General features: G+C 34.8%; 1 long non-coding RNA gene across 1 annotated transcript; it reads left to right on the forward strand.

Moving 5' to 3' along the window:
• Positions 1-25,757: 25,757 nt before the first annotated feature.
• On the forward strand, positions 25,758-49,555 carry LOC113224841. The gene is made up of 3 exons (XR_003309447.1): positions 25,758-25,895; positions 48,943-48,978; positions 49,291-49,555. It is a non-coding gene; the product is annotated as an uncharacterized LOC113224841 (long non-coding RNA).
• The last annotated feature ends 22,534 nt before the right edge of the window (positions 49,556-72,089 follow it).

Here is a 72,089-nt window from a genome sequence, read left to right on the forward strand (position 1 = left end):
TTTGGGAGGTTGAGGTAGGAAGATTGCTTGAGGCCAGGAGGAGTTTGAGACCAGCCTCGACAACACAACGAGACCCTGTCTCTACTAAAATTTTAAAAATTACCGGGAATGGTGGCGTGTGCCTGTGACTACTCAGGAGACTGAGGCAGGAGTTTAAGGCTGCAGTGAGCTATGATCACACCACTGCACTCTAGCTGGGCAAAAGAGCTAGACTCTGTCTCTAAAAAAATAAAAATGTAAAACAATCTTTAAATTGTAAATAAAAGTATCAGTACAAGCACAATTGCAGTTGCTTATTATTAATGAACTTTAGACCAACAAGGAAAGGACTCAAAATGTCCATTTCCTTACATCTTTGCTTAAATTTTCCTGATTCTAATGAGGGTTATAAATTGTGAGTATTAATTGTGAAATCATTGTTAATAAAATCCAAGCACTTACATAAGATTTTGACCCACTTGTAATTGTTTGGTCTGGAACCTTCTGTAAAGTCATGCTGTGGAAGGAACCACAAGCACAATAGCTATAGCAATGAATTATAAATAAATAACTGTTGATATATGGAAAAAAGGAATTCATCAAGTTTAGCATTTTATTTCAGCTTAGTAGTGATACAATTTCAAACTGGTATCATTGACTAACGTTGACTTTACTGGTTGTCATGACCACAGTTCCAAGCACTTACAGTTGTTTTCAGTCCACTCAGCACTTTACAAAAGGGGTAATTTTCTTATCATTGATTTTCATTTCTTTCTATTTCTTTTTCTTTGGCATGCTTTACCTGAGGCATGCATTCTGAAGGAAACTTCAGAATGTGTCACCGTTTCGATCTTACCTAGGTCACAAGCTGGAGTAGGAAGGAAATATCATATTATGTCTAGTCTGTAGAAAAGAAAGATTTCCAAATATTTGAAAGGAATGGGAAGTCTAGTGGATCCAGTTTAGCGTCACAATAAAAACATGTCATTGTACCCTCAAGATTAACCACCTAAGTAAAATATATTATATGTGAATAAGTATTTTTCCCCTCCACATGTGAATAACAGTCTTGTGGAAATGTTTTTTTTTCCCATGCAACAAAGTACTTTTGAATTTATCAGAAAAACTAAATACAGCAATTTTATGTCTAGTTTACATTTGTCACTTAACTACAGAAGAACCTTGTGAGTTGGAGAAGCGGTTACTCTGTCCTACATGGTTCCTATGAGAAACAATATGTTGAAAAGAATAGGGCTGTGTCTCAATAAAACTTTACTTAGGGATATTGAATTTTTAATATCATATCATTTTCATGTGTCATAAATATTCTTTTAAAATGATTTTTCAACCATTTGAAAAAAAATTCTTAGCTCATCTACCATACAAACAGAGGCAGGAGGCTGGATTTGGCCCATGGTCTGGCCCCTGCACCAGGTGACTGAATGGAAAAAATTGACATACTGTGATGTTGATGTATCTTACTCATACAGAGGTATCCTGGTTATTCCCTAAAAAGAATATTCCCAAACTCTGTCACTAAAACTAACAGCATAATATGCTAATGACTATTTGAAAACATAATCATTTGATAAAATATAATTAAATCATTTTTATATGTTATGTAATCATAATGTGATAGAAAGTTAAGTATTTTTACTGTCTATATTTTCTAAGAATACTTATATATATATTTTTTATTTACAAAGACTTAAATCCCAATTCTTTTGTCATTCAAAATGTTGAATAATTTATGTCTATGTATTAAATAACTATAAGAATAGGTTTGTCTTACTGCATAAAACTAATATGTTGCTGGATGTTTGACTGTTCATGGATGCTTTTAAATGCCTACTCTAGTTTTTAAGGTGTCAAGGAAGCTCATTTTTGAAAATTATCAGGTGGTGATGTTTTAAAAAGTCAGTAATGACGGCAATAAAGTAAGATGAGGACCCAAACCTGATTCTTTAATCCCTTTGGGCTTTAGTGTCTTCAACAATTGAAAAACAAAAATGTCTGACTCATGATTTCATGGAGATTCTTTCTAAATGATGACATGCTAGAAACATATAAAGGATTAAAAAGGCTAGGATCATTATTTAAATAAAATACCGATCTTAAAGATCAAAAATTGTGGGTATATGTGTATGCTTTTTAAGTGGTTATTACATGAATTCAAAATTTGCAATTAAGTATGGAAGTAGAAATTTCTTTGAATGCATGTGTGTTTGCCAGTATATGACATAAGATAGATGTGTATATATTTACAAGGAGCTTTAATTTATATTTTTTAATATACAGTTTTAACAAATTTGCCTAAAAGGCTCTCATATCTGTATTTTTGTCACAGAAAAAGATATAAAATTATGTGAAGGAATATGACCTAGTTTTTCAAATTAGCATTCATGAAGTTTGGTGGCTAAGACTTAGCAGAACATATTGAAAATGTAACTCTAATTGTTTACAACCTTTTCTACTCCTATGTTTTTTAATACTAGCATTTAGAAAGTCCCCAAGGATGCATTTATCTGCATTAAGAGGACCTAAAATCACACGATTAGGTGACTGTCTTTTTTTCTTCTAAAGATTTATTGTCACAAAAGCAAGTTTATATTTTATTGCTGATCTAAATGATAAAATTAATGCATGCTCATTTTTTAAAAGTTGAAAACACTGAAGGATAAAAGAAGACAAAAATTCACACATTGTCCTACTAATCCAAACAAAATCACGATTAATATTTTGGTGAATTTTAAATCCATTTATGTTTAACCTATTGAAATTAAAATTCACATCAATTTTGCATACAGGCTTTTAAAATTTAATATTATGCCATAATCCTTTTTTAATATTATCATACAGGATGTATAAACATCATCGTAGCATTCAGACTTGAATCAGAGAAGATGAACCATATACACATATACACACATATATATCTGGTTCTTTATATGATACATAAATATATATTATATATTTATATATTATACTATATTACATATAAACCATATATTTACATCATATATAGACCATATATAATAAAGTTCAACCATATTATGTGTATCTTATATATTGAGAAGCCAGTTACAACGATGTGATCTTATGCAATTGAGAAAGCAGGATAAACAGTCTATATGAAGCTACTGCTCTGTGTCTGATGCAAGAGGCTGAAGTCATCTGGGCAAGCAGTTGAGAAGGAAGGATAGTAGTAAAGTACAGATGGGTTAAGGGTAAGCTGGAATCTAATCTACAAGGATGAGCTGGGACCTATGAGGCAGGACTGGAGCATGCACACTGGTTTCTTATGGCCTCCAAGCCTCCAACTTTGATAACAGGGATGACCAGGAAAGAGAAGTTGACAGCCACCTCAAGCAAAACACATTCCAGGCCCAAGAGGTGAAGCAGCTGATGAAAGGGAACTACCGGGCACTGTAGGAGCGATGGCCTGGCTGCTGATCCAGGCCAACACAGGAAGCCAGCAGATCAAGGAGGAGGATCAGGAGCTATGACACATGCAGAACTCTGCTATGTCCTGCCGTGACTTCACTTTACCTTCCAAATCTCAATCTCATACAAAATGCCTTTTTCTGGCACTCTAACTTAAAACTGTGCAGGGTAGAGAATTCTGGGAAATACAAATCCTGCCTAAGTGGACACAATTCACAATGATCATCTTTATTTTAAGACCTGTGAACTATTTCATGAAGTATACATGCTATACTCAGTATCACTGTACCCAATTATTGAATATATGGAAACACTGACATGTCTAATAATATTTATATATACTCTATTTTAATTTTGCACATTGTCTCTGAGGATCGTGGTGCTTGGCATTTGTTAATTGAGAAAATTGACTGATTCTTCTGCTTTTTAACTTTAACTCTCCTTTCTTCAGGTCTCAGCTTAAGTGTGAGGGTTGAGGAGAAGTCTCTTCTGATTGTGTGATCCTCCACGGTGTTCCTGAAGCATTACGTATGCAGCATCCTTATTTTCCAGTGTAGTTTCCTAAGTACCCGTCGGTGCCTTTTACTACACTCTAAATCACTTGACGGCAAAGTATCTTGCTTATTGTTAAATCTCCAGTTCTTAGGAATGTTCTTGGCACATAGTAGTTTAGCAATTAATGCTTTCAAATTAATGAAATTAAACCGTTAGTCAACCAAGAAGGTGCACTGTTTTCATTTTTGTTACTTTCCCTACTTGAAAAATATGCTCTGATTTTAGTTACCTGAATTTTCCTCAGAAAAATGGAAGGAAAACTGCTTTCGCTTGGGCTCATAGGGTATTTTTTCATTACCGGTGCATAAAAATTACTTGAAATATTTTCCACTAGAGACACATGATTGGTTAACACCCTCTGAAATCAAAGACATTTCATTATGATATAACAATGTTTTGAAATTTTCTGTTTTGGATTGGCTATTAAAGTTAACAAGCAATTGTTGTATTCTCTGCTTCTGCTAAGACTCCGTATAACTTTAGATAATTCATTGCTATTTTTTGGCAAATATTAATACGAAAATATTAATATTGATATTCATGTCATTGTTCCTGATTCATCTCTTACTCAAGATGCTTTTACAAAGAATAGTTCCAACCTAAAGGAGGAAAGGAAAGGTATGAATGAAGAATAGACAGAGGAAAATTTGATGTTGCCTGATTATTTTCCTTTATGTTTCTATTATTATTTTTGTAGTTTTATTTATATTTAAAATATTCATTATTGTGCTATTCTACACATACCAATTGTTGAATCCCTAGGTATGTGAGTGGGTTGGTGGTGATGGGAAGATAGCAGGCTCTTTTCCACAATTTGTGATATGGCTATGAGTATTGAATTGCTTTCTGATGATAGCTTCTTTCTATATATTTTTAATTTTATTTTCCACCAAAACCAGTAAGTTATAAAATAGTTAAATATTAAATAAATTTCACATGTATTTTTATACTTTTGTGTTACCAATAACTCATTCTTTTCATTATCCCAAGTATTTGTTCTATTTTAAGTTTCTTTTCCGTGATGATATGTTTGGTCTTGTTGAAGTCATCTTTTTAAAAAGTGAGATACTCTGGTTTGAGTTGGTATTTGAAATAAAAAGCAAAAAGTGAGATCATTGGACTTTAATTTTAAGTTTTCTTTCTTTCATTTGCAAACAATCAGAATTGAATTTCTCAAAACAAAGTAGAATACTCAAATATCACTGAAGAACTTTTGATGCATCAATTACAAACAAAAGCATTTTCAATAATCAGTTAGTAAAAGAGAATCACTTCCCTTTGTCACTGGAAAATTTTAGATTTGGTGGTCTGTAAAATTTTGAGATCAATAGCTACTATAACTCCATGTATTTTCTTCTTTTAGATTTGTTGCTGCCATTGAGATGCACTGTGTTCTCTATCTCTGACAGATTCCAATATAACTTATCTCTGTCAAGCCAGCTACCCTGAGATGGCAGCCAGGAAATTGCTATGCACCAGTGATGATGAGGTGAGATGCAGCAGAAAGTATGGGTTGCAGCTGAAAATATCTATGGCATTGCAGCACATTCTTCCTCAAACTTTGGATTTTTGTCACTTAAGAAACAATTTGCAGTGAATGCCTGAATAGACAACCCAGCTTACTCAATTACTTACTCAATAGTACATGGAAATTTCTAATTGTATTCATTCATACTGCATTATTCTGTTGATTGGAATTAAGATAAATGTAATATGAAAGAATATTCTTCTTGGATTTCAGAGCCTGAAAACCTTGCCTTTGTCCCCTTGGTGTTTCTTTGAGGTATCTATGCTGGAAGTTATTTCTTTAATTTGTTTCCCTTGATTTAAGACAGATTTTAATTCAATGAACTATTTTTTTCTTCTTGCATGGCTTTGCATTTCTTTCTTTATAGAGTTAAGGGAAACTTATCTATCAGATTCATTTCATTTCATTGTACGGACCACCTTTTACCTGTCTGGTACCTGAGATGACTGGTAGTTATCAAAAGCAAAATGACTGATCTGCAGTGGTAAAGAGTAGGGAGGAAGGGATTAAGATGGCTGATGATTGCTGCTATTCAGTGTCAGGCACTTTCATCTCTGGATCCACATCTTATTTATGTTTTCACCCCCAACCCATAGAGCAATGCCAAGAACACAGAAGATAATCAATAACTTTTCAAATGAAAGAAAGAGCAGTAGTGCCTGAAAGAGAAATAGGCATTACATTAGAAACAATACTGTAGCTGATACTTCTGAGAATATGAGTCAGATGTCTTATTTCTGAATGTTGGTACCCTATGGGAGTTGGGAGACAGGAGACAGATGATGTTTACTACACTCTGTGTCACCCCTCCTGCCAGGCAAAGTTGGAAACAGCAGGGACACTATGAACTCCCTGGTACTTCCTGATGTGTCTCAATGGTACTACTGCTCATCTTGCTGTTTCTTCCTTCTCTTACAAAAAGCATAATGTAAATTTCCTTGAGGTCTCATTAAACATCTTTTAACTTTGGTGATTCTTCTCAGAATTAATGGTATAAGATCAGGGTCACATATCATTTTTTTTTCTTTAAATGCTGCTCATCTGCACACTGGAGGCAAGAGAGGACCATAGCCGGGTGCTGATAACAAGGAAAAAAGGGTGAATTGGACATGAACCCACACATGAACCTATCAAGCTCTTGCTCCAGCTCTTAATCAATTCATGAGGTGGCAGAAGAAAAGACAGATACTACTATTTAGATATGTGATAAATTTAAACCAAATGCAAGTGCTATGGTTCTCAATAGTAAAACTTATTTCCATATTCACATTGAATGTAAAGTTTTATTTAAATTCTAAATCATTCCAAACAGGAGCTGAATTTGCAGTGCCTATGAATATATATAATACAACAATATAAATATATCATGTGTGGTAAACTAAAAGAAAATTGACAATGAAGTTTAAAAAATAAGGTGTAATCTAGAGTAAGAACAGTCCCCATGTAAAGAATAGGAACGTCCAATAAGGTTTTCTATGCAATTATTATAGTTGACCAATAAAGTAGTCAGGGTTGTCCAGAGAAACAGAACCAACTATAGATATATGAAGAAGTTCATTGGCTCATGTGATTACGAAGGCTAGAAATTCCATAATTGGCAGTCTGCAATATGGAGGTCCAGGAAACCTCATGGTGTTATTCAAAGACTTGAGAGCCAGGGAGCTGATGGTAAAGATTTCAGTCCAAGTTTGGAGGCCTGAGAACTAAGAGCACCAAGAACAAGAGAAGACTGACATCCCAGCTCAAGCAGTCAGTCAGTCATCGAATCCTCATTTTCTCCACCTTTTTGTTCTATTCAGGCCTTCGATAGACTGAAAAAGACCCTACTACATTGGGAAAGACAATCCACTTACCCTGTCTACCAATGCAAATGTTCATCTCTTCTGGCAAAACTCTCACAGACATACCCAGAAAGAATGTTAAACCAGATACATGGGCATCACATGGTCTAGTCAAGTGGATGCATAAAATTAACTATTATTATCTCCCATCTTCTTAGTGGTCAAGACTCCATAAGATGAATGTAATGGATTACTGAGGAGACATAATACTCTTATGGCATTGACATTTGTAAAACATTTGTCCTGTGACTTCTTATAAAGGAGAAATAGTACAATGCCCTCAGCATTTCCAGAATAAATATAATAGTAAGTTTCAAATAACTGCACTTTCATGAAGGCCAATGTCATGAGGCCAGAGTACAGTTCAGTTGAGGCGATTCCATGGGACACTGAAGAAAAGTTATCTCCATATACACTTTTCAGTATTTAGATTGATGTAATAATAAATTTAGTCTGTAGATCAGTGCTTTTCAATATTTAGTGTGGTATTCCATAAGGGTAGATAATTTATCAATAATATTTAAAAATCCAAAAAAGTCCTACACTTACATAGTTGACTGATATTTAATAAAAATACTACTGTGGAATGAAAACTATTTCAATCACTGGATACTCATGGAGAAAAAATGAACCTCAACCACTATCTCACATCATATACAAAAATTAAATTGTGATGGGTCATAGACTTAAACATAAAAGCTATAACAACAATGTTTCTATCAGAAATACAAGAATATATATTCACCACTTAGGGATAGACCTAGCTTTTTATGCTCTTCTTTTTTCTTTTGATATTCAGCATACATACTGGAGATGTTTTATGTTTTATCTAAGCAATCAGCATAAAAGAAAATAAATTCAGCAACTCAAAACTTTTGTTCATTATAAACAACACCATTATAAAATGCATAAACAGACTACAGGCTGGAAGACTATGTTTGCCAAACACTTAAGACTGCAGCTTTCTATTTGACTTTCAGCTTTTAAGTTGCGCAGACTGAGGAAAGCCCTCACTCAAGTGAAAAGCTAATAAATGTGTGTCAGCCAGTGTAATTTTCCTCTTTCAAGGGTGACTCCCTTCAAGTTTCTGCCTGCTTTGGGCCCTGGTGCAGTGTATTCAAATACTTCTTTTAAATTTAGGGGACAGAAGCTTATAATTGTTATTTGTTAGAGGGCTAATCCAACCAAGCTACTCCACAATTTCTTAAGCTGATTCTTATAAACTCTAAAGTTTAAGAAACACTGGGGCTGATATGTGAAGTCAGTAATTCCTTTCAGCCAGTAATATTTCAAGATCTTATTTAATAAATGAATGCATAAGGTGGTCAAAAGCAGTATGGAAAAACACACTAATTCTTCATCTTTGAAGGAGATGAATGTTCAAAGATCAAACAGTATTTCTTTAAAAATATAATTAACTTGGTATACAGTAAAAAAAAAAAGATTTAATAAATGTCCTTGATTGTAATATCCATGCCAGAATCTAAAACTGACCTCTGAATCCTTTATATAATCCCAGGGCTGCCTATATGGAGAATAAAATTTTAGAATTTGGCATAAGAAGAGTAAAATATGAACTCTCCTCCACTTCTTAATAGCTTGTTGTCTCAGGTAAGTTTAGTGGTCTCTCTGACCTAAAGCAGAGGTCGTAATTTTATTGGCCTGAGAAGATACTGTGAATAGCAAATGAAGTAATAGTTGTAGGAGCACTTTGTAATTAAATAGTGACATAAAATACTATTTATTACTATTCTTTTCATAGTTGTAACTGGAAATCATTCATTTTGCAGTCTGTTAATTTTTTTTAAAGAACTTACTTTATTTTAGGAAATGAAAGCATACGCAAAGATAATGATACAAGTCAAAGGAACCCTGGTTGCTCATCACCCAATTTCAACGACCATTAACTTTCAACCTTTTTGCTTCATCTATTACAACCCAACTTTTTTTTTTCTTGACATAATTTAAAGCAAATATAAGACTTTATATTATTTTACTTGCAGATACTTCCATATGTTGCTTTACTAGTTAAGAATTATTTTTATCTCTGTTTGTGAGTAATAATTCAAACACAGCCCTGGTACCACTACTCAACGCGACAAAATTAATAGTAATGTTTACATATTACTATTTAATATTTAAACATTCCATCTTTATTTTTTCTCAATTGTCTCACAAAAGTATTTTCAAAGTTTGATTACTTGAATTAGGATTAATATAAGTTCTACCCACTAGATTTGGTTTATATGATTCATAGTTTCATTTAAAGTATAAAAATTAGCCCTCCTTTCCTTTTCATGCTATTTAGTTTTTATAGCAACCAGGTAATTTGTCCTGTAATATTTCCTTTATTCTGGATTTCAACACTAATAATTAATGGGTCTAAACAACTATTGTCAATGGCTGATAACACTGTTAGGTGAACAACTGGTAGAAAACTTCATAATAGATATAACATGTAGAAATCATCTGGACCCAATAGTTATTGTAAACATCACTGAAGTGGCACAACAAGACATTATATTCCTTCTGCTAAATACATACCTGTAAAAAATGTATTATTATAATGCTTGGGAGGCTCCTTGACATGTTACTTTCTTTAAAATCAAATAAAATTATGAGACGATAATTTACATGCACTTTATAGATTCAATAAAAATACATCTATAAACAAGAATGTTGTAGTCACTAAGGAATCTAGCCAAGGCCAAAGGAATACAGCAAAAGAAGTATCAAGAGGGAAGTTTATAGCAATAAATGCTTATGCCAAAAATGTAGAAGAACTTCAGATAAACAATGATGCACCTCAAGGAACTAGGAAACCAAGAACAAACCAAACCCAAAATTAGTAGAAGGAAAGAAATAATAAAAATCAGAGCAGAAATAAATAAAATTGAGACAAAAAAATACAGAAGATTGACAAAATGAAAAATTGTTTTTCTGAAAAGATAAAAAGAATAAACAAACCTTGGGCTAGACTGAGAAAAGAGAGAAGATCCAAATATATGACATCACAAATAAAAAGACATAACAACTGAGACCACAGAAATACAAATACTCATTAGAGACTATTATAAACAACTATATGCCAACAGTCGGAAAACCTATAAGAAATGGATAAAATTTTGGACACATATAACCTACCAAGATTGAACCATGAAGAAATATAAAACCTCAATAAACCAATAACAAGTAATGAGTTCAAAGTAGTAATAAAACATCTCCCGTCAATGGAAAGCCTGGGAGTGGATGGCCTCACTGCTGAATTCTATCAAACATTTAACGAAGAACTAATACCAATTCTACACAAAATGTTCAAGGATATGAAAAGGAAGTTGGTCTTCTACAAGACCAGCCATACCTTGGTACCAAAATTAGACAAGTATAGAAAGAAAAAAGGAAACTACAGGTCAATATCACCGATGAACATAGATTTTAAAATTCTCAACAAAAATACTAGCAAAATGAATTCAACAACATATTAAAAATATTATTCAACATCACCAGGAGGGATTCATCATGGGGATGCAAGGATGGCTCAGCATTCACAAGTCAATAAATTTGAATACATCACATGCTCAGAACCAAAACAAAAAAAAATATGATTATTGCAATTGATGTAGAAAAAGCATTCAATAAAATTCCACATCCCTGAACAATGAGAATACATGGACGTAGGGAGGGGAACAACACACACCGGGGTTTGTTGGGGGGCGGGGAGCGACGGGAAGGAACTTAGAGGATGGGTTGATAGGTGCAGCAAACCATATGGCACACGTATACTCATGTAACAAACCTGCACGTTCTGCACATGTATCCTAGAAATTAAAGTAAAATAAAATAAATAAAGTTCAACATCCTTTTGTGATAAAAACCTTTATCAAAATAGGTATAGAAGGAACATACCTCAATATAATAAAGGTCATATATGAGAAAACCACAGCTAACATTGTACTGACTGGGAAAAATATTGAAGGCGTTTTTCTCTTAGATCAGAAACAAGACAAGCATGCCCATTTTCCACCACTTCTGCTCAATATAGTACTGGAAGTCCTAGCCAGAGCAATTAGGCAAGAGAAATAAATGAAAGGCACCCAAATTGGAAAGGAAGAAATCAAATTAGCCTAATGGCAGATGACATGATCTTATAAAAACCTGATGACTCCACAAAAAAACTGTTAGACCAGATAAACAAATTCAGCAACGTCTCAGGATACAAAAATCAACATACAAAACGTTGTAGCATTTCTATCTGCCAACATAAATCATCTGCAAAAGAAACCAAGTAAGCAATCCCATTTAAAGAATATGAAATACCTAGGAATCTATTTCACCAAGGAAGTGAAATAGATTTTATATACACTTTTCAGTATTTCCATATACACTTTCCAGTATTTAGATTGATGTAATAATAAATTTAGTCTGTAGATCAGTGCTTTTCAATATTTAGTGTGGTATTCCATAAGGGTAGATAATTTATCAATAATATTTGATATTATCTATATTGGAATTTTATTGAATGCTTTTTCTACATCAATTGCAATAATCATATTTTTTTTTTGTTTTGGTTCTGATTTGTATGAGGAAAACTATAGAACACAGATAAAAGAAGTTGAAGATGACACAAACAAATAGAAAGTATTCCATGCTCATGGCTTGAAAGAACTAATATTGTGAAAATGACAATACTACCCAAAGCAATATACAGATTCTATGTAACCCTTATCAAAATACCAATTACATTCTTCACAGAAATAGGAAAAACAAACTTCAAATTTATATGAAACCAAAAAGACACCGAATAGCCAAGAAATCTGGAGGAAAAAGAACAAAGCTGGAGATATCATATCAACATGGTACTAGCATAAAAACAACATATAGACCAATGAAAAAGGATAACTCATACACACACACACACACATACACACACACACACACACACACACACATACACACCCCCACATGTACAGCCAACTCATCTTTGATAAAAGTGCCAAGAACATATAATGGAAAAAAAGAGTCTCTTCAAGAAATGGTGCTGGGAAAGCTAGATTATGCAGAAGAATGTCACAAGATCCCTATCTCTTACTATACACAAAAATCAAATCAAAATGGATTAAAGCCTTAAATCTAAGAGCTTAAAATATGAACCTATGAGAAAAAAACACTGGAGAAATGCTCCAGGATACTGGTCCAGGCAAAGATTTTGCATAAGACCTCAAAAGCACAGGCAATCAAATTAAAAATGAACAAGTGGGATAACACCAAGCCTAAAAGCTTCTGGTGTCCTGCTGTTTTCACAGCAAATAAAACAATCAACAAAGTTGATTGTCTCAAAGAAGAGACAACCCACATAATGGGAAAAAAATATTTTCAAACTACCCATCTGACAAGGAGTTAATAACCAGACTATATAAGGACCTCAAACAACTTGACAGCAAAAGAGAAAAAGATTAAAAATGGGCAAAATAATACATTTCTCAAAAGAATACATACAAATGGCAAACAGGTATATGAAAAAATATTGAGCATCATTAATCATCAGAGAATTGCAAACAAAACTACAGTGAGATATCATCTCTCCCCAGTTAAATTGGCTTTTATAAAAAGATAGGCAATAACAGATGCTGGCCAGGATATGTAAAAGGAGGAACCCTTGTACACTCTTGGTGGGAATGTAAGTTAGTACAGCCAATATGGAAAACCATAGGAAGATTCCTCAAAAAATCTAAAAATAGAATTACCATATGATTCCACAACTCCACCACCGGATGTATATCAAAAAAATAGGAAACCAATATATTGAAAAGACATTTGTGTCTCATGTTTATTGCAGCACTATTCGCAATAACCATAACATAGAATCAACCTAAGTGCCCATCAACATATGAATAGATTTTAAAATGTAATATCTATATCTATATGATCTCTATCTATCTATCTGTCATCTGTCTATCTACTATAATTTATGGCTGTGCTATTCCACAATGGAATATCATTCAGCTATTAAAAAAATAAAATCCTGTCATTTACAGCAACATGGATGGAACTGGAAGTCATTATATTGAGTGAAATAAGCCAAGCACAGGAAGACAAATATCACATATTCTTACAAAGAGGCTCTCAGGAAGATAAAGAGTAGATTGGTGATTGCTAGAGATTTGGAAGAATAGGGAGGGAGAGGTACCAAAAAGAAATTGATTAATGTGTACAAATATATGGTTTGATAGAAGAAATAAAACCTAAAGTTAGATAGATCACTAGAATAACTACAGTTTACAATAATCTGTTGTATATTTCAAAATAGCTAGAAGAGGAGAATTGGAGTGGTTCTAGCATAATAAGGAAGAGACAAACATTTAACGTGATGGATATCCCACGTACACTGATTTGATCTTTGCAAATCATATGACTATATTACCCCATGTGCCCTGAAATTATGTACATAAATTATGCATCTATTTTTAAAAATTTTAAGAGAATAGGATTTAAAGAGAATGTATGTTGACTAAATTAATGGACAAATGCACAATTGGATACCGCTTTAGCCAGATTGTTACTGTAACCTTAGCTTTTTTCCTTCTAAGCTATTTTATATTCAGTAAGATTAATTCTTCTAGAGAACAGCTCTGTTCATGTTGATTCCTTAAGAAAAATAATTATAAAAACCAAATTTGATCAAAACCTCTGGCCTAACATTTAAAGTTATTCACAATTTTATCCAACTATCTTAAATTTTACTTATTCTCATTGGGAACACTATTATGACTGAACTACATTCCCACAACTATGACTCATTTTCTTTACCCTGCCCTGCCCATTTTATTTTCCTTCAGCCTCTACTCTTCACCTTTACCTAGGGAAATTTTGCCTATATTCAAGACCTAATTTCTAGATGCTTATTTTAATGACATTTGTCCAATTATGTTAGAGACAAGTGATTATTTTTACCTCTGAAATTATGCTTAAGTTTTAAAATAACATTTAAAATGCATTTATTATATTCTTCCCTTTACTTTGTTGACTTCTCGTCTCTGGATTATAGTCTGTGTGAGGTTAGGAATTTACCTGATTCATTTTAATATAAATTAATTAAATAATAGTTGAATTAACAAAAGATAATGAGGATTAAACATTTGTAGCTGGTTGGTCAGCAATATTATACTATAGTATTATTGGGAAGGTTTTCTACCAAGTGCCTTAAAATACACTATGTCACATCCTCTTGGAAAATCTCTTAAGAGTCTCTCCCCTTCCCTCCCTTATTTCTCACATTTCTCTACCTAACTTCCTCTTTTCCCTAGCTTTTATTTTTCTCCCCAACACACACTTCCATCTTGAACTTGTCTTATGCAAGCTCCTCTTGGGGTTAGGGAAGCCAATGACCCCTATACTCTGCCTGAATTTTAAAAAGTTTAAAAATGAGTAAATCAGAAAACATCCTTTTCTTTCAAGCAGTAACGGTCTAGTCAGAAGTGTTTTTTTTATTGTGGTAAAACACACATAACATGGGATCTACTCGCGTACACGTACTGCAGATCTCTCCCCATTTCTGCCTCGCCCCAGCCCTGGCAATCACCATTATACTTTCTGCTTCTACATACTTGACTACTTTAGATACCTCACATAAGCAGAATTGTGCAATGTTTGTCCTTCTGGCTTATTTCGCTTAGCATAATGTTCTCAAGTTTCATCCAGATTGTAGCATATGACAAGATTGTTTTTAAGATTGAATAACATGTCATTGTATGAGTATACCGTATTTTATTTACTTATTCATCTGTTGATGGACATTTATGTTGTTGCCACCTCTTGGCTGCCATAAATAATGCAATGAACATGGGTGTGCAAATATCTTGTTGAGATCCTGTTTTCAATTCTATGTTTAAAATCACCTTAATGGATCATTTAAGGGTGTTTCTTGTGGGAAAACAGTGGCTCTGCATAGGAGAATTTAAAAGAACACTATGTACTTTCAACCCTGACCATTAAAAAATAGAAGACTTATTGATAATTGACTGCTTTTTTCTTTTCAGTCCTTAGACCTATTAACAAGTCAGTACATAATTTTGCAGCATTGAGAAATCAGGAAAGTAACATTTCTAGGGAAACCTTGAAGGATACTGGAGATTGGCAAATAAAATGTGTATGTCAGATGTACATTTGCTTGTGACCAGAAAATTTTATATTTAACACATCTGCATTAATAAATTAAAGTTTTAGTGACATTCACAGCCCATCAGGGGAAAAATTTAGAAAGCCAGAAATAATTTGAATTTCTTTAGTTATTTAAGAAGAACATATGCATATACTTGAGAGTCAAACTAATAAAAGGCTTTGCCACATTGCTAAAAAATAAATAGAGGAAGAATATAATTTATTTATAATTTATCTGATAAATTAATCATTTAACAAACATGTCTTGGATAGCTCACTGCTTAAAAATATTGTAAAAACCATTTGATGAATAATTCTCTGACTCATATACAAATAACTATAATAAAATTCTTTATGGAGTAAGCATCATGGGTAAGAAATAATACGTTATAGAAATTCAAAGGAAAAAGTGAATTCCAATGGAATGAATAGGCTACAAACTTTCAAAGCTCTAGGCATAGTTGAATTAAATAATTAAAATGTAATTCTTTGACAAGGTAGTTTAATTTAAGCTGTATCCCGACTTGCAGAGGAAGAAAGAGGAGGTACTACAGGTAGAGTAAGTAGTGCACTTTAAATTACATTAGAGAAAACTGTAAGATATAGTATAGAAACAATTAATTCAGATTAAGTACAAATTATATATGACTAGGATGGCAAGATAGATTGAAGTCACTTTATAGAAGTCCTTTACCCATTACTCACTAGGAAATGGGGGGTGGGGGACCAGGGAGGTTTTGAGCAGTAGAGTAACAGGACAAAATATTGTTTTTAAAAATCGATCTTAAAGAAATATATAGCATAGTCTGTAATCCCAGTACTTTGGGACGTCACGCCAGGTGGATCATTTGATGTCAGGAGTTTGAGACCAGCCTGGCCAACATAGTAAAGTCCTGTCTCTACTAAAAGTACAAAAAATTAGCCCAGTGTGGTGGCACACAGCCTGTAACCTCAGCTACAGCTACTCCAGAGGCTGAGGCAGGAGCATCGCTTGAAACTGGGAGGCTGAAGTTGCAGTGAGCCTCGAGATCATGCCACTGTACTCCAGCCTGGGTGACAGAGAGAGAGTCCATCTCAAAAAAATATATGTATAGGATAGACTGAAGGTAACTCATTAGATGAGTGCTAAATTTGTAACAGGAGATAATAAGGGCCTAAACTAAAGTGGTGGCAATGTGACGAGAAATGAGGACATACATGAAAATAGCTAATAGAGGTAGAGTTGTTAAGACTTAGTAACCAATAGGAAATTGTGATGGAGACAAGAAGAAAAAAAAATTTAAGAGACTTTAATTTTTCACATCTAATTTAGGTAGAGAATTTTGCCATTATCAGAAACATTAAAATCAGAAAGAGAAGGTAGATTGAAGAGAAGAAGAAAGATGTCAGATTTACAATACTAACAACACAGAAGTACACAACATAGTGAAAAAACCAAATAGAATGTTAGGAAGGTGTTAAATATTCAGATTTGAAAATCATTTTTAAAGAATTAATAGTCATATGGACTACCATGTTATCCAGCAGTCCCACTGCTGGGTAGACATACAAAAGAAAGGAAATGAGTACATTGAAGAGATATTTGCACTGTAATGTTTACTGCAGCACTATTCATACTGGCCAAGATATGAAATCAGCCTGTGTCCATCAACAGATAGATGGATAAAGGAAATGTGGTACATATACACAATGGAACCCCACAATTCAGCTATAAAAAGAAATGAAAATGTCATTTTTAACAACATGGATAAAACTGGAGGACATTATGTTAAATGAAATAAGCCAGGAATGGAACAACAAATGTAGTATACTCTCACTCATATAGAGAAGCTAAAAAAATGGATTTCATAGAGGTAGTGAATAAAATGGTTGTTACCAGAGGCCAGGAAAAGCCATAATGGAGGGGCAGTAGATACAGAGGGGTTGGTTAATAAATACAAAATACAGTTAGATAGAAGGAATAAGATCCAGTTTTCAGTAGCACAATAGAGCAACTATAGTTAACAATAATTTATTGTATATTCCAAAGTAACTAGAAGAGTAGATTTGGAGTGTTACCAACATGAAGTAATGATAAATGTTTGAGGCGATAGATATCCCTACTACCCATATTTGATCATTACATATTGTATGCTTGTATCAAAATGTCACATTACTTTACAAATATATATAGCTATTATGTACCCATACAATTTTTTTCAAATAAGTAATAGTCAATTCTTTAGAATGTAATGAAATACTAAAGGAAAGGAGAGATTCTGCTGAAAAGGGAACAAATAAATGCTTGAGAATGTTTTTGTTTAGGGAGAAAATGGAGCCAGCTCTATATAGAGGAGGAGGAGTTAGAGATGAGAGAAGACTCAGATTGTTTGTGTCACAAAACCCAGGGTGAACATGGTTATAAGATGGTAAAAAAACAAACAACAACAACAACAAAAAAAAAAAACAGGAGAAATAAGAACAGAGTTTTCATTATAAGCATTAAAAGAATGATGTGGTAGTGAATAGAGAGAGTAAGAAAATTGTCACTGAAATAAATGGGAACATAAGTTACACAATAGTGTTATGAAAGTTTGCAAAGGTAGTGTTTTAGGACAGGCTAGGCATAGCACTGTGTCAATAGATCTGAGGAAGTAGAGAAGGAGGGACTACCTGTTTTAAAAAGAAAAAATGTAAATGACTATATTGGGACAGAGAAAAACACATAGGAAATGTATTATAAAAAGGGGGTCAAGGCAGTATCCTTGAAAGGAATTACTCTGATACAAGATAAAAATAGATGGAGAGAAGTTGAGTGAGTTCATTGTACAGGTTCTTGACCTTCACAGTAAGGAGAAAGTTATGTGGTGTGCAGTGATGTTGGGAGGCTAAGACAATTGAAGAGGTTCTGTGTAGCCACACTGAAGGTGGCTGTAAGAGCTCAGGTGATTTGAGTGAAATAATGTCTAGGCAAGGGGAAGTTAAGCGAAAAGAGAGTGGACCCCAGATAGACATAATCTTGCAATAGTATTTGATATACTTGGCTGGCAAAGAGATGGATTCCATTAAGTTAAAACAAATTTTGCAGGAGATACTGGAACCGCATTGAGGAACATGCTAAGTTATTAAACAGCTCAGTAGTTTGCCAGGAAAATACATTTTGCTTTTGTTCTTTGTTGCACATATTTCCTTTGGAGAGTTTGCTATAAACAAATATATTACTTAAGAATGAGAAAAATTAGGAACATCACTGTTACTCTAAGAAGTTGTTACTATAAACAAACCTGTGCAACTTTGCTCAATCCAATATTTTTCAGATTTTTTTGACGGGAAAGTTAGAAATATGTTGATTTGTGTTATTGCACTTGAGTGCTTACATATGATTTCAAACCTAAGGGTGTTTTTTTCTTTAAGAGTATTTGTATCTTGGGTTCATGAAGATAATGCATTTTCAATATAGATAACATTCTGCAAATTCATTTAACTAATTTTTACAGGTACTTCTGGAAGACCTGAAATGCTACCTTAAATTAGAAAGGATTGTTGAGCTGAAGACAAGAAGAAGCAGATGCAAGAAAGTTCTCTGCTTTCCCTCTATTTGTCTAAAAATAAGGTGTCGATTTATAAAGACAAAATGTGCCCTAGCCCCACTTGTATCAGGGAGAAAATTGGTTAACCAGTGAGAACGAGTTAGGACCTTTACTGGCCTGGAGATGGTACCAGAGGGGTTTATATTAACAAACTTTGCTAACTAGCCTTTATCTGTCATTATTTGTCTTCCCCCAAGATGCTGTCCTATAGAGGCTCAAAGTTATTTTCCTGTGTATGGTCACTTGCCTAAAAATTTACTCTTCTTTGTTGAAGATATAAGCTGGATTTCCAAGCTGCCTCTTTCAGAATTATTCATTCCCTAGTGTCTCATATGTATATATAATATACATATTAATAAATTTTGTTTGTTTTTCTCTTATTCTGTTTTTTTTTTTTTTCGTTAGAGGGGCTGTTCCACCTAAGAACATATGGGGGTTATTCTTTCCCTACACTCTTATTCTTCCATATTTGCATGTATCAGAATCTTTGTTCATTGTTGTGGAATTGATTTTTTTCTTTCTTTTTTTTTTTATACTTTATGTTCTAGAGTACGTGTGCACAATGTGCAGGTTTGTTACATATGTATACATGTGCCATGTTGGTGTGCTGCACCCATTAACTCGTCATACACTTCTCAAAAGAAGACATTTATGCAGCCAACACACACATGAACAAATGCTTATAATCACTAGCCATCAGAGAAATGCAAATCAAAACCACAATGAGATACCATCTCACACCAGTTAGAATGGCAATCATTAAAAAGTCAGGAAACAACAGGTGCTGGAGAGGATGTGGAGGTGAATGTTTTTATGCTAACCAAAATAGTGCTTCCCAAACTTTTCCACACCTTAAGAACATCTGGGGAGCTTTTGAAATATTCCAGTGCCCAGTCTCTTCCAATATCAATTAAATCAGAACATCTGGGGTAGAAGGCTGGTATTAGTATCTTTTTGAAGTATACTAGGTGATTCCCAAGTGCAGCATAATTTGGGGACTGCTATTATACAATAATATTCTTTAAAAATACTGACTAAATTCTATTATTTTGACTAAACTCCATATATTAATAGTTTATATTTACACTGGCTCTTTAATTTTCCTTATCCAGGCTAAGGAAAACTTTTGAGGCTGAAGATTCATGATCAGGCGCATTGCAATGAGGTGGCTTCAAGGAACCCTGACTGTTGCTTTGTTTTTCCTTCCTTATTTGCATAGCCTTAAGCTACTTATTTGAACTGATTGTCCTAAATGCGAATGTTTTTGCATGATTTCCTCCCTGCTCAAATTGTCTGATTTGGTTCTGCCTCTTGTGATCCTTGCAAAAGTGACTAAAGTCCGGGGACATGCTTGCGGAGTGACCTCCTCCACTTGGTGTCATTCAATTAGGTAAAGATTACCAATAGCAATTGCTTCTATCCTTTGCCATTTACTCACAGTTGCTACCTCGTATGCTTCATTTACATGAATTATTTTGTTTACTAACCTCTGGCATAGATCCCTAAGTCTTAATGCACACTTTAAGTGTCCTAAATAGACAAAACAATTTTCCTTGAGGTGGCATTAAATAACTAATGGTAAAGCTCTTCAAGTGTGTTTCTTATTGAAAAAGTTCCTGCTCATTTGCACTTCCAAGTTTTTATTAGATTTCAAAGTGTCATGAATTTACATATATCGATTTCTAAGTTCTATGAAGTATTTCATTAAATTGAATTTCTGTTATGTTTCCTGTCTGTTATATGCCAATTTCAAAACAAAATATTAACTCAATATTTGATAATTTGATATTATCCAAATATTTATGCTTACCTGTATATTAATAATGTCCATTATATTTATATATAGTCTATGTAATAGCAACATTCTAAATATATTCCCATCTTAGTTATAATTAGTTCATCAAAAAGGTTGTATTAGAATTATTTTTAGGCTACCATTCACATACCTGATTATTTACAGGAAGGATTTGGAATGACAAATACAACAATATCCAGAGACATATATTGAAGAAGGTGTGACGTAGACAGAAGAAAGAAGAGAGCCATACTCAAAAATGCTAGCCTTGAAAAGCAAAGAGCAACTAAGAGAGGAAGAGAATTATTCAATTTTCAGAACTTGAAAAAATAATACACAAAATCCTCTGAATTTTGTGGTAGTCAAGTTAAAGGTAACATAAAATCATAATAATCTCATTAGATATTGAAAGGAAGCATGCCAACTCACTACAAGGGCCAAGATTTTGCTGATTCTGATGTCTACAAGATATGCTGAGTCTGATGTCTAAGAGAGATGTCATCATAAAAAGTATGTTTTAATCATATTATTACACACGTAGAAAATCATTCATACAACCATGTTTATATAGCCATTCCTTATACTGACCATTAATGTAAATCAGTAATAAAAGATTAAATCACAATTGTTCCATGGCCATTAGAATGCACTGTAAAGCAACTGGTAGCTGTCTAGTAAATTTACATTATGTCGAGATAAATCTGAGAGAACTCCTTTCTAAAGAGAAACATTTTGCCATGTCTCATAGGCTATTTTTTATACTAAATGATTTCAGACTATTTCTCTCATATTTTTTCAATGTAGAGTTTGTTTGTTTTCTTTTGCTGAGAAATAACCATGACCATATTTGTAGTTATGAGAGAATTCACACACATCGATGAATCTTGTATATAGTACAGTGGCCATATTTATTCACCAAGATAAGATGGATATAATATGTAACAATGAAAATAACAGTTGGGTTAATACGCACTTCTTTATTGTTGCAGTTAGCAAATAATGCAATGAGCAACTAAAGGAGGAAGAAGATTATTCAATTTTCAGAATCTGAAAAAGAAATACACTTAGTCAAATGTGGTTTGTATGGACTTGTGTTAAAGGCACAACCAAATCTCCTCCTCCCTGGGCTTACTTGTTATAACTTGTTTATTTTTTAGAGTCTATAATTGAAGGTAATCATGGTATTTATCACTCAAACTGACACTTTGTGGACTAAAAAGGGTCTTCTATTAATTATGAGGCCAGGAAAAGAGGTATAACTTGGGATTGTCCTGGAAAAAAGGAATGCAGATCGTGAACACAGAAAAATTAAAATGCTTTCAATTGATCAGCTATTTAAAGAAAGCTTTTTGGTGTCTACAACTTCTTTCTGAAGTGTTTAATTTACAGATGGTTTAATTAGAACTCTATTGCAAAATTTGGGCCGAAAAGAATGTTCACACTTTCAGCTTTATATGCCAGGATGCCCTTTCCTGGATTATTTTCATCCTTCAGTTCACAGTGGAATTATCATCTTCTTACATAAGCCTGTTCTGCTCAGTCTAAAGTAATCCTACAATTTGAGCTCCAAAATAAACAAGGAGAGCCCTCCTCTTTTCAAGAATGTAAACAAATAAATGTAGAAGGAGTGATATAGTTAGAAAAGTACCATTCTAAAATCATCATAGTAATAACTAATTTAGGTAATAATCATCAATGGAAGCCAAAACCATTTGATGAGGGTTGGTTAGCAGTAAAATATTTACATAGTCTCACAGATTCTCTGCACAGAACAGTTAATAATTACACAGGGAAAAAATTACTGCAGTTAAACAAAATCTGGGCAATATCCCTTTAACCATGTGATCAAAGTTAATATCAACAAAATGGGAAAACTATTAGATGATTCATGATTTGACACACTGAGGACACAATATTACTTATGTAATATTTACTTTGAAATATGTAATTCAAATCTAACCATTACAAAACAAACCCAGATTGAAGACGTTCTCTTCAAAAATGTCAAAGTTGCAAAAGACAAAGAAAGTCTAGGGAATAGTTCAAGATTAAAGGATACTAAAGACACAGTACAACTAAATGCAATGCGTTATCCTAAAGAAAAAAAAATTTATAAAAGACATTATTGAAACAGTTACCATACTAACTCTTTGCCAGATTATAATATTATATCAAAGGTAAAATTCCTGAAATTTGAAATTACAGTGTGATTAAGAGAATTTCTTTTTTTTCTTAGGGGATACATGGTGAGGTATGTAATGATGAAGGATTATGATCTCTTACTTTCAATGGTTTAAAAACCTACTCTCAATGTTTCATAAACACGAATAAAAATAATACATTAATCTGCTCAGGTGGCCATAACAAATACCATAGGCTAGGCGGCTGAAGAAATAGAAACTTAGAACTGGAGGCTGGAAATCTGAGGGCAGGATGCTAGCATAGTCAGGCTCTGGTGAAGGCTCTCTTCTTGGAGTGCAGAGAGCCATACGCTCACTATGTCCTCGTAAGATAGAGGCAGAGCTTTGGGGTTTCTTTCTCTTTTTAATAAAGATACCAAAATCACCATGGGGGCCTCACCTGCGTGATTTTATCAACATCTAATTACCTTCAAGAAGCCCCGTGTCTAAATACCAGCACATTAGGGGTTATAGGAGGGGCATAATTAAATGAGTATCAAATAACTATCATAGTATTTAAGTTTTATATATGTTTAAAGATATTTAAATATATGTGTGTATATTATATATTATATATTATATATTATATATTATATATTATATATACAGAGACAGAGAGAATAGGAGAGGAGAAGAGTGAGGAGAACAGGAAAGGAGAGGGAAGAGAAGGAGAGAGGAGAGGAGAGGACTCAGTAGGAGTCCTCTTCCTACTGAGAAGAGGAGTAGAAGCAAGAATAATGTGACTGATATGGTTTGGCTGTGTCCTCACCCAAATCTCATCTTGAATTGTAGCTACCATAATCCCCACATGTCCTGAGAGGGACCCGGTGGGAGGTAATTGAATTATGAGGGCACATTTTTCCCATTTTGTTCTTGTGATAGTGAATAAGTCTCACAAGATATGATGGTTTTATAAAGGGTGGTTCCCCTGCATAGGCTCTCTTGCCTGCCACTGTGTAAGATGTGCCTTTACTCCCCTTTCACTTTCTGCCATGATTGTGAGGCCTCCCCAGCCATGTAGAATTGTGAGTCCATTAAACCACTTTTTCTTTATAAACTACCCAGTCTCAAGTATTTCTTCATAAAGTATGAAAATGAACGAATACAGTAAATTGGTACTGCAGAGAGTGGGGTGCTGCTGTAAAGACACCCAAAAATGTGGAAGTGACTTTGTAACTGGGTAACAATTAGAGACTGAAACAGTTTGGGGGGGGCTCAGAAGAAGATAAGAAAATGTGGAAAACTTTGGAACTTCCTAGAGACTTGTTGAATGACTTTGACCCAAATGCTGATAGTATTATTAACAATATAGTCCAGGCTGAAGTGGTCTCCATGTAAGAACTTGCCACCATGTAAGACCTTGTCACCATGTAAGATGTGCCTTTGCTCCTCCTTCACCTTCTGCCATGATTGTGAGTCCTCCTCTGCTATGTGGAACTGTAAAACCACTAAGCCTATTTTTCTTTATAAATTACCCAGTCTCAGGTATTTCTTCATAGCAGTATGAAAATGGACTACTACCGTGACAAAGTATTAACAATGTGGAAATATAGGTGAATGGTATATGAGTATTTATTGTGATGTTCTTGCAAGTTTCCTGAATGGCTAATTTTTTTAAATAAAAATTTAATAAAACGTTGACTAGATGTCTTTCATCTTATTATTGTCTCTCAAAGTGCACTGTTCTTTTCCTGGAACTTGTACTACAATTTACAGTTTATTTACTTATTTGTCCATGCAATGTCCAACTCCTTTACCAGACCTAACACTGAGACCTGGGATTCGATCTATTTGCCTTATTGTTCTATCCACATCATTTTACTGGCATGTTAATGCTCATTCAGTCTTTGTTGAATGAAGGAATGAGCTGTTTCTGAACTTCTCAAGTAAACAAACTGAAGGAAGATGTAGATTTGTATGTACACTTAGCAGTATGGACCTTGCAGAAAACAGCCATGGATCACCTCTGCCTTCTAACTGAAGAGATCTGGCACCTGCAAGTATCTGGCAATATAGCTGCATTAACACAATTTGCTTTTGAACACTTACAGTCCAGCACCAAATGCATTTACTATCTGTAAATGGAACGCCTATGGTGAACACTTCTCTTAAGAGAGAAGTGACTTGTGTGAAGGCTCTCCTCATTCATCACAGGTATTCCATTTACAGAAGATGCCTTTCTCATCTTTTCTCACTACCCAGATAGTATTTGTGCAATGAGCAACAGCAGAAGAGCCCTCCAGCACTTTACTGAAGTCTTATCATTTGGTACTGTGATCACCCTCTTTGCTCTGATTTGTTTTATAATTGCTGAATCATTTATTTGGGTTTTATTTATGTACTAATTTATATTCTTATAAATTGTCCTTGTGTTATTATAAATTATCTTACAAACAATAAATTATTTTGTATTATACAGAATAAATTATATTGCATTATAATTAATCTTATATAAGTTGTAAATGATCTTTAATTATTGTTTATGTTTATCCTATCTCCTTAACTATACGTTAAATTCCTTGAATGCAGGGAATACTTATACGCCATTTTATATTTCCAGTAACACTGTCTTAGTCTTTTTGTGCTGTTTTAACAGATTAGTTCCAGCTATGCCCATCTGTGACTGGGTAATTTATAATAAACGAAAATTTTATTCTCACAGTTCTGGATGTTGGGAAGCACAAGAACAAGGTGCCAGCAGATCCAGTGTCTGTGAGAGCTGCTGTCAGCTTCCAGATGGTGCCTTATTGCTGCATCCTTCAAGGTGTTGAACCCTGTATCTTCACATGGCCAAAAGAAGAGAAGGGTAAAAAGAGCCTTGCTAGTTCCCTCTAGCCCTTTTATAAAGTACTAATCTCGTCTACGAAGACTCCACCTAATTACCTCTAAAAGGCCCTACTGTTAATAACATTGCATTGGGGAATAACTTTCAATGTAAATTTTGGAAGGAACACAAATAATCGAACCATAGCAAGCACCTGACCAATTGTGGTACACATCGGAGGCTCTCACTTTTGTATAATAAAATTTGTCTGGACCTATATCTAGATACCTGAAATCATAAGACTGGGACGTATTTTGTTGTAATTTTATGGATATTATTATGTATCTTTTTTATTCCTTCTTTTGTAGTTGTTAAATGTAAAACTGGAAAATATGTATAGAATTTGTATTTGCTAATGACAGAGGAAAGATTTGGGTCCAAAATCTGGTAATGATAATGACAAGGAGAGTCTTATGGTATTTAGTCTTAATGGTATTTACAAATTGACAAAAAGAAATTCAACTTTATCAGACAAGAAAGTCTCCACTAATCTATTTTTCTGTGTTGGAGCATAAACTATAGCATTGCTATAATTATCTTTCTGTCCTCTTTCATTAATTTCCTATAATAATGATGCACTTTAGAAATATGGTTTTCTTTAGCTTTTTGGCAAAGTTTCTATTGAGATATGAAACGAGGCTACCAATGTTGGAAAGATGACTTAGTTTATGAATTCAAAAACTGTGAATTGGTGATAGTACTTTATAATGCTCTTCCAAATGATTTATACCCCTTTTAAGTTGCCTCATAATGCCAGAGGCAGTTTTAGATTTTCAGGATTAAAATTAGTATCAGGGATTTTATATCTCTATATACATATATAGATATATATATCTTTTATATACAGCTTTAGCTTATATATAGCTGTATATAAACTATAAAAGCTATATATAATATATATTATATATAATATTATGAACAGGAAAGATACATATATAGCTATATATAGTTTATATACTTTTATATACAATTTTAGCTTTTAAGTATTAAAATTAATATCAGGGATTTTTTATATATATGTAAAATAATCAATTACATATACATATGTATGTATATACATATACATATATATATATATATGGGGTATGTTCTGAAATATATGTTAGAGATAATTTAATTACTTCTAACGCAGGGACCATGGAACCCTAGGAAACTATAAAATTAGTGCATACTGTCCACAAATACGTCTCTGCTTGGCACATTGCCTAAGAAACAAATATTAGTATCTTTTTCATATGTTGTTTTTCAATGATACAGAAATCATATTATGATGAATAAAATTTATTTCTTAAAATGTTACATAATTCATAGCTCCATTTTGCCATGTACTTCTGAAGGAATTGTAACAAACTATTGATATTTGTTACAATGTTTGTTGTTTAGTATTCTAATGTTTTAATATGTTTTTAAAATGCCATAAGAATTTTAAAAAATAGATTCTAATGCTTGAAAACATGGGCACATTCATGACTTTTAACACCAGCAATTCTCAAAGTGTGACCAAGCTCCCTGAAATCCCTGAGAAATGTTAGTGAGTTATACGAAATCAAAACTATTTTTATAGTAATACTAATACATTATTCACCTTTCTCTCTTCTCTCATACGATTCTGGAGATTCCAAAGAATATGATATTGCAGCAGATTCAATACAAAGGTAGATATAAGGATACAGCTGTCTTTTATAAAGCCAGATATTGAAGCAATTTGTAAAAACATAAAACAGTACCATTCTTGCACTAGTATTTTGTCTTAGAAAATTATCTTTATAAATACATTGTTTTATGAACATACTTTTGTCGTATTACTATTTTAAATTAATAAACAATGTTTTTAAATTTTCTCAGTTATACTTTCTAATATAGTAAATATAGGTGGATAGGTAACACACATAAACAAAGTTCTCTGGGCTTCTCAGTAATTTTAAAAATATGAAAGGGCTCTAAGACCAAAGCACTCTAGGATTGCTGTTTCAGCTGATGAAAATATATTCTCTACCACACTTCTAGAATGACTACTTATTTGGTAAGTCCTGCTCCAAGAACTTAATTTTCCATGTTTCAATATAAAAAACTCTATAGTGTTGGTTTTTGTAGCTCATTGTCCTGCGTAATAATTTATTTGGTAACTTGAGAAAGTAAAAGCTTAATAAGCAGTGTTCTCTCTTTCCTTTTCCAAAAAGGTAATTCAATAAGCAATCAAAATTAGACTCTTAGCTATCAATTTTTAAATTTCTTGCATTCCACTAAATATAACTGCCTACAAGAAGAAAGTATTATATGACTAGTTATTTACTTTATTCCAAATTTATAGAGACTTGAACATAGCTCTCTGGCTAAAAATAGCTTAATACTAGATTTCATAGTCACACAGCTTATTCATTGGACGTTCTCTTGACATCAATTTCCACTTACTCTGATGTTCATTAATTCTGTATATTACTTCAGTTGAACCTAATGGCTAAGAACAGACTACATCAAATGGGTTAAGTTTGCCATTTCTGTGTGGGAGATGATGCTCAATAGCCACATTGACTGCAACTTTGGGCAAGAGAATAAACATGCTGCTGCCCAGGTAAAGGCAAGAGAAATGAGTTTCACCTTGCAGAGATGTCACTGTGGTTAGTCTTCTGAACAAAGCAATGATACATCCTTGCTTAATATCTCATTTTACCTTGTTATATCTCTGGTGCTGCTCCTTACAGAACATGAATAGGAAGCACAGGATGAAGTGCAGATCTGATGCATATTAGGTCCAAGCATGAATGCTGATGAAGATAGCCACATGTAATTACATGTGTGGGAAAGGGGTTCTGTGAAATGGCATGTTAAAGCCATTGCAGTAGCTAAGATTAACAATAGAGACATTACAAAGAAAAATACAAGGAGGTCACGGGCAGACTCCGGAACAGAATTTAATTTAAGACATGGCAAGTAGTGGAATAATTATGTGCTTATTACTTGATTGTGAATTCCTTTTGGACAGGGAGTTACACAGTTTCTAGCATGTCTTCAGTATTGAATGAATAAATGAAGGAAATAAGCCGAATAAGGAAAATAAAGTTATATGGCAGTTAAGAGAATACTTTTTATAAAAACTGAGGGTGACATGCAAGTATGATTAATCAGTATTATTCATTGGTGTGAGAAGTTATGCAAATGAGCACTACTAAAAATATTTTTGGATATGACTCTAAAGAGTCTGTGGCTGGAGCAAAATGTTTTCAATAGAGTGGTGTGGAGTTTGAAGACAACTGAAAGTAGTGAGGGGCAAGCTGACTATAAGGAAAATGAATGTGATTATACGGTGACAAAAAATTATTCTTTTTATTTGCTTATTTATTTATTTATTTTTATTATTACATTTTATGTTCTAGGGTACATGTGTACAACGTGCAAGTTTGTTACATATGTATACATGTGCCATGTTGGTGTGCTGCACCCATTAACTCATCATTTACATTAGGTATATCTCCTAATGCTATCCCTCCCCCCTCCCCACACCCCACAATAGGCCCAGATGTGTGATGTTCCCCTTCCTGTCTCCAAGTGATCTCATCGTTCAGTTCCCACCTATGAGTGAGAACATGCGGTGTTTGGTTTTCTCTTCTTGTGATAGTTTGCTAAGAATGATGGTTTCCAGCTGCATCCATGTCCCTACAAAGAACATGAACTCATCCTTTTTTAAGGCTGCATAGTATTCCATGGTGTATATGTGCCACATTTTCTTAATCCAGTCTGTCATTGATGGACATTTGGGTTGATTCCAAGTCTTTGCTATTGTGAATAGTGCCACAGTAAACATATGTGTGCATTGCATGTGTCTTTATAGCAGCATGATTTATAACCCAGTATTGGGATGTCTGGGTCAAATGGTATTTCTAGTTCTAGATCCTTGAGGAATTGCCACACTCTTTTCCACACTGGTTGAACTAGTTTACAGTCCCACAAACAGTATAAATGTGTTCCTATTTCTCCACATCCTCTCCAGCGCCTGCTGTTTCCTGACTTTTTAATCATTGTCATTCTAACTGGTGTGAGATGGTATCTCATTGTGGTTTTGATTTGCATTTCTCTGATGGATAGCGATGATGAGCATTTTTTCATGTGTCTGTTGGCTGCATAAATGTCTTCTTTTGAGAAGTGTCTGTTCATATCCTTTGCCCACTTTTTGATGGGGTTGTTTGTTTTATTCTTGTAAATTTGTTTGAATCCTTTGTAGGTTCTGGAAATTAGCCCTTTGTCAGATGAGTAGATTGCAAAAATTTTCTCACATTCTGTAGGTTGCTGGTTCACTCTGATGGTAGTTTCTTTTGCTGTGCAGAAGCTCCTTAGTTTAATTAGATCCCATTTGTCAATTTTGGCTTTTGTTGCCATTGCTTTTGGTGTTTTAGACATGAAGTCCTTGCCCATGCCTATGTCCTGAATGCTATTGCCTAGGTTTTCTTCTAGGGCTTTTATGGTTTTAGGTCTAAAATTTAAGTCTCTAATCCATCTTAAATTAATTTTTGTATAAGGAGTAAGGAAGGGATCCAGTTTCAACTTTCTACTTATGGCTAGCCAATTTTCAGCACCATTTATTAAATAGGGAATCCTTTCCCCATTTCTTGTTTTTGTTAGGTTTGTCAAAGATCAGATGGCTGTAGATGTGTGGTATTATTTCTGAGGGCTCTGTTCTGTTCCATTGGTCTATATCTCTGTTTTGGTACCAGTACCATGCTGCTTTGGTTACTGTAACCTTGTAGTATAGTTTGAAGTCAGGTAGTGTGATGCTTCCAGCTTTGTTGTTTTGACTTAGGATTGTCTTGGCAATGAGGGCTCTTTTTTGGTTCCATATGAACTTTAAAGTAGTTTATTTTCAATTCTGCAAAGAAAGTCATTGGTAGCTCAATGGAATGTTCTTCCATTTGTTTGTGTCCTCTTTTATTTCATTGAGCAGTGGTTTGTAGTTCTCCTTGAAGACGCCCTTCACACTCCTTGTAAGTTGGATTCCTAGGTATTTTATTCTCTTTGAAGCAATTGTGAATGGGAGTTCATTCATGATTTGGCTCTCTGTTTGTCTGTTATTGGTGTATAAGAGTGCTTGTGGTTTTTGCACATCGATTTTGTATCCTGAGACTTCGCTGAAGTTGCTTATCAGCTTAAGGAGATTTTAGGCTGAGATGATGGGGTTTTCTAAATATACAATCATGTCATCTGCAAACAGGGACAAGTTGACTTCTTCTTTTCCTAATTGAATACTCTTTATTTCATTCTCTTACCTGATTGCCTTGGCCAGAACTTCCAACATTATGTTGAATAGGAGTGGTGACAGAGGGCATCCCTGTCTTGTGCCAGTTTTCAAAGGGAATGCTTCCAGTTTTGGCTCATTCAGTATGATATTGATTGTGGGTTTGTCATAAAGAGCTCTTATTATTTTGAGATACGTTCCATCAATACCAAATTTATTGAGAGTTTTTAGCATGAAGGACTGTTGAATTTTGTCAAAGGCCTTTTCTGCATCTATTGAGATAATCATGTGGTTTTTGTGTTTGGCTCTGCTTATATGCTGGATTACATTTATTGATTTGTGTATGTTGAACCAGCCTTGCATCCCAGGGATGAAGCCCACTTGATCATGGTGGATAAGATTTTTGATGTGCTGCTGGATTTGGTATGCCAGTATTTTATTGAGGATTTTTGCATCGATGTTCATCTGGGATATTGGTCTAACATTATCTTTTTCTGTTGTGTCTCTGCCAGGCTTTGGTATCAGGATGGTGTTGGCCTCATAAAATGTGTTAGGGAGGATTCCTTCTTTTTCTATTGATTGGAATAGTTTCAGAAGGAATGGTGCCAGCTCTTCCTTGTACCTCTGGTAGAATTCGGCTGTGAATTCATCTGGTCCTGGACTTTTACTGGTTGGTAAGCTATTAATTATTGCCTTAATTTCAGAGCCTGCTATTGGTCTATTCAGGGATTCAACGTCTTCCTGGTTTAGTCTTGGGAGAGTGTATGTGTCCCGGAATTTATCCATTTCTTCTAGGTTTTCTAGTTTATCTGTGTAGAGATTCATAAAGCAAGTCCTAGAGACTTACAAGAAACTTAGACTTCCACACAATAATAATGGGAGACTTTAACACCTCACTGTCAACATTAGACAGATCAACGAGACAGAAAGTTAACAAGGATATCCAGGAATTGAACTCATCTCTGTGCCAAGTGGACCTAATAGATATCTTGTAAGTCTCTAGGACTTGCTTTATGAATCTGGGTGCTCCTGTATTGGGTGCATACATATTTAGGATAGTTAGCTCTTCTTGTTGAATTGATGCCTTTACCATTATGTAATGGTCTTCTTTGTCTCTTCTGATCTTTGTTGGTTTAAAGTCTGTTTTATCAGAGACTAGGACTGCAACCCCTGCCTCTTTTTGTTTTCCATTTGCTTGGTAGATCTTCCTCCATCACTTTATTTTGAGCCTATGTGTGTCTCTGCATGTGAGATGTGTTTCCTGAATACAGCAAACTAATGGGTCTTGATTCTTTATCTAATTTGCCAGTCTGTGTCTTTTAATTGGACCATTTAGTCTATTTACATTTAAGGTTAATATTGTTATGTGTGAACTTGATCCTGTCATTGTGATGTTAGCTGGTTGTTTTGCTCGTTAGTTGATGCAGTTTCTTCCTAGCATCGATGGTCTTTACATTTTGGCATATTTTTGCAATGGCTGGTACCGGTTGTTCCTTTCCATGCTTAGTGCTTCCTGCAGGGTCTCTTGTAGGGCAGCCCTGGTGGTGACAAAATCTCTCAGCATTTGCTTGTCTGTAAGGGATTTTATTTCTCCTTCACTTATGAAACTTAGTTTGGCTAGATATGAAATTCTGGGTTGAAAATTCTTTTCTTTAAGAATGTTGAATATTGGCCCCCACTCTCTTCTGGCTTGTAGAGTTTCTGCTGAGAGATCTGCTGTTAGCCTGATGGGCTTCCCTTTGTGGGTAACCCGACCTTTCTCTCTGGCTGCCTTTACATTTTTTCCTTCATTTCAACTTTGGTGAGTCTGACAATTATGTGTCTTGGAGTTGCTCTTCTCGAGGAGTATCTTTGTGGCGTTCTCTGTATCTCCTGAATTTGAATGTTGCCCTGCCTTGCTATGTTGGGGAAGTTCTCCTGGATAATACTCTGAAGAGTGTTTTTCAACTTGGTTCCATTCTCCCTCTCACTTTCAGGTACACCAATCAGATGTAGATTTGTTTTTTTCACATATTCCCATATTTCTTGGAGGTTTTGTTCATTTCTTTTTACTCTTCTTTCTCTAAACTTCTCTTCTCACTTAATTTCATTCATTTGATCTTCAATCACTGATACTCTTTCTTGCAGTTGATTGAGTCAGTTACTGAAGCTTGTGCATTTGTCACGTAGTTCTCGTGTCATGGTTTTCATCTCTATCAGGTCGTTTATGGACTTCTCTGCATTGGTTATTCTAGTTATCCATTTGTCAAATCTTTTTTCAAGGTTGTTTTGGTTTTTTGCACTGGGTTTGTAGTTCCTCCTTTAGCTCTGAGAAGTTTGATCGACTGAAGCCTTCTTCTCTCAACTGGTCAAAGTCATTCTCTGTCCAGCTTTGTTCAATTGCTGGCGAAGAGCTGCATTCCTCTGGAGGGGGAGAGGCTCTCTGTTTGAGTTTCCAGCTTTTCTGCACTGCTTTTTCCCCATCTTTGTGGTTTTATCTACCTTTGGTCTTTGATGATGGTGATGTACAGATGGGGTTTTGGTATGGATGTTCTTTCTGTTTGTTAGTTTTCCTTCTAACAGTCAGGATCCTCAGCTACAGGTCTGTTGGAGTTTGCCTGAGGTCGGGTATCAGCAGTGGAGGCCGCAGAAGAGAGAATGTTACTGAACAGCAAGTGTTGCTGTCTGATTGTTGCTCTGGAAGCTTCATCTCAGAGGTGTACCTGGCCGTGTGAGGTGTGAGGTGTCAGTCTGCACCTAGAGGGGGATGTCTCCAAGTTAGGCTACTCGGGGGTCAGCTGTTCCTATTCGGCCATCTTGTGCACCCCCTCAGAAATTTCCAACATTATTCTTTTAAGAATTTTGGTGGAACAAAGTAGAGAAAAGCAACAGCAACTTATGTATGTGTGTAGCAGATACCTATAATTCTTAGATGCTTTTCTTTCAAATGTTTAGGATGAAAGAATGACCTTTTCAGTTACAATTAAAAATTAGGAATACTGAAAAAAAAGAGAATGGAATGGCATGTTTCAAAGTATTTTCTTTTTCTTTTCTTTTTATTTATTTATTTACTTATTTTGAGACAGGGTCTCATTGTGTCACCGAGGCTGGAGTGCAGTGGCATAATTACAGCTCACTGCAGCCTAGACCTCCCCAACTCTGATCCTCCCTTCAGTCACAAGTAGCTGGAGTTTTAGACACAGACCTCCACTTAGGTTAATTATGTTAATTCTTTGTAGAGACAAGGTCTCACTATATTGCCCAGGGTGGTCTCAAACTACTGGACTCAAATGATCTTCCTGCGTTGGCCTCTCAGAGTGCTGAGATTAGAGGTGTGAACCACTGCAATCAGCCAAAGTATTTTCAAACCTTTGCAATCACAATCAGATGAAACTTAAATTTTAAAATGTGGATGTAATTATTTCAGGTGTTTTGTACTCTTCTGTAATTACAAAGATATGCTTTCTCAGTTTTCTGGTCTGTGACTCAACTAATACTAAATTATGGCAATTTGTGGAGTAATCACATTCGTCCTCAACCACACAGACCTAATCTGGGTCATCACTGTACCTTTGTGAAGTTTATTGCTATTGTTACAATTTATAAGCAAGGAAACAGAAACTAGCTCTCTTTTTCTTTTTCTTTTTTATTTTGGTTCTATCTCTTTAGACTCTTCAAAGAGTTTGAGTGAGGAAGGAAAAACAAAGTAGGATATCTCCTTTATCTGTATTCTTAACTGTAAATTTTTTTTTTTTTACAATTTCAGAAGTTTTAGAAGGAGGAGATGGGCAAGGAGAAAAACATCAGGAAAGGGAGAGAGAAAGAGTCGCACACATAATTTCACACACTGCTGTGGCTTACTGGCACCATGGAGTATTCAGAATGTCAATTAATATGAATATTATTTGGTTTATTAGATACCAAGTAGAGTTAATTGCAAAAGGTCTTAATTGATCACAGTGTACTATTCTCTCTCAAATTGCACAGAAAATTCATGTATTATCTTCCCCTGACTTTTGGAATGCTTTTGTATCACTAAGGATAACTTCAGTTGTACAAGGGAGACTATTGACTCATAAATTATTCATTCTTTATATAATTGCCTGGGAGCATTTCTTTATTGTCTTAACCATTCATTGCTTAGCACACAGTTTTAAGCAGAGGAAAAAAGTCATATTTGTAAAATAGGAAAACTTTAATTTCTTGGGGGAGCCACAAAATAATGTGGTTGATAATTAGCTGAAATATTGAGCTTTAAAAATATGTCCTGCTCTACAGTATATATTTTGATCTGCTAATTTGTAAAACAATTTTGGTAGTTAGATATAAAATGTATATTTATCCCCATTACATTTATTCTCTTCATTTAATTCAGTTCATAAACATTTTATTTCCTTTTCTGTATCTTAATTCTCTAATGTAACACGTGAGTTGTTTGAGTCAGATTTGGTACGTCACACTGAGATATTGATGAAAGTGACAAAAGAGTCTAGCATAGGCTACAAAATATTTGAACAGTTGGCAAGGACCCACTAAATAGGAGTCTTAGCTCATGGATATTCTGCCATTTATGAACCCAAATGACTTTACTATCAACTGCTTGCTTCTGCAGTTTGTTCTTAAACCCATCAGAGGAGATGTTTACAAATAAATTATTAATAACTATATTCACTTCCTCTGCAGTCAGCTCTCAGGCGTAGCAGCAGCAGCGGTTAAAAGGAGGATTGGCTCCAACTTTGAAACTAGTTAGCAGGGTAGCCTGGCACAAATAGATGTTGGCATCGCTGGTCACAGCAGACAAATTATAGGATGTGAAAGTACATAAATGACATGGGAAATAAGGCTTAAAAGTCTACTAAAGTCCCTGCTAATAGTTCTTTCCTAGAAAGTGACAAGATAGAAAATTACCCAATATGACTCTGTCCTTAATGGTGCATCTCTATCTGTGGGTCATGCAGTCTTTCATTTAAAAAATGAAAGAAAGAGAATAAATGCCTCTACCTCTCTCTCCATAGCCTTGTCCTTTTAATTTAATTTTTAATTGTCCAAAACAGTGCATGTATTTATCAAGTATAACATGCTGTTTTGAAATATTGTGAAATACAATAGAATGGCTAAATTTAGATAACTGACACATGCATGACCTCACACACATCATTTTATTTTTGTAGTGAAAACATGTAAAATCTACTCTTTTTTAGCTATTTTCAAGGACATAACACAGGCATACCTTAGAGATATTGCAAGTTTGTTCCAGATCACAGCATTCTAGTGAAATCACGTTTTTTTTTAATTCCCCAAAGCATATAAGAACTATGTCTACAGTACACTGTCATCTATTAAGTGTGCAATAGCATTATGTCTAAGAAGTGCACATACCTTAATTAGAAAATACTTTATTTCTTTTCTTTTCTTTTCTTTTTTTTTTTTTTTTTTTTTTTTTTTTTTGAGATCGAGTCTCATTTTGTCGCCCAGGCTGGAGAGCAGTAGTGCGATCTTGGCTCACTGCAAGCTCCACCCCCTGGGTTCACTCCATTCTCCTGCCTCAGCCTCCCCAGCAGCTGGGACTACAGGCGCCCACCGCCATGCCTGGCTAATTTTTTGTATTTTTAGAAGAGACAGGGTTTCACCGTGTTAGCCAGGATGGTCTCGATCTCCTGACCTTGTGATCCGCCTGCCTCGGCCTCCCAAAGAGCTGGGATTACAGGTGTGAGCCACCGCACTCGGCCGGAAAATACTTTATTTCTAAAAAATGCTAATAGTCAAGCCTTCAGTGAAACATAATCTTTTCCGCTGATGAAGGATCTTGCCTCTATGTTGATGGCTGCTGACTGATCAGGGTGGTGGCTGCTGAAGGCTGAGATGGCTGTAGCCATTTTTAAAAATAAAACAATGGAGTTTGCCATATCAATTGACTGTTCCTTTCACAAAAGATTTCTCTGTAGCTAGCAATGTTGTTTAATAGCATTTTACCCACGGTAGATGTTCTTTCAAAATCAGAAATAATCCTCTCAAACCCTGCCTTTTATTTGTCAACTAAGTTTTGACATATTCTAAATCCTTTGTTGTCATTTTAATAACATTCACAGCATCTTCACCACGAGTACGTTCTATCTCAAGAAACTATTTTCTTCGCTCATCTGTAAGAAGCAGCTATTCATCCATTCAGGATTGATCATGAAATTGAAGCCATTTATTCACATCTTCAGGCTTCCACTTTTAATTCTAGATTTTTTGGCTGTTTTCACCACATCTGCAGCTACTTCCTCCACTAAAGTTTTGAACTCCTCCAAAAATTATCCATGAGGGTTTCAATCCAGTTCTTCCAAACTCCTGCTAATATTGATATTTTGACTTTCTCCCACGAATCATGATTACTTAAATGGCATCTAGGCTAGTGATGCCATATACTTTCCAGAAGGTTGTTAATTTACCTTGCTCACATCAGTCAGAGGCATCACTATCTATGGTAACAATAGCCTTACAAAATGTATTTCTTAAATAATAAGACTTGAGTGTCAAACTGTTACTTAATACATGGGCTGCAGACTGCATGTTGGGTTAGCAAGCATGAAAACAACATTAATCTCCTTGTACATCTCTATCAAAGTCCTTGGGTGACTAGGCACATCATCAGTGACCAGTAATATTTTGAAAGGAATCTTCTGAGCAGTAGGTCTCATCAGTGGGCTTAAAATACACAATAAACCATGCTGTAAACATGTGTGCTGTCCTCCGTGCTTTATTGTTCCATTTATAGAGCCCAAGTAGAGTTGATTTTTCATAGTTCTGAAGGGTCCTGGGATTTTCAGGATGGTAAATGAGCATTGGCTTCTGCTTAAAGTCACCAACTGCATTAGCCCCTTACAGGAGACTCAGCCTGTCTTCGGAAGCTTTGAAGCCAGTCATTGACTTCTCCCTAGCCAGATGATGGCATCTTCTTCCAATAGAAGGCTATTTGGTCTACATTGAAAATCTGTTGTTTAATGTAGCCACCCTCATCAATGATTTTAGCTAGAGCTTCTGAATAACTTGCTGCAGCTTCTATGTCAACGCTTACTGCTTTGCCTTGCACTTTCATGTTATGAAGATAGCCTCTTTCCTTAAACCTCATGAACCAACATCTGGTAGCCTTGAGCTTTTCTTCTGCAGCTTCCTCCTTCTCTCAGCCTTCATAGCCTAATCTCATCTGGATTAGGCTTTGGCTTAAGGGAATGTTGTGGCTGTTTGATCTGCTATCCAGACCACTAAAGCTTTCTTCATATCACCAATAAGGCTATTTTCTTAATCATTCATGTGTCCCCTGAAGTAGTGCTTTTGATTTCCTTCAAGAACTTTTCCTTTGCATTCACAACTGGTATTAATTAGAAAATACTTTATTGCTTAAAAATGCTAATGGTCATCTAAGCCTTAAGTGAATCACAATCTTTTCTGCTGCTGAAGGGTCTTGCCTCTATGTTGATGGCATACCTCAGCTTTCACCGTGCCTCACTAAGTTTAACCATTTCTAGCTTTTGATTTCAGGTGAGAGGTATGCAACTCTTTCTTTCACTTGAACATTTAGAGGCCATTGTAGGGTTATTAACTGGGTTAACTTCAATGTCATTGTGTCTTAAGGAAAAGGGTAGCCCCCCAAAATAGGGAGAGAGAGGGAGGAACGCTCAGCTCGTGGATCTGTCAGAATGCACACATTTATCAAGTTCACTGTCTTATATGGGCATGGTTCCTGGCACCCCAAATAAATTACAATAATAACATCAAAAATGACTGATCCCAAATTATCATAACATGTAATAATCATAACATATAATAATAATGAATCAGTTGAAATATTGCAAGAATGACCAAAGTGTGCCACAGAAATACCAATGCTGTTGGAAAATGTTGCCAATAGCTTGCTTGAAGCTGGTTGCCGTATATGTTTAATCTGTAAAATAATGCAATACTTGCAAAGCACAAGAAACCACAGGGTGATAAATGGAGGCATGCTTGTATTTTAATTGACAAAAAATTACATATACTTATGTACAACTTGATGTTTAGAAATACATATACATTATGAAATGGCTAAATTGAGTTAATTAACATATTCTTTCACTTATATACTTATATTTTTGTGGTGAGAACACTTAAAATCTACGCTCTTAGTGATTTTCAAGAATAAAATACATTAAGTATAGTCATTATATTGTACAATTTTGAACTTATTTTTCTTATTTAACCAAAGTGTTGTATCCTTTGACTAACATCTTCCAACCACGTCCTTGTTTTTTATTTTGTTTTATTTTTTATTTTTTTCAGGCTTCACCTTTTACTCAGCCTTCAGAACCCATGCATACTGGCTAATCTCATAGTGAATTTTCAGGATGGTAAATGAGCATTGGCTTTGACTTAAAATCACCAGCTGCATTAGCCCTTTATAAGAGAGTCAGCCTCTACCCAAAACCAATAATAAGAAGTTATTTCTATGTGGTTTCTCATTCTGGTTTTACTCTCAGACAATCCTTTCATTTCTCCCTCTTCATCACACACTGTGGGGTCAGTGTTAGCCCATGGCCACCTCCACCATTATCCCTAGAAACAGAGCTTGCTTTAGGTCTTCCAGAACTCTGTTTATCTGGAAGGAGAGTTTGGGCAAGTATGCTCAGGGAAGAGAGAGCAGGATGAGGAGAAGATTTAAAACCCTCTCAATAGAGACTGGATACACTAGATAATGTGGAGGGATTCACAGTAACTCTCTAACAAATATAACATGAAAATATTAGAAATTTAGAAAAACTATTTAGATGTATATGTTCCAGTAGAGATATGATAGGTTTCCATTATTTGTTTTCTAATTTTATGAATATGTTTTGGAAGAATATGAAAGCACCATGTCAACCATGGTTGACATTTACTACTTTTTTAAAATTTATTTTTATTTCAATAGGTTTTTGGGGAACAGGTGGTATTTGATTACATGAATAAGTTCTTTGGTGGCGACTTCTGAGATTTTGGTGCACCTATCACCCAAGTAGTGTACACTGTACCCAATATGTATTCTTTTCTCCCTCACTACCTTTCCACCCTTTGCCCCGAGTGACCAAAGTCCATTGTATCATTCTTACGCCTTTGCATCCTCATAGCTTAGCACCCACTTATGAATGAGAAACCATGATGTTTGGTTTTCCATTCCTAAGTTACTTTACTTAGAATAACAGTCTCCAATTTCATCCAAGTTGCTGTGAATTGCATTATTTTATTCCTTTTTATGGCTGAGTAGTATTCCATTGTATATAAACACACACACACACACATATATACACACCTATATACACATATATATACACATATATTCATTGACTGATGGGCATTTTGTAGATAACTAGTAGTGGGATTCATGAATCAAATGGTAGATCTACTTTTAGTTCTTTAAGGAATTTCCACAGTTTTCCATAGTGCTTGTACTAGTTCACATTTCTACCAGCAGTGTAAAAATATTCCCTTTTCACCACATCCACACCAACATCTATTATTTTTTGATTGTGGCCATTCTTGCGGGAGTAAGGTGGTATCACATTGTGAGTTTGATTTGCATTTCCCTGATCATTAGTAATGTTGAGCATTTTTCTACATGCTTGCAGGCCATTTGTATATCTTCTTTTGAGAATTGTCTGTTCATGTCTTTAGCCCACTTTTTGATGGGATTGCTTGTTTTTTCTTACTGATTTGTGTGAATTCTTTGTAGATTCTGGATACGAGTCCTTTGTTGGATGTATAGATTGTGAAGATTTTCTCCAATTCTGTGGGTTGTATATTAACTCTGCTATTTCTTTTGCTGTGCAGAAGCTTTTTAGTTTAATTAAATCCCATCTATTTATCTTTCTTTGTGTTGCATTTGCTGGTGGGTTCTTTGTCATGAAGTCTTTGCCTAAGCCAATGCCTAGAAGGGTTTTTTTTTTAATGTTATCTTCTAGAATTTTTATGGTTTCAGGTCTTAGATTTAAGTATTTGACCCATCTTGAGTTCATTTTTGTATAAGGAGAGAGATCAGAATCCAGTTTCATTCCTCTATATGTAGCATGCCAATTAGCCCAGCAATATTTGTTGAATAGGGTGTCCTTTTCCCCACTTTATGTTTTTGTTTGCTTTGTTGAAGATCAGTTGTCTGTAAGTATTTGGATTTATTTCTGGGTTCTCTATTCTGCTACATTGGTCTATATGTCTATTTTTGTGCCAGTACCATGTTGTTTTGTACCAGTACCATGTATAGTTTGAAGTCAGGTAATGTGATGCCTTCAGGTTTGTTCTTTTCACTTGATCTTGCTTTGCTCTTTTTGGGTTTCATATGATTTTTAGAATTTTCTTTCCAGTTCTGTGAAGAATAATGGGGGTATTTTAATGGGAATTACATTGAATTTGTAAGTTTCTTTTGGCAGTCTGGTCATTTTCACAATATTGATTCTACTCATCCATGGGCATGGAATGTGTTTCCATTTGTTTGTGTCATCAATGATTTCTTTCAGCAATGTTTTGTAGTTTTCCTTTTAGAGGTCTTTCACTTCCTTGGTTAGGTATATTCCTGTGTATTTTACTATTATTATTATTGTTGTTGTTGTTTTGCAGCTATTGTAAAACGGGTTGAGTTCTTGATTTGATTCTCATCTTAGTTGCTGTTGGTGTATAGCAGAGCTACTGATTTGTGTACATTGATTTTGTAATCTGAAATTTTTCTGAATTCATTGACCACTTCTAGGTGCTTTTTGGAGGATTCTTTAGGGTTTTCTAGGTAGACAATCATGTCATCAGCAAACAGCGACAGTTTGACTTTCTCTTTACTGATTTGGATGCTCTTTATTTCTTTCCCTTGTCTGATTGCTCTGCCTAGAACTTCCAGTACTGTGTTGAATAAAAGTGGTGAAAGTGGGTGTCCTTGTCTTGTTCCAGTTCTGAGAGGGAATGCTTTACACTTTTCCTTGTTCAGTATAATATTGGCTGTGGGTTTGTCATAGATGGCTTTTATTACCTTAAGGTATGTCTCTTCTATGCCGATTTTGCTGGGGGTTTTAATCATAAAGGGATGCTGAATTTTGTCAAATGCTTTTTCTGTGATTTTTGAGGTGATCATGTAATTTTTGTTTTTAATTATGTTTATGTGGCATATCATACTTATTGACTTGTAAATGTTAAACCATCCCTGCATCCCTGGTATGAAACCCACTTAATCATGGTGCATTATCTTTCTCATATGCTGTTGGATTGGTTAGCTAGTATTTTGTTGAGGATTTTTGGATCTATATTCATCCGGGATATTGGCCTGCAGTTTTCATTTTTTGTTATCTCCTTCCCTGGTTTTGGTACTATGGTGATACTGGCCCCATAGAATGATTTAGGGAGGATTTTGTCTTTCTCTATCATGTGGAATAGTGTCAACAGGATTGGTACCAATTATCTGAATGTCTGATAGAATTCAGCTGTGAATCAATCTGGTCCTGGATTTTTTTAATTGGCAATTATTTTATTACCATTTTAATCTTGTTGCTTATTATTGGTCTGTTCAAAGATTCTATATCTTCCTGGTTTAATCTAGGAGGGTTGTATATTTCCAGGAGCTGTTGAATCTCCTCTAGGTTTTCTAGTTTATGTGTGTAAAGGTGTTCATAGTAACCTTGCATAATTTTTTGTATTTCTGTGGTATCAGTTGTAATATCTCCCGTTTTGTTTCTAATTGAGCTTGTTTGGATAATCTTTCTTCTTTTCCTAGTTAATCTCACTAATGGCCTATCAACTTTATTTATGTCTTCAAAGAACCAGCTATTTGTTTCATTTATCTTTTGCATTTTTTTTTGTTTCGATTTCATTTAGTTCTGTTCTTGTCTTGGTTATTTCTGTTCTTCTGCTAGGTTTGGGTTTGGATTGTTCTTGTTTCTCCAGCTTTATGAGGTGTGATCTTAGATTGTTTATTTGTGCTCTTTCATACTTTTTCATATAGGCATTTAATGCTATGAACTTTCCTCTTAGAACTGCTTTTGCAGTATCCCAGAGGTTTTGATAGGTGTGTCACTATTATCATTTAGTTCAAAGAATTTTTTAATTTCCATCTTGATTTCATTGTTGAACCAGTGATCATTTAGGAGCAGGTTATTTAATTGCCATGGTTTTGGGGGTTTCAGCTGATTTCCAATATTACTCCACTATGGTCTTAGAGAGTACTTGATGTAATTTCAATTTTCTTACATTTACTGAGACGTGTTTTGTGGCCTATCATGTGGTCTATCTTGGAGAATGTTCCATGTGCTAATGAATAGAATGTATATTCTGCAGTTATTGGGTAGAATTTCTGTAAATATCTGTTAAGTCCATTTGTCATAGGGTATAAGTTAAATTCATTGTTTCTTTGTTGACTTTCTGTCTTGATGACCTGTCTAGTGCTTTCAGCGGAGTATTAAAGTCCACCACTATTATTTGTTGCCATCTATCTCATTTCTTAGGTCTTGTAGTAATTGTTTTATGAATTTGTGAGCTCTGCTGTTAGGCGCTGATATGACTTGGTTGTGTCCCCACCCAATTCTCATCCTGAATTGTAACTCCCATGGTTCCCACATGTCGTGGGAGGAACTCGGTGGGAGATGATTGAATTGTGGGGGTGGATCTTTCCTGTGCTGTTCTTGTGATAGTGAATGAGTCTCATGAGATCTGATGGTTTTAAAATTGGGTGTTTCCCGGCACAAGTTCTTCTTCTCTTGTCTGCTGCCGTGTGAGATATGCCTTTCACCTTCTGTCATGACTGTGAGATCAACCCAGCCATGTGGAGCTGTGAGTCCATTAAACCTCTTTTTCTCCCCAGTCTCAAGTATGTCTTTATCAGCAGTGTGAAAATGGACTAGTACAGGTGCATATACATTTAGGAATGTGATATTTTCCTGTTGGACTAGTCCTTTCATTATTATATAATGATCCTCTTTGTCTTTTTTTAACTGCTGGTCCTTTAAAGTTTATTTTGTCTCATGTAACAATAGCTATTTCTGCTCACTTTTGGTGTCTATTTGCACAGAATATTTTTTTCCACCCCTTTACCTTAAGTTTATGTGAGTCCTTATGTGTTAAATGAGTCTCCTAAAGAGCAGGCACTTAGTTGGTGAATTATTATCATTCTGCCATTCTGTAACTTTTAAGTAGAACATTTAGGCCATTCACATTCAATGTTAGTAATGAGATGTGAGGTACTATTCTATTCATCATGCTATTTGTTGCCTGAATACCTTGTTTGTGTTTTTTTTCTTTTCATTGTGTTATTGTTACATAGGTCATGTGAGACCTATGCTTTGAGCAGGTTCTATTTTAGTGTATTCAAGGATTTAAGACTTAGAGCTCCTTTTAGCAGTTCTTGTAGTGTTGGCTTGGCAGTGGTGAATTCTCTTAGCATTTATTTGTCTGGAAAAAACTATATCCTTCCTTCATTCATGAAGCTTAGTTTTGCTGGATACAAAATTCTTGGCTGATAATAATTGCTTCCTTTAAGGAGGCTAAAAATAGGACCCTAATCCCTTCTAGCTGTAGGGTTTATGCTGAGAAATCTGCTGTTACTTTGATAGATTTTCCTTTATAGGTTACCTGATGCTTTTGCATCATGGCTTTTAAGATTATTTCATTCATCTAGACTTTAGATAACCTGATGACTAGTTACCTAGGCAATGATCTTTTTGTGATGAATTTCCCAGGTGTTCTTTGAGTTTCTTGTATTTGGAGGTCTAGATCTCTAGCAAGGCTGGGAAAGTGTTCCTTAATTATTCCCTCAAATATATTTTCCAAGCTTTTAGATTTCTCTTCTTCCTCAGAAATACCAATTATTCTTAGGTTTGGACACTTAACATAGTCACAAACTTCTTGGAGACTTTGTCCATTTTAAAAAAATTATTCTTTTTTTTTTTTTTTTTGTCTTTGATAGATTGGGTTAATTAGAAAGGCTTGTCTTCAAGCTCTGAAGTTTTATCTTCTGTTTGTTTGATTCTATTGTTGAGACTTTCCAGTGCATTTTGCACTGGGCATCTCTAAATGTGTCTTTAATTTCCAGAAGTTGTGATTGTTTTCTATTTATGCTATCTGTTTCGCTGAAGATTTTTTTCTTTTTTATCCTGAATCGTGGTTTTTTTTTTTTTTTATTTCTTAAGTTGGAGTTCACTTTTCTCTTGTGCCTCCTTGATTAGCTTAATAATCAAACTTCTGAATTCTTTTTCTGGCAATTCAAAGATTTCATCTTGGTTTGGATCCATTGCTGGTGAGCTGGTGTGATCTTTGGGGGTGTTAAAGAACCTTTTGTCATATTACCAGAATTCTTTTTCTGGTTTCTTCTCATTTGGGTAGACTGTGTCAGAGAAAAGATCTTGGACTCAATGGCTCCTGTTCAGATTCTTTTGTCCTACAGGTGCTCCCTTGATGTGGTGTTCTCACCCTTCCCCTAGGAATGGGGCTTCCTGAGAGCCAAACCGCAGTGATTGTTTTTGCTCTTCTGGGTCTAGCCACTCAGTGAAGCTACATGGCTCTGTGCTTGTACTGCGGAGTGTCTGCAAGGAGTCCTGTAATATGCTTCATCTTCAGTTCTTTCAGCCATGGATACCAGCACCTGCTATGGTGGAGGTAGCAGGGGAGTGAAATGGACTCTGTGGGGGTCCTTGGTTGTATTTTTGCTCAGTGTGCTGGTTTTGTGTTAGTGGACCTCCAACCAGGATGTGGTACTTTCAAGAGTGCATCAGCTGTGGTACTCTAGGGAGTACCTCTACAGAGGTTGCAAACTTGTCCTAGGGTCACCTGGTTAAGTATTCATGTTTCTCAGGCAGTGGGCAGGGCCATAGAGTTCCTGAGAGATATGTCCCTTGTCTTTGGTAACCAGGACTGGTCGAGAAAAACCACCAGGTTGGGGCAGGGATAGGCTTGTTTGAGCTCAGACTCTCCTTGGGAGTGGCTTGTGATGGCTGCTATGGGGGATGGGGGTGTGGTTCCCAGGCCAATGGAGTTATGTTCCCAGAGGGATTATGGCTGCCTCTGCTGAGTCATACAGGTCACCAGGGAAGTGGGGGAAAGCTGCCAGTCACAGGCCTCACCCCACTTCCACACAGCCCACCATTCTAAAAGCCTGTCTCACTCCCACCATGCCCCCCAAGAGCACTGACTCTATTACCAGACAGCCAGAGATCAGGGCTGAGAACTAGACTCAGACCACCAGCCTCTCCACTGAGAAAGCAAATGGATGCACAGTTTTTCAGCATCTCAGGGAGACTACAGCAGCAATCCAGTTCTTTCAAATGACTTGTGGATTATCTTAGCTTTCCTGGTATCTTCCTGTGGAAGTTCTTGGAGCAAAAGTTCACGATATGAGTCACTACACGTTGCTTTGTCTGTCCAAGCCAGAGCTGCAAGCTAGTCCTGCCTCCTATCCACCACTAGAAATTTTGTTAAGGGAAAAATCTGAAGAATTATAAAATGAAAAGTTCATTTAGGGGAGTTTGGGAATTCTTTCCAGTCTGAGAAACAGTTTCAGATTTCAGACCTCAGCCTGTATATAGATCAGTTATTTCACAGGTAACCAAGTCACCCTTTTCTGAGTTACTGGTGCCCAATAAGTAATACTGAATATTAAAGGGTTTGTTTGTTTGTTTGTTTGTTTGTTTGTTTTAACTATATATAACTGACCCTAAAACTCTCAAGACTTCTTTGGAGAATTGAGAGCTGCTCTGCTGTTACTCCAATAAAAATGGGTTGGCATTTGGATTGATTGGATTTAGGTTGGTGCTACAGTCCTGCAAACCCTGGACTTCTCAAACTAAAACATGTCAAATTATGAAACTGTAGTCACTTAAGAACCTGAACTGGAATTTTATGCTTCCACATGTTCATCATGAGAATTTTCAGATTTACAATTTGTAGACTTAATCATGGTAAATACCTATGCATTCAATAACTCACCTCTAATGGATGCAGAGACACTTAACCAAAGGGACAATTATTTCGCCCTGCAAAAAGTGGCTCTACTGTTATGGGCGGGAAACATGGACAATAAATTATTTCTGCTAAAGAAAGGGTGTTGAAATCTAAAGCCCAATTTGATCTCTTGATACCTTCTGTATTTTGCAAGCCCATATTCAACTGTCATTGCAGTTGTTACTACCTTAGTACACAACATAAGTGATGATATGTAACCCTTTGTGAATTAATAGTTTATGCAAATACTAGGAGCTTCAATTTCTTTTCTCATTAGTGTTTGTTATTCAAATAAAATAATCTTGAGGGCTTATTGGCATAAGTAGATATAGAAATAATCTATTTTTAACTATTTCTAACTAATTATTTTACAGATAAATAAAGTGAGGCCTACGGTTAAAAAGCAAATGAATAAAAAAGGCAGAACTTACACTCTTGTTCTTGAACTTTTTACTGATGGTCTTTCTACTATTATACACTGATTCCCTTTTTGTAAATAAAAGTATCCTTTAGCCTCAAGTTTTTCCAATATTATTAACTTAGGAATAAAGGGTTTTATTTAATCACCAAAGTCTATGGCATTTTAGCAAAACATCCTAACAATATTTCAGCTAGACTACTTGAAAATATAATTCATTATTTTGAAGATGGTAAAGCACAGGTATTATAAATGATTCCTCATGAATATTTGTGACTTCAACAGCAATTTCTTGCATATATATACACACACACACACACCCCTACACACACACACACACTCCTACAAACACATCTTTCAGGAATGCCATCCCTTATATAAAGATGCATATAAATGTGGGTATGCATACACATACACTCATATATCTACACACACACACAGACACACATCTTTCAGGATTGCCATGACTTACATGAAGATGGAGTCCTAACATTTTAAAACTATTAGGAATTGTGCTCATTGAGAGAAATCCAATACTTAAAATGCTAAATATTCAAGCTATTGAGGAAATAGCTGGAAAAATTGGAAAAGAGATTTGTTTCTTTCTGTTCCTTTTCAAGGGCAGAATGAAAACAGAGGTGCGAAGTTTACAACTGTGTTTCTTGGTTCCATATTGAAAGGTCTTGGAATCACAAGTTGATGTAATTTTATAGTGCATATCATTCCCATCACTTTGGTACTTTGGGAGGTGTTTCCTCCTGTCTAGGTCTGTTAACATGTTTACGCAGCCTGCCATCTGAGAAGGAATTTTCCCTGGCGGCCATGACCTAATTTCAAGGTTCTGGCAGCTGAATGCAGGCAACTGACAGCCAAGCTTTTCCTACTTAGCATATTAATCGCCTCCAATTTTAGCATGCAGCCATGATAAGAGGAAGCCAGTGACGGATTCACCAGCTTTTCTGAAAATAAGGCTGATAGAACACCCTATGCACCTCTGTAAACCTCAGACTTTCCACACATACATTTTTTTGCGGGCATCTCTGTTTCCAGTTTCTGGCTCTTGTTCAGACTTGAACATATGCTATATATAGTGGCAAGTGGTTGGATTCTAGAAGCTGTCAAACTTTACTAGCTCAGATAAAGATCGGCCTGTTGCTTTTTTGTTGATTACCTTTTCTTCCCCTTTAATTCCCATTTATACTTGTTCCTGTAATCTAAGGAAGAAGATTTCATTTTTCTCTAGAAGGAGATGCTTATGCAGAGCCAAATGAACCATTGTGATGTTCTATTTTCTGATGCATAGGAAGAGAAAATCTTACTGATTTAGCATTCAGTAAGAGTAAAATGATAAAATATTTACATAAATATTTCAGTGTTTGAAAATATTATAGAATCTATTGTTTGGGAAAATCTTTGGGCTTATCTGAAATAACTTTCTATTTTATTTCTTTATAAACTTGACAAATGTTTACTTTTTTTTGTATTACAGGTCATAAGAAATGAAACAGACTGCTGTTTTCACAAGGTAATATTGTTCCTCATCTCACTCTGTTTACTTTTAGTTATCTTTCTTTCTTTGGATGGCATGAATTTTGGCCAAAACACTTTTTTTTTTCCAAGTGGTTGTAGGCTCCTAACACTATCGAAAAGGAAATTTAATAATAAATATATTGGTATTTTTAATTATCACATTGACATTTTCATTTTTCTTTGATATTTTAGCTAAAAGTCAGTGATAAATATGATGAAGAAACAAAGGATGGTTCTGAAAAATCATGTAATTTTGTTTTCCTGTATGTCCTGGGTTCTTTTTTGACTGTGCGATAGTTTTTCTTAGAGGCATTTACAGAGGGACATAAGGACACTAACCAAATAGGGCTAATTTGAAGAAGGACACAGCTGACTTAGTAGGAAGAAGGCAGAAGAATTGTCTCCTGGTAGTCAAGACTCTGAAAATAAGACTTAGGATAAAAGATTGGATACATGCAAGAATAGAGTTCTTAAAGATCACCAGCTGAAGTTTATGATTTTTCATTCTTCTCTGCCCTAAGACAGCCATATTTTACCATTTGAAACATAAATAAAAATGACTTCCAGGCTTATTTGATTACAGACTGAGTTACTCTATCATAGGATGACAAGAAATGAGAGATAGGTTTCCCATAATGAAAAGTCTGTGAGACTCCATATTTCCTGTAAAAGATGATATGAGGAAACCAGGCAGTTTTTTCTTTCATTCATACTCTTTTATATGTGCGCAATAGTACTGTCAGTCTCTATTATATCATTAGGTTACCTGGAGGGTCTTACATTTGGCAGGAGAATGTAAGTTTTAGGGTAATTTTTCTGAGTAGCAACCCAAGGCCAATGTAGTAAATTTTGAAAGATCAATTACATTACAGAAAAGGGTTGCATAACATAAATGTGTTCTGCCCACTTGTCAACATGGCTAAAGACATTAATATTGTAATAAGTGCAATGACAGAATTTCATTTTCAGACTCTAGACTTCCTAACAGTAGCAGTGTCAAGGCATCAAACCTGTGAGTTTTGCTTCTTTAATAGTTTCTATAAAACTTGACAGCCCTTCTGTACGTTGCAAATACTCTAAAACCACCTTGACTTTATACATTAGCTAAATTGCCTGGGAACTTTTCCTAGATACAACTAATTCCTGAAGGTAGAGAAGACAGTGTGAGGATTGCAAGACCACGGATGCAGTTCTTCGAGGTAAAAGGCTGTTTTACTCATATTTGTGATGTCCTGTTTGTCACGTAAAAGGAAGTCAATAGATGCTTCACTGAATGAATGTATAAAGCTGTGAGCTAAGAAATTTCTCTGGAGAAAAAGATGAAAAGTCTGAATTCTTCTTGTGCACCTCAAGTGATAGTCACTGTTAAGTAAACCTGAGTGGCATGAAAGTGTAGGGTCAAGGATGATAAAAGGGATATTTTAATATTATATTTAAATAGGAGGCACCATTGTGTAATATTTTCAGTTTAAAATCAAAAAAGAAAATGACTTTTTCTGCCAAAGACAAAAGTGTAAATCTGTTTCCTTCTCCACCATATGCCACAAATAATAATAATAAAAAAAATCACAGATGTCAAAGAGAACAGAGGCTGGAGGAAGCCAACCAGCTACAAGGACCAGTAAATAGTCGAAATCCATTCCTAGCTCAACAGTAAAGCAAAATCCAATATTTAATAAGCATAGCAAAGAGGAGGAGAGTTGGAAGATATGCACTTAAACTTTACCTGCATGCACATATGTCTTCAGACCTTCAGATTTGCTCTCACTCCTGGATCCAAAGTTCTGTTCTCAACATATTTTTTGTATTGTTCTAATTTTTCCTCTAGAACTTATGTCAAGCATCATGCATTCTTCCCTGATTTTTTTTTTTTTTTTGGAGCAATCTTCTCAAGTCCTCCCGACAGCATATTTACATATGCCTCTCTTTCTCCATTTGCTTTCACTTCAGTTAGAATTTGAGAGCCCAACAGGATTATATCTGGTTTGTAATAGGCGCTATAGCTTCTAGCACACCATTTGACACATAAAGGTAATAAACAAATATTTATTAAGTAGATGTTAATTAAAGCAAAATCCAAAACTTGTCAACAAAAACACATTATCAAATAAATGAACATCTCCCAGCAGGCAAAGAGGACATAACAATCATTGAAAACGTGACAAGTCTGGGAAAAGAAACCAGAAGAGAAGAAAAATGAAAACCTTCTGTATTCCCATATTTGATTTTTCCAATTTGTACAGCTGATAAACTATCCAGTCTAAAGGCAGTGTCATTGTTAGTGCATTAAAATATTGTAATCCCAGCACTTTGGGAGGCCGAGGCGGGTGGATCACCTGAGGTCAGGAGTTCAAGACCAGCCTGCCCAACATGACGAAACCCCATCTCTACTAAAAATACAAAAATTAGCTGGGCGTGTTGGTGGGCGCCTGTAATCCCAGCTACTTGGGAAGCTGAGGCAGGAGAATCGCTTGAACTCAGGAGGCAGAGATTCCAGTGAGCTGAGGCAGTGCCACTGCACTCCAGCCTGGACCATAAGAGCAAAACTCCACCTCAAACAAACAAACAAGCAAACAAAAACATAAAATAAGGTTAACTGAGGACTCTATCTATCTTGTTTAACATATAAAATCTATTAATGTGAAGTTGTCCATAGTAACTTGTGATTTTTTAAAACTGAAGCATATGTATCAGGTTACTTTGTTCTACTTCTCTTTTCTTTATTAGTTTCATCAGTAGTGTATCACTGTTACGAGTCTTTTCAAATAATCAAATTTTTACTTTGATTATTTCTATTGTATGTTTATTAATAATTCATTAACATTACTTCTTATTTCCTTCCATTTTCTTTGAACTAAATTTGTTGCTATACTTTCAATTTTTGAGACAAATACATAGAACATTCCATTTAAGCCTTTCTTCTTTACTAATATACATATTTAAGTCTAGAAAAATTCCTCTGAGCACAGACTTAGCTGCATCCACAGGTTTTGATTCAGTTTGAAAATTTCCCTTTTTTATCCATATGTATTTAGATATACATTTTAAATTATAAACTATTGGCTACTTTGTAGCTACTTATACTGAGTTTGAGCTTAATTCTAACATAGCCAGAGAACACAACCTTTTTAGTTAACTCTTGGAAATCTGTTGACACTTGCTTTTTCCTTTTCAATTTTGTTATGTGATTTCTTGAAAAGATTGTGTAATGTAGTCTTTCAGTATTTAAAGGTTTAATATAGGTTAGGTCAAAACTGATTTATATTCTTATTTTTTTTTGTCTGCTTATTCTATCAGTTACTGATAAAAAGCATGTTATCATTTTCCTTTATGATTATGGTTTTGTCTATTTTTATTTAATGCTTTCAAATTTTAATATAATTAGAGCTATGTGATAGTTTTCTGGCTGACTGATGACTTCATCATTATGAAACATTTTTATTTGTTTTTCATAATGATTTTTGCTTTGGATTCTTCTTTGATGCAAGTATATCTAGGCCAGCATTTTGTGTTGTTTGTTTGTGGTTAGTATTTGCATAATATATCATTTTTGATCTTTCTATATCCTTACATTAAAGGTGTATACCTCATAAACAAAGCTGAGGGCTTTTTTGGTGTTTGTCTTTGTAATGGGCTGAATTGCCTGTTACAAAAATTCATGTTGAAGCTTTAACCCCCAGTACCTCAAAAGGTGATTGTATTTGGAGATAGGGTCTTTAAAAAGGTAATTAAATCAAAATGAGGTTATTAGGCTGGGCTGTAATCCAATATGACTTGTGTGCCTATAATAAGAAAATTTGGGCACAGACAAAGGGAAGACCATGTGAAGACATAGAAGGTAACTGTCTATCAGCTGTGGAGAGAGGCCTTAGAAGAAGTCTAAGTCTAAGCCTCGCTTCATAGCTTGTGTCTTGATCTTGGACTTCTAACCGCCAGAACTTTGAGAAATAAATTTGTGTTGTATAAACCACCTAGTCTGTGATGCTTTGTCATGGCAGGCTTAGCAGACTAATAACGTCTTCTAATTGGATTATTTGTTTTTCATTCAGAATGTGTAGACAAAGATAATTACTAATGTATTTGGTATGAATTTGCTATCTTATTTGCTTTCTATATTTCATAGACTTTTTCTACGTTTCTTTGAGTTAATAATATTTATTTTACTTTTCTCCTCTATTAGGTTATTAATTACATAACACTTTACTCTTTGTTTACTGACCACTCAAAACAGCACTTCTTCTTGACTCAAAGTCTAACATACTAATACTTTTATAACCTACCAACAATGCTAGGACCTTAGAATCTCTCTCACATTTTATGATGTTACTGCCATACATTTTATTTCTCAATTTATTTAAACCCCTCTATTACTGTTGTTTTATAAGGTCAATATTCTTTTAGATTTGCTCACATATTTACACTCTCCTTTATTCTTTATTTTTTCTGCTCCACTGTTATTTTTGGAAGCATTTTCATTTTGTGTGTGAGATTCTATTGCCTGAACTGCTGTAATAGTTTTCTAACTGAGCTGTCTGCTTGTACCCTTTGCCCCATACTCTCCATAGCTTATTTTCAGCATAGGAGTCAGGATGATTTCCATAAAACCTAAAATCATGTCACTCCTCTGCCTATTTCACTCAGAGTAAAAATTTAAGTTCTTTTTGACCTACAAGGCCCTTCATGTTTAGAATCCTTCTGTGTCCCTGACCTTGTGTGCCTTTCTCCTTTTTATGCATTGGGCACAGTCTGTTTTCTATCTAACAGTCATGCTCCCACTTCAAGGCTGTTGCACTGCCTGGAATGCTTTCCCTTAGTGAATCTGAAAATCTCTTCCCTTCATCATCTTCTTGTTCTGCTTATAACCATTTTAGCAAAATGCATTGACTAAATGTATTACCTACTCTTTAGTAAAAAAACAATTAAAAGCTGATATCAGAATATTCAGATCACTATACGTTAGTGTTTTTTATGTTATGAACTGTTTTCAAAACTCCCATGTTGTAGGTCCATTTATTGTCAATAAATCATTTATTCCTTTTCATCAAATTCCAAGGTAAAGAACTCATAATTGTTATAAATTTGCCACATTTAGATACTTTCCTGAGTGCTCAGTGGGCACAAAACAGGAAAGTAGTATTTCTTACTTAGTAAATATAGACAAAGTTTATTTTTGCCAGGGTAAATTAGATGTTAGATTTATAGCCCTGGCACCATTTGTCTATAATTAAGGTAAGGAACATTAATTGAGCAACTTCTATGAACCAGGCATTTCCTCAAGTATTTTTATTTAAGTAATTCTATTTAATTATGTTAACAACCCTTTGATATGTTTATTTCTCTTTGAGAAATACTATTTCTGCTTTGTAGATGAGAAATTCTGACTTAATAATTAACTATCTGTGCCTTCTGGCATGTCTACTTCTTATTTTTCTGTTCTGTACATGAAAGTTGGTTGTTAACCTCTCAGATTCTGAGTTTAGAGGATAGAAAATCAACCATTTGCCATAAAAGTAACTTTGGGCTGGTCAATTTATCTCCTCAGGCCAGGGTTTCCTCTTCTGCAAACAGTAAGGACTGTAATAACTGTAATTTTTATACAGCAATCTTTCTGATTCCACTTAACCAGATCAGAGTAGAGGCAAAAGCATTCAGACTTTGCCTCTAATGTTTCATTGAAACTTACTTTTCTCTTTGCTAACTTTCTTCGGCTGCTCTGAGCCTTCCAATTTCCCCTAAAGGCTAGAGAAAAAATTGGTGGAGAATGGGCAACAAATGATTGTATTTGGAGTTTCCATACATAGGAAATTCATTTTTTGATTCAGAAGTAATTATTCTATATAATATCAGACTGCCAGAACTTGAATAATTATAGCAAACAAATTCCAGCACTTTTAACCATTTAAAAATAGCTTTTTGCCCACCATAATGTTTTATTTTAGCCTTTAAGCAATTCTATGAGGTAGAAATCATCATTATTGTCATATTGTAGATGAGCAAACAGGTTCAGTAAAATATCTGTGCAAGACTTCACTGTTGCAAAACTCCAAATATATCATTTTTCTTTTCCACTTGGCTACTAATAAAAAACTGAAAGACTGCTATTTATTTGTCTGATTGTAATTGACATGGAAAGTAAGACAATAAATAAGGTAGTTTAGCAATTTTCTTTAGAGAATATAGAGATTTGATTGAGCTTTCCTAATCTTAACAACAAAGACTTCCCTTTATTTGATATGCATTTTAGTCCAGGGAAAGAAATAACTGATTCATTTTTGCTTCAGAAGTAGCATGAATTAAAAGATGGACGTATTCTTTCTTGATAACTTATCAGCAAATGAAGGCTGAAACTTGTCCAATGGGTTTGGAAATAAGCAGGAAATTGATGACACTTTTTGCATAATAATTTGGTAGATAAAATGGAGGAAGATCCTCAGACTTCAGTGAAATGAATAGGAAGTGAAGAAATACAGAGTTTTCTTTCAAGAAAAAAAGATAAAAAGGTATTTCATGGTTATGGATTGGAAGAATTAATGTTGTCAAAACAATCTCTATCAAAATGCCAATTACATTCTTCACAAAAATGGAAAACAGTATCCTAAAATTTGTATGAAACAGCAAATGATTCTAGACAGCCAACACAGTCCTGAACAACAACAACAAAAAAGCGGGAGGCTTCACAATATCTGACTTCAAAATATACTACAAAGATGTAGTAACCAAAACAGCATGGTACTGGCATGAAAATAGGCACATAGAACAATGGAACAGAATACAGACCCACAAATTAATCTGTGGATTTACAGCCCACTTATTTTTTATAAAGGCACTAAAACAAATCCTTCAATAAGTGGTGGGAAAACTGGATATTTATATATGTAGAAGAATGAAACTATAACCTACTTTTCACCATATATGAAAACCAAACCAAAATGGATTAAAGGCTTAAATGTAAAACCTGAAACTGTGAAACTACTAGAGAAAACATTAGGAAAGTACTTTAGGACATTGGCCTGGGCAAAAAGTTTTTGTGCAAGACCTCAAAAGCAATGGCGACAAAAGCAAAAATAGACAAATGAGATTATATCAAGTAAAAAGCTTCTGCACAGCAAAGAAAACAATAAAGTGAAGTGAAAACATATAGAATAGAAAAAATATTTGCAAACTATTCATACAAGAGATTAATATGGGCAAATGATCTGAATAGATATTTCTCACAAGAAGACATATAAATGGCCAAGGGTATATGAAAAAATGCTCAACATCACTAATCGCAGAAATGCAAATTAAAACCACGATGAGATATCTCATACAAATTAAAATGGCTTTATTTAAAATGCAGAAAATAACATGCTGTCAAGGATGTGGAGAAAGGGAATCCCTTGTACACTGTTGGCGGGTATGTAAATAAGTACATGATATGGTTTGGCTGTATCCCCACCCAAACCTCATCTGGAATTGTAGTTTCCGTAATCCCCAAGTGTCACAGAAGGGACCCAGTGGAAGGTAATTTAATCATAGGGACAGTTACCCTCATGCTGTTCTTGTGAGAGTGAGTGAATTCTCATGAGAGCTGATGGTTTTATAAGGGGCTTCTCCCCTCCCGCTTTGCTCTGCACTTCCCCTTGCTACTGCCATGTGAAGAACGACATGTTTGCTTCCCTTTCTGCCATGACTGTAAGTTTCCTGAGACTTCCCTGGCCCTGCAGAACTGTGAGTCAATTAAACATCTTTTCTTTATAAATTACCCAGTCTTAGGTATTTCTTCATAACAGCGTGAGAACGAACTAATACGGTTTGCCATCGTGGAAGACACTATGGAGGTTCCTGAGAAAACTAAAATTAGAATTGCCATATGATTCAGCAATTCCACTATTAGATATATATACACAATATAAAAAATAAATATACTGAAGAGATATCAGCCCTATGTTTATTGCAGCACTGTTCACAAAAGCTAAGATATGGAGTCAACCTGTGTCCATCAAGGGATGAATAAATAAAGAAAATGTATTTATACACAATGCAATATTATTTTGTCATATAAAAGAATGGCACCCTATCATTGTCAGCAACAAGAATGGAATGAGAGGACCTTATGTTAAGTGAAGTTAACTAGGCACAAAAAAACAAACATTGCATGTTCTCACTCATTTTAGGGAGCTAAAAAATTGATCTCATGAAGGTAGTGAGTAGAATGATAGTTGCCAGAGGCTGGGAAGAGTTCTGAGGAGGAGGAAATGAAGAGGAATTGGTTAATGGCTATAAAAATACAGTTTGATAGAAGGAATAAGTTCTAGTGTCTGATAGCATAGCATGGGGATTATGATTAACACTAATTTATTGTATGTTTCAAAATAGCTAGAGGAGATTTGGAATGTTTCTACACAAGGAAATGATACAATTGTGAGGTGCTGATGGATATCCTAATTACCCTCATTTGATTATTATGCATTGTATGTATGTGTATGTGTAATAATCAAAATATCCCATATGCCTTATAAATATGTTCAACTATTACGTATTAATAAAAAAGAGAAGTGTATCAGAGAAAAAAATAAACAGAAATCAATGTCCAGATGGGGATATTTTTTACAGTTTTTGAAAAAATTGTATTTCAATAGCTTTTTGGGTATATATATATATATATTTTTGGTTACATGGATCAATTATATAGTGGTGAATTGTGCTGCTGTGATTATGAGATTTTTGGTGCACCTTTCACTCATGCAGTATACATTATACCTAATGTGTAAATTTTTTTAAAAAATTTCTAGCTCCCCTCCCCCTTATGAGTCTCTGATGTCCATTGTGTGATGCTGTGTACCTTTGCTTATTCATAGCTTAACTTCCACTTATAAACGAGAACATAAGGTATTTGTTTTTCCACTTCTGTGTTACTTTACTTAGAATAATGGCCTCCAGAAAACATTATTTTGTTCCTTTTCAATGGCTAAGTAGTATTCTATGGTGTATATAAACACATTTTCTTTATTCATTCATTAGTTGATGGGCACTTAGGTTGGTTCCACATCTTTGCAATTGTCAACTGTGCTGCTATGAATATACGTGTGCAAATGTCTTTTTCATATAATGACGTGTTAGCCTTTGAGTAGATACCCAGTAGTTAGACTGCTGGATCAAATGGTAGATCTACTTTTAGCTGTTTAAGGAATCTCCATACTGTTTTCCATAGAGGGGATTTAATCACGGAAGTTTATTGTAGTTTTATTACTTGTTTCCTTATTTGTTAGAAGAGAGGTTAAACATTTCCGTAGTCAGAGGGCAGGAGCAAACAAGTAGTAAAGTGTTGTAAGTGAGAACCAGAGCAGAGTGTTGAAGACAGGAAACATGCAATCAGGGCATAGAAAGGGAGATGAGTTATGAATAGAGGAAAATGGAGTGAAAGAGGAACCATAAGATATGCAGGATGGAAACCATTTGAAGTTAAGGGTGTTTTCTATCTGGCTCCTGTTTTCTCAGTGAAATAATTTGCAAGGACATTTACTAATGTTGATAACGGCAGCCTCAGAGTTTTGGAATATTTTAGCGAGACAGGAGATGATATAATAGAAATAAGATAAAATGAAACACAGGTGTTGAGAAACCAAAGGAAGTTGGAAAACACGCAATGGTATTTCCATCAATCTGAAGGTTGTGTGACCTTTTACCTGCAGCACTTAAGCAGATCAGGGTAGGGAAACGCGGAGTTCTTTGCGGTATATGGAGCAAATGGGCAAGGGAGATAGGAAGTATTCTTACTTTACATGATCAGTTATGGAGTCTAAACAGGGTAGGGAGGAAAGTAAGACAAGAGGTATACCGAGGGAAGGACCAAGGGATTTGAGATTTGCGTGTGGTCAAAAATCAAAGGAGCCTGAGTGAAGTGCTGAAACACTGAAACCAGATGAGCTTGTGGTCAGAGTTCAGGACTTTTTTTTTTTTTTTTTTTTTTTTTTTTTGAGACGGAGTTTCACTCTTGTTGCCCAGGCTGGAGTGCAATGGCATGATCCCAGCTCACTGCAACCTCTACCTCCTGGGTTCAAACTATTCTGCCTCAGCCTCCCGAGTAGCTGGAATTATAGGCATGCACCACCACTCTCAGCTAGTAGAGACGGGATTCCTCTATGTTGGTCAGGTTGGTCTTGAATTCCCGACCTCAGGTGATCTGCCCACCTCGCCCTTCCAAAGTACTGGGATTACAGGTATGAGCCACCGTAGCTTTCACATACAAGAAGATAAAAGTATTGGTGTGTGTTTTAGTTCATTCAGGCTGCTATAACTAAATATGATAAACTGGGTGCCTTATAAACAAGAGAAATTTGTTTCTCACAGTTCTAGAGGCTAAGTCAAAGATCAAGGGACCAGCAGAGAGTGCCAGCTGAAGGCCAAATTTCTGGGTCACAGGTAGAAACTTTCCACTGTCTATTCACATAGTGGGAGGAGCTAGGGATTTTTCTGGTGCCTCTTCTATATGGGCACTAATCCCATTCATGAGAGTTCCACCCTGTTGAGTTAATTTCCTCCCAAAGTCTCCACCTTCTAATACTATCACCTTGGAGGTTAGGATTTCAGCATATGAATTTTGGGAGGACCTAAGTGTTCAGTTCATTGCACTGTTACTACACAAGAAAAAAATATATTGACTTTTCTCTAACATTGTTTTGAAACCTGTTTTAAAGAAGAAATAGGCTAAAATTATATTTAGAGATGAAGCACTGATAGATGCCTGTAAGTTTATAGTGCATTTATCTAAATAGTAGTAAGTTCCTAAGCTATCAGAAATTTGGTAATAAGGTTGATATGCTGATTATTTGTGATCAGCATTACCAAGTGATAATGCTGATTATTTGGAAGCCAAAGATTCTTAGGGAATTCTTAGGGAATGTCTAAGCTTAGGGAAATTAATAAAACAGAAAATCAGCTGAGATTTTGTCTTGTTAATTTAGAAAGCATTTTCTAAGCTGTCTTTCTAAAAATCTCTGGAGTTATCTCACAGGAATATGTGTGTTGCAACTATACGTTTGTAGCATGCATAACAAAGAAGGAAAAGGAGAAGGAAATGTAGTTTTTGAAATTGTTAATTCAAGTTGAGTATAAAAATATGCAGTGACCTGGCACCATTCTGTCAATTTTCCTCTCACTTCCTTTGTTGTTAGAGATGTGTACACCCTAAATGGATGGATGAAAGCTATTAGTAATCTGTCTAAAAAAGAAATTGATTTTTTTTAATTTTAAAAATGCATCTTACCCAGGAGCTCTTTGGTGCTTTACAGAGATGGAAAGACTCAATAATTTATTTATAGTGAGTTCAGAGCTAGGCAAGGTCAATCAAAAAATTTCTTGCACAGTACAGGGATGATTTACTAAGAGAAAACTAAGAGAATGCTGGAAGTAGTTATCACATGCAAATCCTCTCATTTGTTTAATATAAATATATCTCTAACTTATCTGTGGCTGATTATCCACGTATTTAAGTCACTTTAACTAAAATGTCAAACATAAAAAATGTAAAGTGTTATTGCAGATACTTATTGCTATAAATTATAAAGGCAATAGGCTATACAACTAAGATCAAATATATATTATCAAATGGTGTCAACATTTGATGTGCCCTGGCATTTTAATTGTTTGATTTATTAAGAATGTTTTTTACTCTTAGTAGTGCAATTTCTTAAAGATAGATACATTCTTTGCATTTTAATTTTTGAACTTGAAGCCCATGTTAGCAGCACATTGCCTGCGCTTCCTGCCTGTATGCTTGCCTTCTTTTTCTCATTATTCCTCTTTTTTACTCATTTCTTTCTGAATAATTTAGTCTAAAAGCCAGCTGATGAGGCCAAAGAAGGTAGATTTCCAGGTACGATGGGTGGCTCTCCTGTCAGAGTTTAGAGCTCGAGCAAGGAAAGTGCCAGGGGTTAAAGCCCAAGTGAGGAAAGTGGTCATCTTGGATTGTAGCCTAGTGAGGTCAAAAGATTGGTTACATAAGTGATGTTGATAAAATTGGTACATGTGTTTAGAACAGTGGGAGTTAGGTTTTTCACTGACAGAGAAAAAGTTATAAATATGGAAAGATAAAAAATACAATAAGCCTATTGTGCTTTATCAGAATTGGAAGCATCAGAGGGAACAAATAATTTTAATATGTACAGATAAATGAAAAAAATCATAGAGGTGTGTGTGTGTGTGTGTGTGTGTGTGTGTGTGTGTGTGTGTGTTTTCTGGTGTGGCTCACTAAAAGGGCCTGGTAGCATTGACATTTCAATTACAATGAACAGACGTAGCGCCAGATCTTGGCTTCTAAAGATCATTCTCCACTGAGAGAAATCAGAGCTTCTTGGAGAAATGGCTAGCTTCAGTGTAGTGGTGCGGAAAATACGAAATGCCCAGAATCTGTTGTGTTGGGAAGTGACACAGTGAACTAAGAATGATGGAGATACGTTAAAAGAACACAAAACCAACTTGAAGGGATCATCACTGACCACATTGGGGAAAATTTGAGCATTAAAATAAATAGGTGTAAATTTTTATAATCCATCGACTAGCACAGGAATCCATGAGTCTGTAGTGATGTAAATAATTCAATAGTTGCGAAGAAACAGCTCTTTTTTATTGTATGATGCCAACTAATAGATATAGAAGAAATTGTAAAAATTAAAATTTGCTGTTTTAATGTTAATCACTTTATTTTGATGGATGCCCTGGGCTTAGATAGATGCATGTCCTCACTCAGAGGAAAACTGCACAAAGGTAGCCAGAGTTGATTGGGCATGATGTTGGCAAATTACTCTGAAAGATGCAGGAAGAAAAAATTCATACTCTTCTTGCAAACTACTATCATTGTAAATTTGAAATTATTTCAAACCAAAAACTTTAAAAAAACTATGATGATCACATCATCTGTGAACACAATATGGTTATTTCTGTGTATAAAAATTATGTTGGACAAGTGGAAAAGATTATTGCTTTTGCTTATTTTTTTCCAGGTATAAAGCATCATCAGTAGGTGTGGTTGTGCTTCATCTCTAAAATGTTATTTGAGGGATAAGGTCTGTAATTTTTAGGAAGGCTGAATTCAGTCAACCATAGGAAAGACTCGTATGATTCTAGTGTGTGAGTAACATTTACAGACATGTCTGACCCCATGAAAGAAACCAAGATCCCCAGGCACTCAGATGTAGCTCTTCCTTGAACTTGTATCCTCAAATGAAGCATGGGGGAAAAAGTGGCACCATAAAAGAACTGTTCCTCAAGAAACGGAAGCACAGAATCACTAGAGGTTTCTGGGTGACAGAGCTAGTGCCCATGGGGAAGCAGTGTAGGCAATGGAGTGAGCCTGGCAAATTCACAGTGCGATACTGTAACTGTTGAAACCGCAACGTATAAGGGTTCTCATTCCTGAGTCTACCAGACAGTATTATTCAAACCCTGGCCTAAGTGTGGGTCATTGATAAATCTGTGACATTCCTTGATTATGGAATATTTTACAATTTTTCTGTCTTTTATGTTTCATTTAAAATTTAAAACTTTTTGGGCCGGGCGCGGTGGCTCAAGCCTGTAATCCCAGCACTTTGGGAGGCTGAGACGGGTGGATCACGAGGTCAGGAGATCGAGACCATCCTGGCTAACACGGTGAAACCCCATCTCTACTAAAAATACAAAAACTAGCCAGGCGAGGTGGCGGGCGCCTGTAGTCCCAGCTACTCGGGAGGCTGAGGCAGGAGAATGGTGTAAACCCAGGAGGCGGAGCTTGCAGTGAGCTGAGATCCGGGCACTGCACTCCAGTCCGGGCAACAGAGCGAGACTCTGCCTCAAAAATAAATAAATAAATAAATAAATAAATAAATAAATAAAACTTTTTGAATGGTGGTTTCCTAAAACTCCAATAATAATTTGTATTTTTGACATTTTGCCTGACTTTCACTTGAGCCTAAACCTGTAAATATTTGCATAACAATGTGGGATGGCTTTAATCACTTTAATTGAATAATTATTATATCTTTAATAGAGAGGAAATGAATACATAAAATAGCCCTTTATTAAACTGAGTTTCTGCTTCCCTACATATATTTTTCCTATGTCATTATGTGTTTTTCAAACATAATTTTTTATAACAGCATAGAATTCCATTTTTGGACATATCATAATTGAACTATACTTCATTATAGGATATTTAGGTCATTTTCATTTTTTAAAATGTTCTTATAGATAGTATTGTGAACTTCATTTAAATAAATAATTGAATTCATCTTGTGTACAGAATTTCTGGCTCAAAAATACACACTCTTTAAGGGTCTTGGTATACATTCAAAAACTATTTTCCTGAAGGGTTTTATCTATTTATAACTTCAGCTTTTATTTTTATATATCATATTCAAAATAGCTTTATGAATTTGATGTGCAAAAATAGTGTTTGTTGTAATTTGAAAATGTTTGATTCCTAGCTGGTTAAGTTTCTGTCTCCCACATCTTCATGGAGTATTTATATTTATTCTGTTGTGAATTGGTTTCCCTTGCCATTTTTATCTAACTAGCTATATTCAACTAAGAGTTAATTTGACTTTTATGGTTTCATTTAGAAATGAAATTCATTCGAGATTTATTTTATGGTCAGGGAGAAGGTGATATATAGTATACGTTTTTTTCTTTTTCAAAATAGTCAAGTTCCAATATTGTTGTTGAGCCATTTCTTCCTTCCCCCATAGCTGGCTGTGCTTTGTCAACACGTGCTGAGATCTGTTCTGTCTACTGTGGTCTGTGTTTTGGGTTTTCTTTTCGGACTCACTGGCTTTCCCTTTGGTTCCTGGTGGTCCATTAGCAGGACATTCTTTTCCTTATCATTCACTGATAAGAATTTTTTTTTTACAGTAACTTATTTTTCTTCACTGTTCCCACCTATGAATTTTTCCAGTAGAAAGCTTTATAACTATGTTGTTTCATTTTTCAAAAACGCATGGAGATTTTTATTAAACTTAAAATTCAATATGGAAACAGTTAGCATACTTCTGGTATTCAGTCTTTCCGTTAAAAATCAAATTTAGTCTTTCATAATAATTTTTTGTGGTTTTCTTTATGTGATCTCAAGTATTTCTTGTTATTCTATTTTCTAGCTGCTTTATGAAGTTTGTTTCTAGTCATGAAATCTTTTTCTTTTCATATTCTGAATATTTATGAATTCTCCATATTGAAGTTGTTGATTTTACAGCATCTGTATCCTATTTTTTACTATTCTTGCTGGTGGAAGGTGCTTTTCTTTTGGTTGTTTTTATTTTTGGTAAGTTTTCTTACATATTATAGTAAGTGTATAAATTAATATATTTGTACTATATAAACATAACATATAATATAAAAATATAAGTGTACCATGAATATTAGGAGAAATTGTTAGATAGTGATAGTAATATTGTGCTCTTCTCTAATACTTTTACCTTCTTTCTCACTCTTGGATTATTGCATTGGCAAGAATTTTCTGAACAATTTTGCATTCAAATAGGCCCAGTCTCAAGAATATGTAAGCCAGATTTGAGCTAGGCACGCCAATGTTATTCTTCCCAAATTCACTAGAGAAACTCCTCATGCTTTGCTTAGGTGGAGGGAATGAAAACAAGAGAATCCAAATATCATATTACTGAATTATCTTCAAATGAATGAAAATATCAAAAGTGGATAACAAGTTTTTTCTCAAATATTATCAAATAGTATTATAATAACTTTTGATATTATTATCTTTTCTAACCTATTCATGTTATAGTTGTAATATAAAATATTAAAGTGTTCTTCCTTTATTTTGACAATTTTTATTTGTGGTTTATTATTTTAAATCATATGTAAGTATGCTTATTAATATTTTATATTATTTGTGTGTATGTAATTTTTGTATAGCTTTGATATTTGAATTTATGATAGCAACATACTGAAAAAATATTTCTTTCTATTTTTTGTGTTCCATTTTTTAGTTCCAATTCACTTTTTATATCAATAAATTGTCTCTTAAAAATGTTAAAGACTTCGCTTATGTATCCAGCTGTGCTTAGTTTTCTTTTTTTAGTGAATTTATCAATACCTTTTAACATGCTTATATTGTTCTCCATCTATTCAAATTTTAAAATCTTGAACCAGCAAATCAGCAATTTAATATTTTCAAAACGAATACTTCAAAACATGAAAACACTTTATCTGGGTCCCATATTCTCTAAATCTTGTTCTATCCATTGTTTAATTCCTAATTTTGCTCCTTTTTTTCTTTGTTAAATTTGACAAATTGCTACTTTATTTTTCAAGGACATTTCTTGTATATACTCATTATTAGTCATCATATGTTTTTAATTAGTTTCTATCTTCATCTTTACTTGATTTGCTTGTTGTTTTCTAAGAGATTTTTATTGTTATTACTGTGCTTCTAAAGTTGAAAGCTTAACTCATTTATTAGATTTACACTGAAGAAAGTAAGTGTTTGACCATGAATTTGACCTAAGTATATTTTGGCTATTTATTATACCTTTTGATATTTCATATTCTCACTGTTATTATTTCCTACATACACTATAATTACAGTTCTAATGTGATTCATCACATTTTTATTTAGCATTTCTTTTCAACCTTTGTAATATTTGTCACCTTTTATGGTTTTCAAAATATCTTTAAATTATTTCTAGTTGCATTGCATTGCTTGAAAGAATGTGGCTGCTATAATGTCACCATTTTGGGATTCATCTGGAATTTTTATGCAAAGTAATATATGAATAATTTTTATAATATTTTGTTAATTCTTAGAAAATCTTATTTTTTATTGCTTACATGACTTAATATAGTATTACTACTCCTGCTTAATAATATACATCTTTATGTCTTTCTATTTTGATTTTTTTTGTTAAAGTCTGATAGAGCTCTAATTTGTTTAAAAAATACAGTATTTTAGACTTACATATTTCTAGCAGTTTTCTCATGTATTTTATGGTATTATTCAACACACAAACAATGTATGGCCTATCTTATATTCATAACTTACTTGGTTTATTTTGAAATAGTCTTAAACACAGAAATTGCAAGTACAACTTGCAAATAATAAAATTATGAAATAATCAAAATTTGGTTTATTTTGAAACAATCCTGAATACAAAAGTTGCAAGTACAGTACAAATAACTTTTTTCTTCCTGAATCATTTAAGAGTATTTTGCTGATACGATGCCTCATCACTCCTGTATTCTTTAGTGTGTATTTCCTCTTGAAAGAACATTTGCCCACTATAACCACAATAAAACCTTCAGAATCATGAAGTTAACATTATTATATTACTATCACCTAATCTTCATAACACATTACAATTTTATCAGATGTTAAAATAATGGTTTTTAAAATAACAAAAGATCAAACTCAGTTTCACCTAACACATTTCTTTTTTTATATTTTTAGTTTCTTTGAATATCAAAGAGTTCCTGTCTTTTCTTGACTTCATGACATCAACATTCAACAAAATTATAAGCCAGTTATTTGGGGCTTTGTCTGATGTTTTCACATAATTATATTCAGGTTTTGTATCTTTGGCAGGAGAATCACAGAAAAGTGCAGTTTTGCTCTTGCTGCATTCTGTTAGGTGACACATGAATTCAATTTGTTCTATTATCAGTGATTATCTTTGATAATCTCTGCATGAAGATGGAGGCAGAGATCAGAGTGACGAAACTACTGTCAAAAGAACCCCATACCGGCAACAATGGAAGCCAAAGAGAGGCAGGGAGCATATTCTACCTCTGGAACAGAGGTTCCAGAAGGCACTGATCCGTTGACAATTTAAGTTCAGACTTCTAGCCTCCTGAACTGTAAGAGAAAAAGTTTCTGTTGTTTTAAGCCCCCAGGCTTGTCATTTTTCACTATGACAGCCCTAGGAAATGAATACAGAAGCAAAGAGGTTAGGAAAAGGGAAAAGAGGAAGCTGATGTAATTATTATAACTACTAAATATTTCTGTTGTTTTCATTGTTATTTTTTAAACAGCTTAATTGAAGTATAATTTGCATACAACAAGATTCACTCATTTTCAGTATGTAGTTCAATGAGTTTTGGCAAATGTGTGCAGTCACGTAACCACAACCACAATCAAATGATACAGCACCATATTGTCCCATGTGCATATAGAAAGTTAATTAAAACTAGTTAAAATTAAAAATTCATTTCCTTATTTTAACTAGTTACATGTCAAATGCTCAATAGCCATTATGTGACTAGTGCTTTCCAGATAGGACAGAGAAGATTATGGAATATGTCCATCAAAATGTTCTATTGGACAGTGCTGATACAGAATATTTTCATCAACCCTCGAACATTCTGCTATTCCCTTTTGCAGTCAATTCCCTACCTTCACCCCTAGCGTCAGTCAATCACTGATCTTCATTCTGTCACTATATTTTGGCCTTCTCTGGAATTACACACAAACAAACTCATACCTTAGGTACTCCTTTATGTCTGGCTTCTTTTGATGAGTATGATATCATGGAGATTCTCCATGTTGTTATGTATTTTAGTAGTCTGTTTCTGTTTTTTTGTTGGGTAGTGTTCCACTGAATGGATATACCACAATTTATTTATCTATTCATTAGATTTAAAATATTTGTACTATTTCTAGGTTTGACTTTTAAGAATAATGCTGATACAAATATTTACTTGTCAGTTTTGGAGTGGTATATGTTACATTCATTTTAGATTGCTCTATAATAAATTACCACAAATGTATAAGTTGTAAAAGCACCCAATTATTATTTCACAATTTCTCTGGGTCAGGAATCCAGGCATGACTTAGCTGGGGGTCCCCTGCTATGCTATAATCAAGGTGTTAGCCAAAACTGGGTACTCATTACTAGGCCCAACTAGGGAAGAATCTGTTTCCAAGCTTACTCAAGGAGTAGCAGTATTTCTTTGCAGTTTTGAAATAGTGGGCCCTGACCTCTTGCTGTTCAATAACAAAAGGCTGCCTTTGGATCCCAAGAAGCTGAACCTGAAGTTCCTTGCTACATAATATGCTTCTCTAAAATGGCGATTTACTTCATCATGCCAGCAAGGAGAGTCTCTAGCATGAGTCGGGTAGAAATAGGGTGCAGCTTTAGATAACGTTATGCAATCACAAGCGATTGACATCCTGTCACCTTTGCTGTGTTCTATTAGTTAGAAGCCAGTCATGGGGTCTGCCTTCACTCAAGGAAAGAGAGTTCTATAAATGCATGAATTCCAGCAGTGAAGTTCATGGAGCAGACACTGTGGCTTCTGTCTGCCACATGTGTTTTCATTTTTCTTAATACTTATAAAGTGCAATTACTGGGTCACATGGCAAGTATATGTATAATTTTGTAAGGAAGTGCCAAATTGTTTTCCAAGACAGCCATATTATTTTGCATTCTTGTGAGCAAGGTCTGTTGTTTTAATTTATATTTTTTGTTTGTTTTTGTTGTTTGAGATAGAATCTGGCTCTTTCGCTCATACTGGAGTACAGTGGTGTGATCTCAGCTCACTGCAACCTCCATGTCCTGGGTTCAAGCCATTCTCCTGCCTCAGTCTCCCAAGTAACTGGGATTACTCGCAAGTAACGTGCGCCACCATGCCCAGCTAATTTTTGTATTTTTAGTAGTGCCGGGGTTTCGCTATGTTGGCCAGGCTGGTCCTGACCTCAGGTGATCTGCCCGCCTTGGCGTCCCAAATTGCTGGGATTACAAGCATGAGCCACTGCACCTGGCCCTATATGTATTTTTTAAAGCAATAAATACATTTTGTTAACCCAGAGAATCTTTCTCTCTTAAAAGAGTAATTTACTCTGTTTGAGTCCTTATATTTTTTCACAAATAAAAAGATGAAAATCAATTTGGGTAGAGAAGTGGAGGCAAAGCCATGTAGGGCTAAGTTCATGAGAGAACACAGGAGACAGAAATGTTAGTAGCAGGAACAGACAACACTCTGAGGATTTTGCATAAGAAAGCAGAAAAATGGTGCTGTGACAGGGGTCACATTTTGTTATGTTTGGTAGATGGGAGATTTTATAACATGTTTGTCCACTGATATGAATAATCCAGTAAAGAGAAGAAGGTGAGGGGCAGATGATCATGCAGGAAGAAGAGTTCATGCATTGCCACAGGAAGAAATGCAATGTATGTACCTTCAAATGCAGATAGCTTAGCAGAGTTTTGTGGTGGAAAGATGTGTGCACACAGCTAGTGTGTGGCCTAGCCAGGATGCAGATGCAGGCCCTCTAACTCCTGAGTCCACGCTCCAAACCACTTCACTGTTTTGTCAACTATACATTTCCACAGCTATGCATCTCTTAACTTAAATTGTTAAATAACAGAAACACTGCAATACAACAAATTAATTCTGCCAAAGGCTTTGTTTCCTTTAATAGGAAAAACAGACTTTAAGAACAATAGACTCAATTCTTTCACTTTTCAATCTTCTTTTGGGTGAATTCAATTTTATGAACTATGAGGGTATTTTTATGTTTTTAAAAAAGCCTCTTGACAATCCTTCCCCTGCAAACTTCTACCCTATTCGTCCTCCTCCATCAAAGACATAAGGTTTGCAATTGTATTTAACAGTCATGGCCTTACTTTTCATTCACTCATCAGTTCACTGCATTATGGATTTATGGGCTTAGAATCCACCTCTCCTCTTACACTCTAAAACATTACTGAGATTTTGAAAAGGTCAGCCCTCTCGGGTTCATCCTGTTTAACCTCTCTTCAGTTCTTGACTTTGTTGAAAATATGTTCTTTCTGAAGATACCTTTTTATCTTAGATTATATCATACAACTCACTCTTGCTTCTGTTTCCAATTTCTTCTTGATAAATTAAAGATTTTTATATCACGGGCTTTTTATACTTAGCCCTAGAGATTTAAAGGTCACATACACACCAAAACTTCTAACTCCACAACTCCAATGTCAGCATTTCCTCTGGTATAGTCACATAGATCAAACTGCTTAATCTTTTAGCTGGTTCTCAGAAGACCTCAAAGTTTGCATGTGAAAATCTAAATCACTATCTCCCATCTTTAACAACAAAAGGTGTACAGCCACAGTCTGTACTCAGACCCTCATGACTGCTGGCATTTGTGCAATAATATCCTGTATTCACTGCTTTAACACTTTTCCTATAAAAACAAAAAATGCAAATTTACTACATTGAAAATTTCATTGACAAATTGAGTGACATAACATTGAGTGACATTAAAGTTATTGTCAGAATGTGGTAGATTTTTACTAATTCTGGTTGATTGGATAGAAATGAAATATCCACTCGGTGGGCCATTCATATTTTATATCTAGAATAGAGAAAACCTGGCCATATAAATGTACTTTTCGTCATCTCTGGGCCACTGTCTGACTCTGAAATAAGAAAAAGAGAAAAGGACTGTTCAAAATAGAAAGCTTGGCAGCCTTTCTTCTATTGCATGATGAAGGTTTTGTGGGTAGTTAGAGGGCTGTTCATCATCTGTGCATCTCTCTCTCTTTCCAGAAAAGGAGTGTGCAAGAATTATGTTGTAATTGAAGTGGCATACTGCCTGCCACCCAAGAGGTTGCTCTGTAAGTGGTGAGTTTTGAGGAAATAAGACTTTCATGTATTATATCATTTGTGGTGTCACAGCACTAGGAAACGTGTAGAAAATATCTCAAGTAGTAAATGAAAGCTTTCCAGACATTAGGAATTAAAATAGAAACTATTTACATGTATACCTTTTTATATCTAAAAGAGGGATCCAGAGAGCACCACCTTGGCAGTAAGGAAAATCCAAAGACACAACAGAAAAAGATAAAGAGGAAAGAAAAATGCTCCCAAACAAAGAAGTTAAAATATCATCAAACATCAGATAAAATGCAATCCCCAGGAAATAATTATCTTAGGATTCAAAAGAAAGCTTGGAAAAGTTGCTGATTGTTACCAATTAAAAACAATGAAGCTTTTTATTAAATAGTGGCAGAAATTCTCAAGGTTGAGAAAAATGGAAAAGAGCATGAGAAATAAAGTTATGCAAGGGAAATGAAGAATAACAATAAAGAAAAAATGAAGAAGAACAACAAGGAAAACAAAACCATAATGACAGAATTTTAAAATTTGTATCAGAGACATACAAATTAAAATTGACATGGAGAGTAACAGGATGAGATCTGAAGAACTGTTCCAGAATGCAGAAGAAAAGTTCAAAAGATAAAATGTATGACCTGGCTGGATACAGTGGCTCACGCCTATAATCCCAGCATTTTGGGAGGCCCAGGCAGCGGATCACATGAGGCCAGGAGTTCGAGACCAGCCTGGCCAACATGGTGAAACCCCATTTCTACTAAAAATACAAAAATTACCCAGGTGTGGTGGTGTACATCTGTAACCTCAGCTACTCAGGAGACTGAGGCATTAGAATCACTTGAACCCAGGAGGTGGAAGTTGCAGTGAACTAGGATGTTGCCACTGCACTCCAGCAAGACTCTGTCTAAAAAAAATAAATAAATAAAAAAGAGGGAAAACATAAGATATGAGAAAAACAGAAAATGAAATTTCAACTTAAGCATTATAGATTGGTTTAAAGAAGACTTTTTGAGCAACAGGAAAAGAACAATAAAAGATAATTCAAATATATTTTTCTGAAGCAAAAATATATCAAAAATATTGAGAACATTCGAGACAATCTCATCAAAAGCATCCTGGCCCATCTTATACAAAACGTTAAATTCTAAGGTTAAATAAAATCAGAATTATCCATCAAACACGTATCTTTTCCCCAAATACATATCTTAAGTCAATGGAGATGCATGTAAATACATCTTAACGTTCGTATTTTTAAATTTGTATCTTAAGAATTTTATATATACTAAGTTGTCTTTTATAAGTAAAGAAAACAGATACCTTTGATATGTAGAGACTGTGAAAGTATACCACCTACATGCTATTTTTAAAAGATTTTTTAAGACTTGCCTTCAAAACATGGTTCCAGTCATGTAACACAAAAATAGCTTAAAAAGTGGAAACGTCAATTTAAAAAATATTTTGCATTGAGACTATTGCTGGAAAAGGTAACAGCAAAATCATCTAGCTAGCTAGCTAGATGGATAATAAACAAAGAACAATAAGCAGACA

The sequence above is a fragment of the Piliocolobus tephrosceles genome, chromosome 8 (genome assembly GCF_002776525.5).
Source record: "Piliocolobus tephrosceles isolate RC106 chromosome 8, ASM277652v3, whole genome shotgun sequence".
Taxonomy (NCBI): domain Eukaryota; kingdom Metazoa; phylum Chordata; class Mammalia; order Primates; family Cercopithecidae; genus Piliocolobus; species Piliocolobus tephrosceles.